Genomic DNA, 72,089 nt, shown 5'->3' on the forward strand with positions numbered 1-72,089 from the left:
TCCATTGTCAGAACCGTAAGAACTCAACATACTCAACCATGGCCTTTAGTTTCAGGTAAGATTCAATTCAGCTGCACAAAGAAACCCAAAACATTCCGAGCTTTTGCATCCTAGTTTTTAATCTCTCAGGCGAAAGTCTGGAGGCCTGAAGTCCAGGCTATAAGAGAGCTCTGATCCACAAGGTTGCCAGGGACCCAGGCTCACTCCAGCACCCTCTTTCCATCCCTAAGTTATGGCCTTGGTCCTACAGCCTCGAGTGAGGGCACCTGCACTCCCGGCAGCAGGGCAGGATGAAGAAGAGGGGGCAGACCTTGTCTTTTAACAAGGGTTCCTGGAGGCTATCACATGACACATCACTTTACAGCCTCCAGTGGGAGGCTGGAAAATAATTTTTATTCTGGGTGGCCATAAGCCCAGCTAAAAGTTCTGTGACAATGGAAAAAGGGGAAAATGGATAGTTGCCTTTTGTTTTCACTCCTAAGTTCATTTTCTGGGCCATGCACCTTCAGCCTCTCCTTCCCCAGGTCCTAAACACCCTGGATGGAGCCCTCCCTTGTTGCTTTGCCTTATCAACAGCTTGGGCTATAATCACCCTCCCTCCCCCAGCCCCACTCCCGCACCTTCCCCAGCTCAGCTGCTGTTGCCTGCTTCTCTGGTGAGCCAGGGGGCCATGTGGAGGTGGACAGAGGCAATGCTGGATGGATTAGGAGGCCCGGCATCTGAGTTCTAATTCTGACTTAGCTCATCACTTATTCTACGATCTTCTTCTAATTATACCCCCTCTCTGGACTAAGAGAGAGAGTGCACTTCAGATCCAGAGGAGGACAAAATGAAAATTAAAGGGAAAACATCACCCAATTTACTCTACCGAGAACCCTGTCCATAGACCCAAAGATGTGTGTATCATCTTTTGAGCACTCGGGAAAGCTTTGATAATGGCAAAAGACTGGAAACAATCCTTTAAGTGGGAGCTGGTTAAGCACGTATACCTCTACACAATAGAATGTTCTGGAACTTATAAGAAGGCTGAGACCACTTTATGTGCGCTTATATGAAACAATAACCAAAAATACAGTAAGTACTAAGAGCCAGAGACAGAACAGCATGCATAGCAGGAAACCATTTGTGTGAAACCATATGCACTGAGAGTTACATACTCCCTTGTCTGTGTGTAAAATTCCTCTGGAAGGATACTCCAGAAGCTGTCTCTAAGGAGAGGAACTCATGACTGGAGAAGACAAAGAGAGGCTTACTTTTTACCCTAAGGGCTTCTTACATTTTACACTGTGAAGCGTCTACTGTAAGAGATAAGAAAGAGAAAGGAAGCATTTCATGATAAATATTTAATCTTGGGCTCAGAGAGTTTTCTTCTCTAGACCTTAACTTTTAGAAAAGGTGAGAACACTTGATAAAGCAGCTGAGGCCCCACCTGGTTCAGCTCTGTCCATGATCATTGTCACGGCTGCCCTCAAATCCACCAGGATCCATGACCCTCCTCCCTTTTGATGCGGCTCTTGTGAGGAAGAGACTGCAGATGCTGGGGAGGAGGGGAGAACCTGAGAAGGAGGCTCTGGGTCTTGTCAAGCTGAGCTCTTTCTCCCAGAGATGCACCCTTCTGCTCCTCTTATGGAGGGAAGAAGATTGGTCAGGATGCACATATCCCAAGGGACAAATCGCTAAACTGAACTTGCTAAAACTGCCCAACTAGTTTAATGGCTCATATAACCCAGGGAAAGAATTGGATTTGGGGACACCGGATCAGGAGCCTCCCCTACTGTCAGAACTCTCCATCCAGCTCATCTAAGTTTTTTCTAATGCGGTCTTGATTCTTTCTTCCATCAGGTAAGATCCTTCCAACTATGGAGATGTAACCACCAGCAGCTCTGGGCTCACAGCCAATAGCTCAGCTACCTGGAAAAAAGGGATCACTTTCTCCCACAGCCTGATAGAAAACTCCCAGGGCATGGAGGCCTGGTGACAGTCATTGACCTAGCAAGAGTCACAGGTCCACGTGTGCACTAATCAGCGCACCGAGAGAACCATGGCCCTCCATCATTCCCAGCTCAAGTATCACCTCCTCTGAGAAGCCTCCCCAGATCCTTCCATTAAGCTCTCATTGCACGAGTATCTCTCTCTTACAGCACTCATCTGAGCTCCGCTTCTGCAGTTTTGCGCAATTATTCAGTTAGTATATGTCCCCCCATAGACACTAAATAGAAGCTCCACAGGGTAAGAACTGCTATAGTTTTGCCATCGCTGTATCCATAGCACTTGGCACACGGACTGGCACATAGTGGCAGGTAGTGGAAATAGTGTGTTCCAAAGCAGAACAATAAGAAACTGAACCTGAACCATAAGGCTATCCAGGGGAGAAGAATTCCAGGTGGAAAAACTAGTCAGTGCAAAGGTCCTGAGGCAGAAACATGTCTAGAAGAACAACAAGGAGTCAGTGTGCCTGGAGTGGGCGAGGAGAAGTTCAGTGTTAAGCCTAGGGAAGAAACAGCAACCAGATCTCTACAGAGACTGGGAAGCCATTGCAAGACCTTTGACTTTAACTCAGAGTAAGTCAGAGGTTTTAAGCAAAGAACTGGCATGATCTTAATTGTGTTTTAACAGGAGTTCCCTTGCTGCTTTATGGGGCAAGGACAGAGCAAGGATCCAGTTAGAAAGCATTCCATAAGCCAGATGAGAGATTATAATACCATGAGCCAACATGTAGAGGGGACGGTAACTGTTGTCAGGGTTGGATATATTTTGAAGTTAGAGTCAAAAGGATTTGCAGATGGATTGGATGTTGGTTGTCAGAGGAATAGAGGATTCAAGGATTTTTAGCTGAACAACTGGAAAAATGAACTTGTCATTAACTGAAATAAGCAAGAATATTATGCTTGCACTGCATCTTAGACATCCCAGAGAAAATATCAAGCCCCATATACAAGTAGATGGAGGTACCTGGAGCTCATGGGCAATGATGTTTGGGAGTCATTAGGTTTAACTATATGAAGGTACTGATATTCAACCCCTTGGACCCATAAAACGGTGATTTCTTATGCATCAGCCTAGAGATGGTTGTTAAAACCATCGTATTGGATCCAATCACCAAGGATTGGATGTAGGCAAAGAGGAGGTAAGGTTCATTGACTGATCCCCGGCATTCTCTATGGTTAGAATGTCAGGAAGGTTAACAGAAGCCAGGAAAGAACACTAAGAAGGAAGGGAGGGGTGGTGGTGAAGGAGGAACAATAGGAAACCAGGAGACTATGGTCTCCTGGAAGCCAAAAAAAGGAAGTATTTCAGGAAGGAAGGGGTGATCAACCGAGTCAAATGCTTTTGAGAGTTCAAGGAGAATAACTGACAACTAGCTTCATCATTGGTCCCTGGGGACCTTGACAAGCCTTATTACAACGGATTCAAGAGAGGATGGAAGAAAAGAATTGAAGACAGTGAGTATAGACAACTATTTACAGAGCCTACTTTTCTCTTAATACCTGAAAGGGCTGCTGTATTTGAGGACTGGCAAAGGACTGAGAATAGAAGATTCGTAATCATACTACACAGAGCGAAATTCAGACACAACTTCCAATCCTCCCCGCTAACAGTTAGTGGACCCCTTAGCTAGGAAAAGAATTTCTATGTGTAGAGCCTACCTGGATCCCTATTCTGTATCACCCAGGACCTGCTTAACTTGACCGAACTGGTCTCATTCCACACCGGTCCGAGCTGGGAAGGTCACTTCCATGTATCAACATGTTTAATATTAATTATAGAGATTTATCAGTCTCTCAGTGTGCAATTGTTCAAAGTGCTGACTTTAAACAGAGTTCTTATTAATTATTTTCTCAAGAGAGTTGCTGTCTCCAGTAGCCTTGCAAAACATCTGCAATTACCTGGAAAGACTTCTCTGTGTAGCCGCACTATAGCTCCCTCTGGGAGCTTATTAATATTGCCAAGGCATGAGCCCAGGCCTTCAGACTTCAAGAACCATGCCCTTTCCACTGTGAAACACTGCTTTTTGAGGCATTTTTTGAAATCTTTGGGGAAGTAATACCTGCAATATAATTGGTATATTTACCTATAGCTTACTCTGTGCTCCAACCTTGCCTGCCCCTGGGGTCTTCAAATAAATCACCGCAGCTAGAAAGGCAGAATGGAATTTTTACAACCGCAGTAAAGAACAATTATTTAAATCATCCCATCTTGAAAGAACCAGGAACTCAATCACCCCAGACAGATGTGGTCCATAAAAATCTGTTAGATCCTAAGATCTACCACCCCAAATACTGACCATTTGGGCTGATGAAATTCATCCTGTCAACAGCAGAATGTCCATGCTGAAAAAGAACACACGTCATCAGTATCAGGGCTGTTTGTTTGCTTGGGTTTTTTTTAAAGGTCCTTGTTTAAAGGGTAGCCCCCTGTGGGAAAGAATGCATGAGAATTTTGTTGAATTTTTTAAGCCTATGACATTTAGGCATTAAATGATATTTGAAAGCTCTCTCTCTCTGCTTTGGTCTCTATCTTTGCCCCTTTCTCTCTCTCTTCTCTCTCTCTCTGCCTCCTCCAGATACTTTATAGGGAAAAAAAAGAGTGGCATTTAAATAATATATGATTTTTATTATACATGATCTTAAACTTCTAAAATTATACAATAACCTTGAGACTTTAAAAATTCCCTTTGTAGCTGTCCTTGAAGAGTTTGTGGCATTGTGGTCCAGCCTGAGGGACAGTTCTAATTCACAGCCCCCTTACAGACATTTAATGATTTGCCTGCCCTGGGACCTGCTAGGGATTTACCTCCAGGGCTTGGGCTTTGCTTCATTCCTCGGGTGGGGACTCTCTCCTCGTACTACCATCCTCAGTGCCAAGCGAGCACCAAGGAACATGGGAAGATGACTTTCCCCCATTACTGAGATTTTAATAGCAACTGCATGGCAGACAAGCCCACCACAGCTTCCAAAATGAACCCAGTGGGCTGGGAGCTTCTGCTGTTGGATGAAAGTAGACCAGTGACCTTTTTGCAAAGAGGCTTTGATGAGACTCTAAGAGTCTGAGTGGAGTCTCTGCCTTATCTAGAACACCACTAATTCTGACTCAGCTGGGTGGCAGAACACCTTGTACAAATTCCAATGCAAAGCCACTCTAGATGCTCTCCAGGGCCCGATGACATACCTGGCTGGAGCTCCCCAAAGGTCTTCAGCATGAACAAAATAGCAAAGGCAACCTTACCTGGATAACGTAAAGACACCCAGGGCCAATGACTCACTGACCCCACAGCACACACCAATACCAGCCTTAAAATATAGCTGCTAGGAAACTAACCAGGCTAACCTGTTGAATAGAATTGCTTAATATTAACCACCTGAGGGCCACAGTGCTTCTGCCAAGATGAATAATTTTGTAGGTCATCACCATCATCAACATCATCATCATCATCTTAACAAATGGTACTCACCAAGTGCCTAACCTATGCCAGGCCTGCAGCATTCAGTGTTTACATGCATTATTATCTCAGCGAAGCTTCATGACAAACACGGTGGTAGTTATAATTATCCGCATTTTACAGAGAAGGATACTGAGACCCAGTAAGTTAATCAAGGTCATCTGCCCAGCAAGGTGAGAATTTGAACCCAGATTTATTGGTCGGCAAATTCATTTTTATAATTATCATGTTGTACTGCCTTAAAAGTTAAGAATGTCATCAAATTCTTCAGCCTTACCCAGGAGGTTGTTAGTGCCTCCCTCTTGGGATAACACACCATGCACATTCACCTTCCGATCTTAGCAGAATGCAGAGAGTATCTCCCCGAGGCAGTGAAGTGCAGTGGAAAGAGCCCAGACAAAGGTATATTTTCTATATCTACCCTTCTTGGCTAAGGCTCTTAGTTTAGGCTCATTCATGCCCTCTTGTTCCCCACATTTATACCTGTAAAATAAACTTAATAATACCTGGGTGTCTTAGCTAAGACACTTTTGGTTGTAAGTGACAGAAACAGAAGCCAGTTCAACTTTTCACTTAGCACAGTGCTTGGTGAATAGTCGAAGCTCTATAAATATGTGTTAAATGCATGAATGAGTATCTTAAGAAAATAGGAAATGTATCAGAAAGATACTGGGGCATCTCATAGCATCAAAGAGAAACCTGGACATCAAAGCCCGGGAAGATCAAAAATCATAGGCAGGTCTGGTGATCCCAGAAGGAGGAGTGCACGACAGAGTAAGGGCAAAAACTGGGTCTACCAGCTCCTCCTAACACACCTCTCCCTGACCCTGCCTGGGGAGTGGCCTGGGGTGTGTGCATGTGTGTGTGTGTGCGCACACACACATTTGGAATGTTAAGGTCTCGTGGAATGGTTATATGAGATGTCAAAGCTGAAAGGGATGAAACAATAGAGGTTCCAGTTCCAATCAAGATTCGGAACAAACCCAGCTGCTCACCCCCTACCCAAGATCATCTCCAAAGGAGCCCAAAGGAATTAGAAAGGAAAAACTAAGAACCAGGAGAAACTTCTGGAGGTGGGGTGCTAGTTTGAACTGGAGGGTAGGGTAGAAGGTCATAGTGTCTTTGGCCTGGGCAGAAGGCAGCCCAGCACAGCAGTGGAAATATAAAAGAGAGGGGGAAATATTAGGAATTCTGGTCTTACTTCTTCCCAGTCATAGCTTTGGGAAAAACCTATGGAGACTCAATCCTCTGATCTAGGTATCCTCAGGAGTAAAATCAGAGCTTTGCTGGAGTCCTGTGCTTAGGAGAGGCTGAGGCAAGAAGATGGAGCCACCAACTATTGGCAGTTACTTCCTCTCCTGCCCTGTCTGAACCTCCAGGGCTGTGAAATTACATTGTAAGGATTGTGTCCTCCTAAAGCTGCCTCTTCCTGCCAGCAAAGCATTAAGACCTCATCAGAGAGCTGGTGGGGGGGGAGTTGTTTTCTCATGCCTGGGGCTCCCAACCCTAAGGCTCACCTCCCCCTATACATTGAACTCATTGAAATTGGAACAGAGGGGTCTGGCCTCTCACTACAAGCATTGCCCAAAGGCGTTGCCTACATTCCCAGAAGCCAAAATAACAAAACAATTGAGAAACACAAATATTTCAATAGGAAATAGAGTTGTCTTTCTGGGTCCAGAGGCCAAGCCTGGGCAGGGGACTGAGATCCCAGCATTGTGGGAAGGGGAGGAAAAGGGGCTGGTACCGTTACTGAGCACATATCTTGTGGCAGGTACTGGATAAGCTGCTACAAAAATCATCTTGCTTAATGCTAACCTCTATCCTTTGAAATAAGACTTGTGGCTACCACTTAACCGTGAGAAGCTGAGGCTCAGAGTGGCCAAGTGGCTTACTGAAGGACATCCAATTTACAAATTATATCACTGGGATTTTAAGCTAGACCTGGGGTCTTGTACGTTCAGGTTCAAGTCACTTCCTGGTTGTGTGAACTTGACCCAGTCACTTAACCTCTCTGACTTCTACTCCGTCTTTTGAAGAACAGGGATGAGAAGTGCCCCTAAGTCATCATGTTGTGGTAAGAGCACAATGAGTTTAAACAGCTCCTGACACTTACCTAGTACTCAATAAAGACTGCTTGTTATTTCCGTTATTCTCACCTATATATTCCCTTTAACAGTCTGTCCTTTGGGTAAAAGGTAATAAATCACCTCTCTTGTTTTTTAATTTTTATTTTATGCTGGAGTATAGTTGATTTACAATGTTGTGTTAGTTTCAGGTGTACAGCAAAGTGATTCGGTTATACGTACATGCATCCATTCTTTTTCAAATTCTTTTCCCATATAGATTATAAAAAATATTGAGTAGAGTTCCCTGTGCTGTACAGTAGGTCTTTATTGATTATATATTTTATATATAGTGGTGTGTATATGTTAATCCCAGTCTCCTAATTTATCCCTTCCCCCGCCCCCAGTCATCTCTCTTCTTGTTTAGATAACAACCAGTTTGGTTTGTTACTTTTGCTTCTTAAATAGGAAGTCTACCCGCATGGTCTATAAGGGTGACTGACAAACAGGGAAACTTTTCTCTGGCTTAGAAGAGCGTATTTTGTCAGCTGTCTGATGTCACTCTTCTAGCTTGGTACCAGGTTAAAAGGTATTTGGGAAGACAATTTGGCACCTGAACTTAGCATCTGTGAAAGGATTTTGAGGGGGAAGAGGGGTTCCAGAGACCCCACACACAGTTATTATTCTTCAGATCACACGGAACCTTAAATGATATCACATTTGCATAAAAGGTACTAATACATTCCAAGTTTTGACCAGGTATCAGGCACTGGGCTAAGCCGTGTGTGTGTGTGTGTGTGTGTGTGTGTGTGTGTGTGTGTATACATAAATATATGTATTTTGTATAAATGTATGTGTGTGTATATACATATTCATATGCATATGTTTATTTATGTATATATGTATACATACATCTGTGTGTGTATAGAGGGTATAAATATATGTAAACATATGTGAATATATATTTTGTATACATGAGTATGCATATGTATATATGCATATTCATATCCCTAGACGTACTCATGTATATACATTTTTATATATACTGTATGTGTGAATATGTATATAGTGGAGAGAGACAGAGAGTGTGTATATATGTGTGTGTGTGTGTGTGTGTGTGTGTGTGTATCCTCACAGTAGCCCTCATTAACAGCCCATTTAAAAATTAGGGAAACTGAGGCTCAGAGAGATTAATTAACTTGCCAAGGTCACAAAGCCAGATTTGATTCCAAATGCTCATGACTGGGAAACCCATGTTTTTTCCACACTCTTTCCTATCCTAAAAAGAACACATAGGGATTTCCCTGGTGGCACAGTGGTTAAGAATCCACCTGCCAATGCAGGGGACACAGGTTCAATCCCTGGTCCGGGAAGCTCCCACATGCTGCGGAGCAGCTAAGCCCATGCGTCACAACTACAGAACCCAAGCTCTAGAGCCCGTGTGCCACAACTACTGAAGCCCACGTGCCTAGAGCCCGTGCTCCGCAACAAGAGAAGCCGCCGTGATGAGAAGCCCATGTATTGCAACAAGGAGTAACCCCCGCTCGCTGCAACTAGAGAAAGCCCGCGTGCAGCAACGAAGACCCGATGCAGCCAAAAATAAATAAATAAATAAATTTATTTGAAAAAACACATAAATATACACATGACAGATCTAGCTCCCTGAAATATTTCTTCTGAATTCTGTGTACATCGACTCCAGGCATCCCCAAAATGTGTCTTACCAAACCCAAGGGTGGGGGAGGGAGGTGGCAGCATGCTCTGGGCATAGCAGGGTAGCCTAGGTGTGCCAGGCCAAGAGACCAGAGAACCAGTTCCCAGTGAGCTGCCTGATGACCTCAACCCCCTGGTTCCTAGCCCTTGTCTGTCTGCTCATGTTAAAGGGCCACCTAATCTATAATAGAACGTTTAGACTCCCATGCACAGGCTGAGGAGAAAGTGTTTGGACTTAAGAATACGGAGCAATAATTCCCTTTTGGTTTCTATTGAAACTTTGTACGTTACAAATTGCCTCTTTGCAGACTCTAAATAATGCATGACTCGCCAATGATTACTGAACAGAGTTTTTTTTTTTTTTCCTACAATATCCTGTGGTCTATTACTGGTATCTGGCATTTTCATAATCTTAGTCATCATCCGTTTAGCATCTCTGGTCTGCTGTGCACACAGCAAGGGGGCTTATTCAATAACGGAGCTGCTCGCAACACCTGGCAGGTGGGCGGTTTTGGCTAAACAGGTAAGGAAATCAGGTTCTTGACTGGGTGACCCACTGGACCATAAGTTCCACGTAGGTAGAGTCGGTGTTGGAAGGGCTTAAAGGGACGGGGCCCCAGGACGTAGCATGGTCATTGGCACCCAGTAGGCATTTCATATTTATTGAATGGCTAATGAATGGACGAATGTCGGGAGGTTATATTGTAAACATCCAAAGCAGAGTCTGATCCCAGGTCTGCAGCTCTGAAGTCCATATCCTTTCTGCTATATTCTGCCATCTTTCCACTATATTTTGTTTTTTCTCATCCTTTTTCTTCAATCACACTTTTCAAAATTTGTGTGTGCCATTTATTTAGCTGGGAGGAGATTTGTATTTTCAAAGTTCACGTGTTAGTTTTCAAGTCAAGGTGTTTTCATGACCGTCATTTCTCTGGGCTTTCACCTTTCACTTTTGATTATCGTATTCAGAATTCCCCATTTCTCCAGGGATTAACTGGGGGGTTGGAGTGAGAGGGGCAGTCAAGAGTACTGCTTACATGGACAATGGCTTGTCCCTGGGCTGCCCATCTGAGGGTCCCCAGGCCTCAATGTCCTTCACTGGCATGGACAGCAGGCCCAGCCCACAGACCTTCTCTGCCAGCATCCTACCTTACCCTCCCCGCAACATGGGGGATGGATGAAAAGTCGGGTCTATTAATCAGGACAGGCTGAGATACGTGTGGTATCCAGCAACCCCAAAGCTCACTGGCTTATAATGAACAGTGGTCTATTGCTTGTTCATGGTACATGTCCAGCAGGGGGCTTCCAAGTGTTCTGCTCTACCTCCAGGCAGGTGGAGCCACAGCCATCTGGAACACTGACAGTTAACATGGTAGAGGGAAAGAGAACTTGATGGGGTCTTACACCAGCAAATAGATGCTTCACCCAGAAATAACATATGTCATGTCCACTCACATCTTGATGGCCAGAGCCATTCGTGGGGTCCCATCCAATCACAAGGAGGCTGGGAAATGCAGTGCCACCAAGGGCCCACAGAGGAGAACCAGAAATAACTGATAAACCACACGAATGACGGCACATCTACCAAGACCACACCCCATCTTAAAAACCTTCCCAGCTTTCTCTCCCCACCAAGATCCAGTGTGAGCCCCAGAGCAGAACACATGAGGCCCTCCAAGTGTGGCTCCCACCTGATCCATCAACCTTGCCTCCAATGCTCCTCCACAGCACCTCCAGCCTCCAAAGACCCAGATGGCTGTCCATGCTTCTGCCTTGAACTCAGGCTCTTCCCACCCACTGATCCGCCTGTGAACTCACTTATGAAGGCGCCGGGCAAATGGCTCCTCTTCCAGGTCAGCCTCTTCTGACATCTCCAGTTAGAGTTGAATCCCCACCTGTCCTCCTTAATGCCTTGTTCATTGTCATCTTGCTCCTTCTGTGTCTTCATGTGTACGTGTCCTCCATCACTCAGACCCCATGGGACAGTGGCTATGTGCCGTTCAGAATACCCAGACCTAACACCATCTTCAGTTTAAATGAGATATTCAGCATATATTTCTTGACTATTTGGTGATGATTATTTCAACAGCACCTACTACTGTGTGTCTTATCAAACTTTAAAAATATGATGAGTATAGATTCTATGGTCTAGGACTTATTCCATAATTTTCCAAAGGATGGGCCACCTCAGTCATGCTGCTGCATCTTAAGCCCACCTGCATGGCTATTTGGCTGCACAGTGAGATTTGACCTTGAGAGTCAGGAAAGTATGTCATAGAGAAGAAAGTAGATTCTGACTTATGATAGACCTCTATGATACCCGGACTTGTAAAGCCTCATTGTCACCAAGACTTAGATGGCATGACTCCCATAACTGCGTTCTTACTACTCTCCTAGAAGGATAGGTGTGGGAGGTGATACTAGGGGCCTGTGTCTGGAGAGGAAGGAAGTACATAAACTTGTGAATTAGCTATGCCTCTGTTGATGTATGGCACACATCATACATCCAGCTGACACACGAAGGAAAAATAAGTGCACAGGAGCATCTCTTCGAAACTCTTCGAAGTCTCTTCGAAATTGTCTTAGGGACAAAAGGAAGAAGGACTTGAATACTGCTGGGATTTCACCTTCTCTCTGGCCTCTCTACTTTTTCCTATGTGTCACCTTGAACCTTCTCTCTCTACAGACCAGCCTCCTCCTCTTTCCATTTCACAAGGTGGGAAACAGGGTATCAGCGAGACTATCGCTTCATACATAACAATCCCGACCATGAGGAAGGCTGCACAACTCTCTTGGCTCCAAATCTAAAAGTCCCAGGGAAAGGACATCTTGGCCCAGCCAGGGTCGAGGACCCATTCTTAGACTAATCAACTGTGTCCAGAGGCTGGTATTCCACTGTGACCGAGGTGCTCCCACCATGTGGAGGAAGGAGAAGATTGAGGTTACTAAAAGCCATGTTGGCCCAGGACTCCTTAAGTCTCATTTGAAAGAATCAACATTCTCTAATGTTGATTAGACATAGCAGTTCTGGGTGCATAGCAGTCATGAAGGGCATTTGTCAAAAATACAGATTCCTCATATGATCATCTCAATAGATGCAGAAAAAGCTTTTGACAAAATTCAACACCCATTTATGATAAAAACCCTCCAGAAAGTAGGCATAGAGGGAACTTTCCTCAACATAATAAAGGCCATATATGACAAGCCCACAGCCAACAACATCTTCAATGGTGAAAAACTGAAAGCACTTCCACTAAGATCAGGAACAAGACAAGGTTGTCCACTCTCACCACTCTTATTCAACATAGTTTTGGAAGTTTTAGCCATAGCAATCAGAGAAGAAAAGGAAATAAAAGGAATCCAAATCAGAAAAGAAGAAGTAAAGCTGTCACTGTTTGCAGATGACATGATACTATACATAGAGAATCCTAAAGATGCTACCAGAAAACTACTAGAGCTAATCAATGAATTTGGTAAAGTAGAAGGATACAAAATTAATGCACAGAAATCTCTGGCATGCCTATATACTAATGATGAAAAATCTGAAAGTGAAATCAAGAAACCACTCCCATTTACCATTGCAACAAAAAGAATAAAATATCTAGGAATAAACCTACCTAAGGAGACAAAAGACCTGTATGCAGAAAATTATAAGACACTGATGAATGAAATTAAAAATGATACAAATAGATGGAGAGATATACGATGTTCTTGGATTGAAAGAATCAACATTGTGAAAATGACTCTACTACCCAAAGCAATCTATAGATTCAATGCAATCTCTACCAAACTACAACTGGCATTTTTCACAGAACTAGAACAAAAAATTTTGCAATTTGTATGGAAACACAAAAGACCCCGAATAGCCAAAGCAATCTTGAGGACGAAAAAAGGAGCTGGAGGAATCAGGCTCCCTGACTTCAGACTATACTACAAAGCTACAGTAATCAAGACAGTATGGTAATGGCACAAAAACAGAAAGATAGATCAATGGAACAGGATAGAAAGCCCAGAGATAAACCCACGCACATGTGGACACCTTATCTTTGATAAAGGTGGCAGGAATGTACAATGGAGAAAGGACAGCCTCTTCAATAAGTGGTGCTGGGAAAACTGGACAGATACATGTAAAAGTATGAGATTAGATCACTCCCTAACACCATACACAAAAATGAGCTCAAAATGGATTAAAGATCTAAATGTAAGGCCAGAAACTATCAAACTCTTAGAGGAAAACATAGGCAGAACACTCTATGACGTAAATCACAGCAAGATCCTTTCTGACCCACCTCCTAGAGTAATGGAAATAAAAACAAAAATAAACAAATGAGACCTAATGAAACTTCAAAGTTTTTGCACAGCAAAGGAAACCCTAAACAAGACCAAAAGACAACCCTCAGAATGGGAGAAAATATTTGCAAATGAAGTAACTGACAAAGGATCAATCTCCAAAATTCACAAGCAGCTCATGCAGCTCAATAACAGAAAAACAAACAACCCAATCCAAAAATGGGCAGAAGACCTAAAGAGACATTTCTCCAAAGAAGATATACAGACTGCCTATAAACACATGAAAGAATGTTCAACATCATTAATCATTAGAGAAATGCAAATCAAAACTACAATGAGATATCATCTCACACCAGTCAGAATGGCCATCATCAAAAAATCTAGAAAAAATAAATGCTGGAGAGGGTGTGGAGAAAAGGGGACACTCTTGCACTGCTGGTGGGAATGTGAATTGGTTCAGCCACTATGGAGAACAGTATGGAGGTTCCTTAAAAAACTACAAATAGAACTACCATATGACCCAGCAATCCCACTACTGGGCATATACCCTGAGAAAACCAAAATTCAAAAAGAGTCATGTACCATAATGTTCATTGCAGCTCTATTTACAATAGCCTGGAGATGGAAACAACCTAAGTGCCCATAATAGGATGAATGGATAAAGAAGATGTGGCACATATATACAATGGAATATTACTCAGCCATAAAAAAATTGAGCTATTTGTAATGAGGTGGATAGACCTAGAGTCTGTCATACAGAGTGAAGTAAGTCAGAAAGAAAAAGACAAATACCGTATGCTAACACATATATATGGAATTTAAGAAAAAAAAATGTCATGAAGAACCTAGGTGTAAGACAGGAATAAAGACACAGATCTACTGGAGAACGGACTTGAGGATATGGGGAGGGGGAAGGGTGAGCTGTGACAGGGCGAGAGAGAGTCATGGACATATACACACTAAGAAACGTAAGGTAGATAGCTAGTGGGAAGCAGCCGCATGGCACAGGGATATCGGCTCAGTGCTTTGTGACCGCCTGGAGGGGTGGAATAGGGAGGGTGGGAGGGAGGGAGACGCAAGAGGAAAGAGATATGGGAACGTATGTATATGTATAACTGATTCACTTTGTTATAAAGCAGAAACTAACACACCACTGTAAAGCAATTATACCCCAATAAAGATGTTAAAAAATACAGATTCCAAGACCCTGTCCCTAGTAAGTCTGACTCAGTAAGTCCAGGCTCAAGTCAGGGCATCTATGGTTCAGACGAGCATCCCAGGTAATTCTGATGCATTGGAGGCACTGGCTTAGCTTGCGCTTCAAATTCAGTTTTATGTCTCTGTTTTATTCATTTCTATTTTTGGGTTTATTACTCTTTCCATTTTCCTTTCATTTGATAATTTTTACCCTTTCTGGGTTATTTAGGTAGAGACTTAATTCCCAGTTTTTCTTCTTTCTCGCTATTAGAGACCATCTTACACAATACTTTCTCCTCTAAGTACCAGCATGGCAGCATCCCATAAATTTATATGATATGCTGTGTTTATATCTTTGTTCTTTAAATACTCTGTTCTGAATTACTCCTCTTTCCGTGGTATTATTTAGGAGTGCCAACTTCTGTGTGAATGGATAACCCCTTCTGATTGTGAGATTTATTTTGAATTTCACTGAACTGCCGTCTTAGGATACAGAAGGCAAAATGTTTCTGTCTTTTCATATTGAATAAGTGTCTTTGCTTCCCAGTAAGTGATACATTCCATGAAGAATCTATCCAGGAAGATTAACTGGTCAAGTTCAAGATTTGAGTATTGCTACTCTATACCCCACCCCCATTGAAAAACCATCCTTAATATCACTCTTTGGTACACATGTGTTTAGAAATGTAGCAGGCAGCAGGTGAAAAGAGCAGGTCCTTGGAGTTGACACCCGGCTGTGCTTCTAATTAGCTCTATGCAACCTTGGACAAATGATTCATCTCCTCCGAGCCCTTTCCTTCATCTGGGGAAATCATGAGTGAAGATAGGCATGCCCTGGACATTGGTAGCATCAGTTATGCAGAGTTTGCCCTGCAGGGTCAGCCAGATTTCGTTAGATGAGTGAAGACATAGCAGGGGTTTCGAGAAGGGGGTGCTGTTCTCGGTACCCCAGGAGTACATCACAGTCTTTCAATGAAACGAAGCTGATATGAGCTGTAAAAATTGTTGATGGAAGTAGACATAAGCGTTGTGTCTGCTTAGCTGCTATTTGGCCCATAGAAGAATATGAGCATTGCTCCCCTCCTTCATTCCCCAGTCCAACTCTTCCTTATTTTTTAAAACTCAGCTCAGAGTCAATTCCTCCAGGAATTATTCTGCCCCGCTGCCTCTATCCCACACCACTGATTCCTGTACACACAGATCACCTTGGGTCATCCTCCTGGTCATTACCTTCTGCCTTGTACATCTCCACTACTGCACTCTGAGCTTCTTAATGGCAAGGGCTGGGAAACATTTCAAGGAGAGTAAGCAAGAGAGAAAGATACCTGATATCCAGTACCCAGTGTTGAATGGAGCAACGTATGGAAGAGGATGGCTAGAGCATATGCATATCGTCACAAGGATACGGAATGAGATGTTTATTCAGCAAATATTTATGGAGCACCTACTCTGTGCCAAGCACCAGACATAAAGGAGTGAACAAGAGCGTCATGATTCCTCTGGTGGGGAATATAAACTTCTAAACAGGCTGGTGTGCGTGTGGGGTGGGGAGTGGTGGTGAGTCCGAGGATGGGTGAAGCACAGGGTGCTGTGGGAGCATACAGGACTAGGCATCTCTTGCCACATGGGGAGGTCCAAGAAGCTGCCTGGAGAAGATGGCTTTTAATATGAGGCTTTAGAGATGAGGAGTTAGCAATGAACAGAAAGGGAACAGGAAAAAAAACTTCCAGCCAGAGGGGACAGCAGGTGAAAATGCAAGAGGACATACTGAGCGCAGTAAAAGGAGTCGTGTTGATAGTGGCTGGATGTTAGGGGGAGGGGAGGGAGGGGAAAGAGAAATGAGAAGCGCCGGACCAGATAGGGACCTGTGAGCCATACTAAGGGGGTTGGACTTGAAGAGCAAGGGGGACCCACTGAAGAGCTCATGCTCACTTAGGCAAACCTAAGTTTAGATGTTTAGAAGGTAGATGCATGGACTCGGGGACTGACTGGCCACAGGGGTGAAGAAAGCAGGGCAGTCCAGGATGTTGGGGGACTTCAGTGGTATCATCCACCAAAAAGAAAAGAACACCTGAGGAGATGAAGGTTTTAAAGGACAGGTGGAGAAGATGGTGAGGTTAGATTTGGGCAGGTCACATTCGCTATGTCTTTGGGTCACCAGAAGAAGATGATGTTCAACAAGCAGTTGGCTGTTCATAATACTAATGACAACAACTCAATTTGGCCCTCGTGACAATCTCAGGAGGAAGAAAAACGAGGCACAGAGATGTCAAGTAACTTGCCCAAGGTCACACAGGCCCTAAGAGGCAGGAGTGGTTTCATACAAAGACATTCAGGTTCCAGAGCTCATATGAAGGACGTAAAGCTCAGGAGAGAGTTGTCCTGAGCCTGGAGATGTAACTGCAAAGTCATCTACACGTGAACAGAGGGCCATGAAGCCAAAAGAATGGATGTGGTTGCCAAGGCACAGCGTGGCCAATGGGGAGAATCAAGGGCATAAATAGCCCCGGAAGGAAGAGGGGGACTGGGCAGACGAAGAGGAACCAAAAGATGAGACTGAGGGGACGGCCAGAGAGGTATGAGGGAAGTCGAGAAGGAAAGCTATTCCCGAGTCAGAGAAAAATGTGGTCCAAGAAGGAGAGAATAGCCATATGCTGCTTGGAAGTCGAGAAGACGAGAACGCAGAAGTGACCGTAGGAGTTAAAAATAAGGAAGCCGAGGGCTTCCCTGGTGGCGCAGTGGTTGAGAGTCCGCCTGCCGACGCAGGGGACGCGGGTTCGTGCCCCGGTCCGGGAGGATCCCACATGCCGCGGAGCGGCTGGGCCCGTGAGCCATGGCCGCTGAGCCTGCGCGTCCGGAGCCTGTGCTCCGCAACGGGAGAGGCCACAGCAGTGAGAGGCCCGCGTACCGCAAAAAATAAATAAATAAGGAAGCCGATAGTTGCATTGGGGAAAACAGTCTCTGTGGAGTGATGGGAGCCAAATCCTTAAGCTACTGTGTTGAGAAGGTTGTTGTAATGGAAGGGATGTGACAGCAAGTGTAGACCAGCTCTTGAATATGCTGTTGAAGGGGGGATGGAGGGAGGCAATGGATAGAGGGAGTCTTGGGCTTAGCTGAAGAGTACCTTCCTCGAGGGTTTATTCATCGTCACTATTTTAAGTTGAATACACGAAGAACATTCAAGTCCCAAAACATCTTAAAGAAAGAAAGAGTTTTTCAATAATGAAGACAGTCAGGTCTATATAAGTATGAATGGGAAGGAGCTAATAGAGAAGACAAGTTTGTGGATACAGGACAGAGAATGTAATCAGGGGAGTGAACTCTCCGATAAGGCAAAAAGGGGAGGGCTCCAGGAGGAACAAATCCAAATGTGAGCAAGGATGCTGCTCCCAGAGAAACAGGAAGAAGAAAGGAAAGACAGGATGGAAAAGAGAGTGAAGACCACAGAGGCAGAGGAGGACCACCGGCATCCCTGGGCTTGGAGACGTGAATTTTCCACAGGGTCTTCCTTGGGAGTGCCCAGCAGCCCAGGTGTGACAGAGGTGGACAGGTCGACTGAGTCAATGTGGCAGATTTACCAGGAGAGTGTAACCAAAAGACAAAGGAACAGAGGAAAATACTGACACTAAAGTGGTAGGAGGGACTTCCCTGGTGGTCCAGTGGTTAAGATTCTGCCCTTCCACTGCAGGAGGCGTGGGTTCGATCCCTGGTCAGGGAACTAAGATTCTGCATGCTGAGCGGTACGGCCTAGATAGATAGATAGATAGATAGATAGATAGATAGATAGATAAAGTGTTAGGAGACACATTCTGTGGACTCCAGCCTGATTGGAGGAGCTGCGAGTCCTCTATTGTCATTCCCGTCCCAACCCACCATTCACCCACTACACCCTTATCGTGGGACTCATGTGATCTAGTCAAGATTCCCTCTTGGTCTTCTCTTTCTAATATCCAGAGCATCCTCCTGGGGTGGGAGAGGAGGGAGTTTACAGAAAAGTGACGTTACTTAAAACCATCAGCCTCGGGACTGCCTGATCCTATGGGACTGTCCCCAGGCCAGGCCCATTGGAAGGAAAGGTGAATCTTCCTTTTGTCTAAAGCCCTGAGGTCTTTGGGGAGCTTCCCAGCTCGGGTCTAATTGTAATCCCTAAGTACATATGCTATGTCCCAAAGTTGAAATATAGAGTTAATGCAATACCAGTGTAAATCTCCCTAAGTCCTCTAATAGAATTTGACAGCTCTGAGTGTGGAATGTTTATTCTTCCAGGTGAAGAATCAAAGGATTTGACTTTCAATGGCAGTGATAGACCATCCGTCTGGAGCAATTACAATATGCACCGTCAATCAGTGGAACCAGCCTATGCTGAGTTAAAAGCAGCAAAGGTCACCAGAAGAGAGATTCCTGAGATGAATTTGAACCCTGGTAAAACTAACGTTAGGCCAACAAAGGAGAACACCGAGGAAAGAAATTGTTCTTTAGTAAACATCACTGGGACAGTTGGCTAACGGGCCAGGGAGGATTCATTTAAATTCATACAGCACACCTGTCAAGTTCAACCGTATGGCACCATTAATCTGTGACAAACCCGGGAACAAGGGACAAGCATTACCCTCCCTGACGCCAATGAGGAGATAAATTCCCAGCTACTGAAGAAACAGATACCATCAGGGCTCTGATGGGTGGGTTCAAATATCTAAGAGTGAAAATTTTTACACTGCCATATAATAAAAATCAATATCAAAAGGAAACTAGCAGCATCCGTTCCATCTGACATATTCCCCTTCCCAAGCTTGCTGACTGCCCCAAACAGATAACAGATGGGCCGCTACATGACTCCCCCTGATAAGTGGTCAAAGGAGATGAACAGAATTACGCCAGGAAATGGAGACAGTAAATCACCATGTGGAAACAGGCACCATCCCGCCAACTAGGAAATAAAATTTAGAACCAAGCACATTTCAGGTCCCATTACATGCCTATTAAAGTCACAAAAAATAAATATGATAAAACCCAAGATGGGCAGCCAGTGAAAACACATCCTTCAGCATTGCTATCGAGAAAGGCTGGACCAATTTACATAAGCAATCAGGCAGCAGATGTGAGGACTCTTTATCCTCTGACCCAGCGATCCTCTCTCTGGTAACAGACCCCATGGTATTAGTCCCAAAGAAAGAAAAACACGTCTATAGCGGCGCTGCTTGTGATAACTAAACACTGTCAACCACCTAAAGGCCAAAGAAGAGGGGGCTAACCAAGCAAAGAGAAATGGGTTAACACAGTGGAATAACACGCTGCCATTGTGAATTGTAAGTTCTGGAAACATTTCTATGAAATATGCATGGTGGTCATTAGCGAGCACATCAAATGTCTTCCTGGATTTTGACAAAGAACAGACTTTGGATGGGATATCGTTCCCTTCAAGTTTAACGTTCACAAAGATTTTATGGTAAGTTGGATGCTAATTTTAGTGGTTCATTCACAATTCAATGAGTATTGACCCCATGCCAGACACTAAGGATATTAAGATGAGGAAGAAATGCTTCCTACCCCCAGGAGCCTGTGGTCAAAAGTGAAGACACACACACACACACACACACACACGTACACGCACACACATACATACTAAAATCAAGTGTGGCAAATGGTACAAGAGGTATAGATACGGTTTCATGCACAGAAGGCAAGCCATGTGGACGGCATCACAGATCATCATATGCAGAATTAGGATAATTCACAGGTTGGGCAGAAGTGGAGGAAGGCAGTGTTCCAGGGAAGGAACAGAATTGCGCAGGCAGTGGCCATAGAAATCCAGTGTGTGTGTGTGTGTGTGTGTGTGTGTGTGTGTGTGTGCGCTCTATCCCAATAGATCTGATGAATCTGGGATGCTTCTCTCCTGGGGCCCAGGACTGTCTTCCCACGGCCGAGCCAACCCTGCCATTTCTCATCACTACCTTCCCCTCCCAAACGAGCCCCTTCCCCCATTCACCCCCACCACACACACCCCTCCCTGAAATCATCCAGGGCCATTTGCCCTGGGTAAAGATGATCTGGTTGTGTCATATGCTGTGTGAATAGGATTATTCTAAAGGCCAGTTTAAACAGGAAAGGATTCTTATTTTTTAGAGTCCACATCTTATTCACGGTGGAGTGTTCTTTCTTAAAAGGATGCTTGGATAGGATCCAAGCATATTAAAAGGACACATGGAACCTCAGGTGAAATTATCCTGTTTCCAGTTTCCTGAATGTGCTGGATATGGAAACTGCTGTTAATAAATTGAGTAAAGTGAGGAAAGTCAATCAAGAATGCAAGCTCCCCAGGTCAGATAAATATTAAAACATGTGGGGTGTGTAAAATGTCATAAAGAGCTATCAGGAGAGCAAGCAGCCACAAGTCGGCATTTGAGCGTTGATGTTTTGAAAGCTGTGGACGTTATGACAATTCCACATACAGTTTTGTTTGACGATATACAGCTTGGCATTTAGAAACTAGTATGTGTGTGAGAAGGAAAGCTGAGAGCTTTGCAAAGGAAGCCAGGAGGTAAATCAAGAGTTTCTTATCTGAGAATAATAAAAGAAGGGGCTTAATGACATGGTATGATCACCAACACCTCAGCATCAACGTGTGACTTTGAAAAAAAATCCCTTCTCTGCCGAGATGACCCAACGGCCGATGGAGATGTCTGGCCTGTAATCAGGGAGTATGCAAGTGATATCAACACAGTCACAAGTGCAGAAGGCGACCACTCCTGACTGTTATTCTTAGAAGGCTGGGGTTCCCCGAAGGAGGGGCCGTTCCAGAGATAAATTCAGCGAAGAAAGCTGGGTCAGGAACACCCAGCGATTGGAGAGCAATAATATTCTGGGGGGTTGTGTTGGACTGCCCTGGGGGTGAGCAGGTAAGAGGATCTCTCTTGTAAAAGTTGTCATGCAGGGCTTCCCTGGTGGCACAGTGGTTGAGAGTCCGCCTGCCGATGCAGGGGACACGGGTTTGTGCCCCGGTCCGGGAGGATCCCACATGCCGAGGAGCGGCTGGGCCCGTGAGCCATGGCCGTTAAGCCTGCGCGTCCGGAGCCTGTGCTCCTCAACGGGAGAGGCCACAACGGTGAGAGGCCCACGTACCGCAAAAAAAAAACAAACAAAAAGTTGTCATGCAACAGCAAGTAGAACCTGAACTTGAGCATCAAGACAATAATTACAGCCACTGAGCCGGCTGAGAGTCTGTAAAAGATACTTGAGTGTGAGCTGATCCTTTGCAAGGGAACATTAGTATGAAGTGAGCTGACAAGATGGAAAAGTGGCAGCTGAAGGTTGTTCACACAAGTCAGGAAATGCTGTATATCGATCACACTGCATTATCAGAAATCCTTCCCCGAGTTCCCGTGTGTCTCCACATCACCAATCATGGTTCCTCTTGCCCGACAAGCCTTCAAGACATCCCCGGTGGTTTAGTCGAAGTTGCAAAATGTGTCCAGATGATTCGATCAGGATGTCTTTAAATCACGCCTAGTGTATGTTTGAGAAGCAAAAGAGGGGAGTGGAGTGGAGAGATCAGAGAATCCCCTCGAGGGTTTATGCACACACAAGGCCTCCCTGCCTCTGCCCTGGGAATGGGTCATGGTAACCAGCCAAGGGCACTGGGACCTGGGCTTGAGGGATGGCTGGAGGAGAGTCTTGTGAGAGAGACGACCAATGACAGGGACTGGCTGACAGCCTGGCTGCCCTGCAGCCCACGACCTTCCTCCCCTGACACGTACCAAGTCCCCCCGCTTCCCTATGGAATGGTCCAAGCTTGTCATTTGGGGTGGGATTGTGTGGCAAAGACTGCTCTCTGATCACCAAAATCTGCATCCACTTCTTGGCCCATAGCTAGACGGTTTTTCTCAGTATCTCTTGCAGTCACGTGGCAAAGGTCTGACCCGGCTGATGGGAGATGAGCAGAAATCTATGTCCCTTCCAGGGCCACCCTCCATACAACTGTCACTGAGGCTCCGCTTTGCTGGTGCTCCTCTCCTTCTCTAGCCGGTTGAAATGGAGCCGACCCTTGGATTGTTTACCAAAGCCCTTAGGTGAAGGTGGCCGAGCTTCTTGTTGCCTGGGGTCCAGAGACAGCACGAAGGATGGCCTCCTGCTGACCTGATTGCACACCAGGCCCGTGGCAGAGGGAGGGAATAGTCTCTGTCACATCTGAGCCACTGTACAGTTGGGGGTTTATTTGTTACAGCAGCAAGCATTACCCTAACCCACTTAGATGGCAACCTAGCCACCCAGCTCTGACTCTGACTGAATTCAGCCAATGGATAATCTCCTGAACCCCTTGCTTACTTTTGGCCATTGGAGGGATGGTGGCAGCATACACTTAAGGCTGGCCAACAAGGGGGCATTGGTGGCTGCCTTGAGTGGCAGCCCCCTAGGGCCTCAGGAAGGAAAACAGAGTCTACAAAATGCTGCAGGGCCACCAAGGCACCATGATCCATCCCTGTGCTACATGGGCTATGATCTGCTGGACCCATGAGGCGCTGGATGCCACCTATGGGCAGGAGACAGCTCTGACATCAGGGCAGCAGTGGCAGGAAAGGGGACCTGTGGGGAGGCCCAGGCAGCCAGCCACATGGCGGGTACATCTGCCTGTGTCTCACACCTAGCAGTCTCTTCCTAGAAAAACATCCCTTCCGTTAAATGTAATAAGTCTCCTTTTAAGTAACACATTGTTGGGCTTGTTACTTTTGCTTTCAGGACCCTGAAACTGGTTAAAAGAGCAATTCACATGAGCCACAAGGGAAGGAATGACTCAGATACCTGGACTGGTGACTCGGATACCTGGACTGGAACAAACTCTCTCCACAGCTGGGCAGCTTTTTAAAGAGGAAGACTGAGTCACTTGCTAAAGACTTCTCAAAGAGCCAGAATCCGTGTGCTTGCATCGGACCCCAGCCTCGTGTTCAGTTCTTGACTTTATACTGACTAACAAGAGCATATGGAGAAAGCCAACCAATAGCAGGGACAGGAAACCAAGTAGCACACAACAAAGTCCAGGGGCTGTTTAGTCAAGAAGAAAAAACCCCAGGATGGCTCTGATCCAAAGGTCACATATCTGATGGTCCCCCAGATGGGTCCAATGGGGCCAGGGCCATGGGGGTGCAGTTAGATAGATAGACAGGCTTGATTGGACACTCAGTGTAGAGGAGGATTCATCTTCTTACGGTTACAGCTGTACCAGGGGTGGAGTGAGTTGGTCTGGACAGTGCTGAGCTCCCTGTCATTAGAGGCATACAAGCAGAATCAGAAGGGCTGTCTCTCAGAAAGTTTGTTACAGGGGATCCTCTTTCTCTGGGAGAGCAGAGGCATGTGTTCACAGGAGCTTTCAGGTCCAAAATGCTATGTTTCTGAGTCTTTCCCCAAATAGAGCAGCAACTATTGTTTTGTGTTCTCCCTCCTGGTTCCACTCCCCTTTCTTGGGATAATAAATGCCCCAAGCACACTTCACAGGGAACACCTCTCCTAATCTACGGGCTCTGGAACAAGCAGAGCCAACCCCAGCCCCAGGCAAACATGTTATCCAAGTTGCCTAAGCTTAAGGTCAGGCCATATGACAGTGATTAGTTCAGGAGTTAGTGAGCAGCTAAGTTAGTCCGATCAGAGTGAATTCTGGGGTTTATATAGGAGCTACCAGGGAGAAATTCTTTCTCTGTCTCTCTCCTACAGGCCTGGAAACAGGCAGGCTGAAACTAATCTTCTACAGTCTTCTTGACAGTGGACTTCAAGATGGAGTCACCAACAGAACTGGGCTTAGAGTCAGTGAAAAACCAGGTTCTGATCATATTGCTTCAGTGCCTGGATCCAGCTATACCTGAAGTCAGAAACTTTTCAGTTTATTGAAACAATATATTCTATTTTCAATCAATAGTTTTCTTCACTTTCAACAGAGAGAGAGAGAGAGAGAGAGAGAGAGAGAGCAAGTGAGAGAGTATCCTGGTGAATGTGACAGGTTTTAACAGAGGAGTCTTGGGAAAGAACTTATAGGTCCTGAGTGAATAATGAGAAAAAGAAATCAACATAGCCTTCAGAAAAGGCTGTAGAAAGAGGAGAGGGGACCTGTCAGCCTTCTGTCTTGGACCGCCGAGACTGGGCCGCCCATGGGAGAGCCAGCCATGGGAGCACCTGTGTGCAGTATTCTCCCTAAAATTCCAGTCCAAGAAAATCATCCTAAATATTCAAAGCCATCCTACACGGAGCTGCTCTTTGAAGCATTGTGTGTAACAGTGAAAAACTGGAAACAGTCTAAATGTGCAACAATCAGGGGTTGGTCTAGCAAGCTTCCTGCCTTCAAAATGACATTTATGAAGTGTATGTAATAACATGGAAAATACTTATAATAGTGAGTGAAATCAGGGCATGAAATGGTCTAGTCAATATGAACTCAATTATGTGAAAAGGAAAAAAAAAAAAAAGAATCACATATCACATACAGGAAAAACAAAGGATGTAAATGTACCCAAAAGTTAATGCTTGAGTGGTAGGACCATTTTGCTTCCTACTTTGCTTTATTGTCTAAATTCTCTTTGTATTTTTATAATGGAGGAGACTTTTGTGTGATGTCAGTGGATGATGTATGTAGGGAGAGGGATGCACAGAGACAAGCAATTTCTGAAATAAGAGACAGATGGGCGACATCACTAACCCTTTCCCGGTTACAGGCAGGAGACCCTGGCAAGACAGTCAGATCTGGTCCCTAATGTGTCACTCAGCAGCTAGATGACCTGTGGGTCTCTTTGCCTCTCTAGACCCCAGTATCCTACTCTATCAAAGACAAGTCATCAGAATAGATGTTCCGGAAACAACACCAAACAAGAGTCAGAGTGCCTGGGTTCTCCACCCAAATGCTTAACCATACATTTACTGAACGAGTTCCCCTCTGGACCTCAGTTGTATGGATGGAGACGATCCACCAACTCCCCCCTCCTCGTGGGCTGTGAGTCACTGTGCATACAGGGGGTTGTCTTGTTAGAAAGCCCTCTCCCACTCGGTCCTGCCTCGGCCCTGTCTGCTGTCACCTCTGCCCACTCGAATTAAACCCTCTGTAAATAACAAGACAGTGAGAACTCTGTCTGTCTCTCTGATGACTTTTCAGGCTGTGTCCTTTCTGATTTTCCTGTTGCAAAGCCTGTTTACCTGCTCTCCAGAAACATGGCTGGGCAGACAGGAGCCTGGCACTGGTCCATCAGACGCAGGTCCCAGAGGAGGAGGGTCTTAGGAATTCACAACAGTAGATTCCAAGCCTGTGACTCTTGGGGTGCCCAGCAGAGCACCTGATAATACATGTCCCAAAGGGCTGCCTTCTCCAAGTGGATAGAATTGTCCCCGTTTTATTCAAGACCCAAGTCCTGGAAAGGGGGAGTGGTCCCACCCACTGGCTGCTCGGAAGCCAAAACTCCAGAATCAGGGCTGAGTGGCCACGAGGGGCTCAGAAGTAGAAAGTGCAAGAACAAAGGAGGTAGAAACTGGACAGGTCATTAAAGATGATCTGGTCCACCTGTTCCCAGGACAGATGGAAAAACCAAAGCCGGAAAGAGCTGAGGCCCACCCCAGATCACAAGGCTTGTCAGTCAGCAGAGTAACAGATACAGAAAAGCAAAAGACATGATCTTATAAAATAAATATCTCCTATCCCCAAATTACGGTATATGTGGAGTATAATACCTGTAACACTGTAGGTCAAAAAACAAGTTATTAAATTTAAGTATAGGGTTGAGGTATCTGAATTTCAAAGACTATTTGTACTAAGCAGAAAAAAATTGCTCCAAGATAGGAAGAGAGTTGATACAAATGATGACTGACATAGTACAACCCAGTGGTCCTCAGACTTCTAGATTTTGTAGTTCAGCAAAATTTTTGAAGAGAAAATTGGAGGATTCAACATAAGGTTGCCAGCTTTACAGCCTGCCAAGCATAGATGCTCAAGAAATCAAGTTTAGTCTACTATTATCACAGTTTCATAAATGTTTTAACACCAAGAAAGGAGGAAAGAGAGAATCCCAGAAAAAAAAAAAAAGACAATCCTATTGAAAATGAATAAATTTAGCTTTGTGGAAAACTCACTTATGTTTTTCTCACTTCCCCACAAGTGCATGAAAACTTTGGCGTGGAGCACTGGAACACCTAAATTAAACACATATTAATTCTCATAAAATATGCAGAGTCTCGTAAGCTTTCAAACCTCACCCAGATGTTGCCTTTTACACATCTGCACACAAACTGGAGGGGCCTGGCAACGATGTATGAGGGGTGAGGGAGAGGGTTCCTGCCTTGCCCTGGGGACCTCCTTCCTTTGAGAACTGCTTCCCTTTGTCTTTTTTTTTTTTTTTTGGTATGTGGGCCTCTCACTGTTGTGGCCTCTCACATTGGGGAGCACAGGCTCCAGACACGCAGGCCCAGAGGCCATGGCTCACAGGCCCAGCCGCTCCTCGGCATGTGGGATCCTCCCAGACCGGGGCACGAACGCACGTCCCCTGCCTCGGCAGGCAGACTCTCAACCACTGTGCCACCAGGGAAGCCCCCCTTTGTCTTTTTTAAGCAGCTGAGTTCATCATCATTCCCAGCCTTCCCAAGCTTCTCAATTTTATTTTCCCATCACCAATTTTCCCCACAGGTTTCTGATGAAATCCAGCACCACTTTCCAAGGAACTGGTAGCTGGATTTCCAAGAGTGGCCACTTCTCAGTAAACATCAGTTAAATCTGGGATTAAGGGTAAGGCTCCTCCCTGCTGGGCTCTGCAGCATCTCCTGGTCAAGCACACATAGAGCCAGACCTTTAACCCTCCAACCCCGCCACATTTCCTATTGGTCTATTCTAAATATTTCCCATCATTATATGTGTTACTATTAATATGTGTGGTTGGTATACCTTCCCGGGGGATGGAACATAGTGGGAGTAAATGGTATGAGGAAGGAAGTTGCTTTAGAGTCTACAAAAGTTTAGACGTCATAGAATTATGTGGTTCCTGAGTCAGAAGGGATGAGAGAGTCTATAGCTGTTGCTGGGGCAGTAAAAGCTCAGGAGCTGAGAGATAGAGGGAGGAACCAGCGTGACACCAAGGCGGTCAGGTGCCTGTGGGTTCCAACCCTAGTTCCACCAGCCACGTAACTGGGCAGGTCATTAACTTTACTAAACCTCAGTGTTTACACCCACAAAACACACAAGATGACCAGCCTCCAAGGGCTCTGGTGAGGATTAGAGGAGTAAGGTATACAGAGGCACTAGTACTATGCTGGCCCAAAACGGGGGCTCCTCTCTTTCCATCCTTGTTTTCTTAGCTCTAGGGGAGGGTGTCCAGGCAGAACTGACTTGGAGAAGAGAGGTGTGTTAAAGGTCAAGGGCAGAATCTAGGTGAACATGGGACAGATTCAATAATATCACAAATAACTCGTCCCTGGGTCCGGCTGGCTTACGTGACCAGGCTCTGTAGCACTGAATTTGTTTCACGCACCTGCCTCGGACACTGAGATGTTCCCGTGATACAGTGGGGTCCCTGCACCAACTGCCTGAACGTCTGTCAGGCTGGAGGGCAGGCAGCAGGCCCTGCACCTGGGCTGGGTGCTGTGCTAGGTACCTTGCATACAGGAATTTCTGTGAGGCAGATGATAGCAGCTCTGAGCATCAGGCACACTGCCTAGCGAGAGGGATTTGTAAGCTGCCCCAAGTCTCCAGCTGGTACCTGAGAAAATCCTCATTCAAACTACGTGTGCCCTTGTTCTGGGCACCCCGTGTTGCTCCCGCCTAAGAGAGGAAAAACTACAGGAGAGATATAAGCAGGAGAGCCCTCTCCAAGGCGTCAGTTCAAGAAGAGAAACTCTTGGACCATTTGATGTGTGCTCCTTGAGTTACCCACAGAGGTAGGGCCAGCAGGGGCATGACTGAGGGAGGGCGTTATTTACATGTAGAATTAAATAATATAAGAGGAGAGGGGGAGGTGCGGTGGAAATGAGGAGGGATGGAAAGGGAAGTCAGAGTCTTTATCACCACCTCCTGCCTCCCGCCTTCCCCCCACCTCCTCCTCTCCCTCCCCTCTTCTCCCTCTCTTCCCACTCCAAACAGGAGCAGCAGGGAACCCAGCCCACCCTGCCACAGCTCCTGCCTCACTGGCCATGGCCCTGGCTCCTCCCCCCTCCCCCAACCTCCCCCACCACCCCCTGTCCCCCGCTTGGCCCAAGAGAACTTCTGCCACCTTCCATTCCCTCTTCTAATAATTGCGCATTTCCCTGAGAGAGACTCAAAGGCAAAGGAGAGAGAAGATGATTTCTCGGTCAATAAGCCCTTAAGCAAGTTTCTCAGAAGGATGCTTTCCTGACAACCTTGCAGGCCTTGGTTTCCTCCATGATTTCAAATGAAAGCAATGTCACTTATCCTCAACTGATAGAGGTTAATCGATCGGTCATCTCTGAGTGCCAGTGATATGCTTGACACTAGCAGGACACTTAATTCTCACAATAATCCTGGGAGCCCTACTCTCCATCCCACCCCTCATTATACAGAAGAAGAAACTGAGGCTCAGAGAGGTGAAAGGATTTGCCCAAGGTCACAAAACAAAGAAGTAATGGAGACAAATATAGAAAACATTCAAAAGAAAGTTCCTCCATGCTGTCATTGAAATATGTGTAAGGCCTAGAGGTGTAGCAGCCAGGTTCTTGAAAGATAAGCTCAGTGAAGCGAATGGAAGTTTCTTGGAAATATATCTGAGGCTCAGAGAATCAGCAGGAAGGCTGGGGAGTTGGGCTCAGACGTGGATGGGTCCCAGGACCACTTGGAGGGCCAGGTGTGGAAGAGGGAGAGCAGTGTCCCTCTGCTGTGGGCCCTGCCCCGTGGGTGCATGAGCTCCCCGTTTTCTGAGGTTTGGCGCCTCTTTTGTACTCCAGAAGATGCTTTTGAATGGCTGTGCTTATTCACGTGTTGTCCTTTTGGTGACAGGCTCACAGGCTTCAGATTACCATCCCACCAGATTGTAGTTAATGGGGAAGAAGTAAACCCCGAACAAATTCCACCAGGAGAAGACAATCCACAGTGGTAGGGGATACAGATCAGAGTGGGCTTCACAGAACAGGTGATGCTTAGCCGAGGCTTGAAGGGAAAGCCATAGCAAACTAATAATGGCTCATCGGGACCGCATTCTGGGAAAGCTGGGACCAGCCCGGGCATTAATTCCTTTACTCCTCCCAGCACCCCTGAGGTAGGGACTGGTATCACCCGCTGCATAGGTGAGGAAACTGAGGCTCCAAAACCTTAGGTTTCTTACTCAAGGCCTCACAGTTATAAGTGACAGTCAGAATTCAGTTCCGGCCTCACTGACTCCAAAATCCAAGCTCTTATCCACTCTGCTAGCAAATAATGCCTCACTATTAGAGAGGCTTCCACGTGTCAAAGTGCTCCCAGATCCATTATCTCAGCTCACACTCACAGCAACCCTGCAAAGTAGATAGGGCAGGTGTGATTATGCTCATTTCCCTGACAGGCAGATGGGGCCCAGAGATGCTAAGTGACCCACCCAAGGTCACACAGCCACTTAACAGAAGGGTAAGGCTGGCTGCCCCGACTCAGCATCCTCCTCATTGCTGCATATGCTCTGAGGGTCCTCGTGCCCAGCCAGCAAGAGGGACCAGAGTCCACTCAAGAGAGAACAAGGCAGAGCCGTTCATTTCCAGACTTCAACATTTAATTCCGAGGCAGGCACCTGACCCATCACCCCACGGGAGCACTCGTGGGCCATCCAGTGCCTGGCACGCTGCCGTCTCGGGGTCTGGGCACAATTAAGCACAAACCAGGAATTGGTGCCTAACAAATTAGCAACAGGTAAAAGCCATCAGGCCATCTGTTGCCTCCCACCCACTGCCACTGCCTAATCCCCTTTCTCGGCAGCGTCCCCGGCTCCGTGCTCAAACACAAATTAATATACTGGCCTTTGCATATGTATTTATGGCTTCAGGTGGGGAGAGAGCCACAGGAGCAGGTGGCAAGAAGGCAGTCGCTGGAGATGCTTAGCTCATGCAAAAGTCCTTCCTTAGGGAGGGAAGTCAGCTGAAGGCCATGGGATGGGTGAGCTGGAAGGCAGACCAAGGGCCTTGAATAGCCAGTTATGGAGGCAGGGAAGGGGTTGGAGGCACGGCTCTTGGTTCCTCGTAGGAAGCACTCCGCCAGACCACTCATTCCCCCCCTCCCCCACCGCCCCGAGGTCTTGCATCATGCATCCCATCAGCCACATTAGAAACGCTGAGGCAAGAGGAGGCCATAGGATTATCCATGGTCAGCAGGAGGCCAGGACGGAGCAGGAGGGAGCCCCAGGCAGCCAGGTGGCCAGCCTGCCTAGGAGACAGTCTTGAGCGGCCTCTCCGAATCTGGGTTTCCTCACTGCAAGTTTCCAAGATGCTCAAGTGTGCCAGCCATGCCTAACCAGTTCGACTCAGGAATGAATATGAATAGAGACTGGTATTTCCTGGTACTTCATGCTGAGCGCTTTACTTCGTTTTGCCCTTGCAGCAACCTTATGAGGTAGATGTCACTACACCCATTTTGCAAATAAAGAAGTGGAGGTTGCAAGAGAGGTTAAATTCAATGATTTGTAAGTAGGTACTTCTGGTGGACCTAGGCTGGACCAGGCTCCAGGTGGGCCCTTGGGATGCAAAGATGTACAAACTGGAGCTGATCCTTTGTCCTCACGGCAGGGTCAGAATCAGCCACAAGTGTTGCTGAGTAGATGACAGGGGGACAGTGGCAGATTAGATGGTCTGGGAAAGGCAGGCTTCCCTGAAGCCCCAGGTATGAAGAGGAACCATCTAGAAGTGAGGGAAGAGTGTCCCAGGAAGAGGGGACAGTATATGCAAAGGCCCTGAGGAGGGAAGGGATGGGTGTCTGGGGCTGGAGTGGCTGGGACCTGTGCGAAGAGAGGATATAGCTGGCTGCAGCAGAGAGAGAGGCAGGCCCAGACCAGGCAGGAGCTCACCAGCTCTGTAGAATGTTCCGGATTTTCTCCTAAGTGTGACGAGAGGCTGCTGCAAAATGTCACCCGGCTCTGTTGGACTCCAAGCCAGGTTCCCACTGCCTTCCTATGCTGTCCCCTCCCGCCTCGTGCTTCTCCTCCCACAGGAGGGACAGGAAGATGGCGGCCACCTCCTTGGAAAGTCTGCCCATTGTCACAGAGTGGGCAGAGTGAGGACTCTGGGGGTTCCCAGGCTGGGGTTTTCTTCTCCTAGTCCCAAACTGGGGCTGCACAGAGCTGAGCTAGTGTCCTTGAGATTTTAAAGTCCCAAATTACCCAGGATGGGGACAGCCAAGGAAGGAAGGATCATCCTTCAGTAAGTCCTCCTGGTCGACCAGAAAGATGAACTCCGGCTTGTGGAGCACATCTCTGAATGTCCAGGAATCTGTCTGGGGGCAGGGAAGGCAAGGAAAGATCTGAACCCCTATGCTTTCTATCTCATGGTGGGACAGGGTCTGGGAGGGGTCCCAGTCCCTTCAGCATCCCAGCCCAGGGAGTGGGTACAGCCAGACTTCACCCGTTACCAGCAATGTGACCTGGAACAAAACTTTGTTTCTCCACATGGAAAATGAATTAAGTCTGCCTCACAGAGGCGTGGGGAGGAGAGGATGGCCGTCAAGCACCCAGCTTGATGTCTGCACTTAGGTGCTCAGTCAGTGCTAAGGGACATTACTGTGATCCAGACCTGCTTCCAAGCCACTCCCCTCTCCAGCCAATCAGCATCAACCCTCTATCTCCCATTGTCCCGGAGCTTTGAGGCATCTGCAGTTTCAAATCCCTTGGTAAAAATAAGCTTTAAAAAAAAAAAAAGTCAGAAGAGGAGCCAGGAAAGGAAAAAAGGGAGAGGGAGAGAGGAGGAAGGAACTTTTTTCACCTGAAGCCAGATCTCTAATTCTGCTGGTGGCCAGGGACAGCCCTGCCGCCAGCCTCTCTTGCAAATCAAACGGCCTGCCGAGTAAGCAGCTGCAAATAGAGCGCTGGGCTCTTTGAAGGTGAGGAGCCAGAAGGGAGCTCTTATCATCCTCCTGGGCTCACAGGAATGCCTCAGGCTGGCCCAGGCTGTGCCAGACAGGAGCCTGGCGGGCATGTAACTGGTTGGGAGGGGAGGGCTGTCAGTGCCAGCTCAGGCTAGAGGGAGGGAGGGAGGGGGTGAGACCAGCATTGGTTGTGCTGTCAGACCTGAGTCCTCATCCTGTGATTCCAGCCAGTCACACACATCCTTAGCCTCCATTATTTCATCTGTGAAATGGGATGATACAGCCGCCTGGCAGGCCCCGTGCATAGCACACAGTAGGTGCTCCTTGAGTGGTGCTTCTCACCTCTGCAGACAAAGGGGAGGGATGGGGTGGGCTCAGGTGTCCAATCACCAAGGCTGCTATCCCCCTGCCTCCACAAGCTGCCCTTCCTCTCTGGCTCCCTAGAAGCATCTTCCCCGTGACTCAGAGACAGACAAGCCTCACATCTGGGCTCTTGCGTCATTATTCTCTCTCTCTCTCCATTCTGACCCCTATGGATAACCTCCCCACTGTCCTTCTCCTGAGCTGCCCCAGCCGCCTCTTCACAGGCCTCCCTGCCTCCAGCCTCCCCGGGCCCACCGAGCACACAGCTGCACATTCATTTCCCAGAAGCCCAGGTGTGGCTGCTCGCGTCCTCTGCGCAACACCCAGCCTCACTGCCCATCACCAACTGCTCCACTTGGCAGTCAAAGCCAGCCACATTCCAGATGCCCCTGCCTCATGGAATGACCAGCATGGCACACGGTGGGCCCGACCATGGCTCTCATGCCTTGCTCCGTCCTCCCCTCTCTCCACACCGCTGCCATCCCCAAGACTCAGCCTACCCTAGCCGGCCTCTTTGTTTTCGCTCATGCTGTCCCTTCCACCTGGAAGGTCCATCGTCCTAAAATGCTTTCTTCTTCCAGAATCCTACCAGCCAGAATATTCTCTCCCTCACTCTGCAGAATTTGGACTCCTCGTCCCAGGGCTCAGCAACATCTCTTTATTATAGGGGTATTTGCACCTGTGGATAATCTAAATCCACAGTTAAGCTGGTGTGGGGGCCAGGATGTGAGTTCTAACTGAGATGTCGATGAGAGAGATGCCCAGGGACACAGCGAGTGAGTGTGCGCCGGGGCTGCTCCAGGGCGCTCGTGGGATGCAAGGTGTGAGTTGTCAAGAGTGTGACTGTGCTCAGGGGCAGAAGTGTGTGGGCAATTGTGGACCACAGCCCACAAGTGTGTATGTGAGACCCTCAACGCCCAGGGCCCTCTGTGCCAAGCCAGCACGCAAATACCCTCCCCACTTCCCTCTGTGTCTGTCTCTGTCACACACACACACGCACACGCACACACGACACACACAGCACGTAGACATCTTGCAAATCTTCACATTCTTAAACCCTACAGTTGGTACAAAGTAATCAGCAAATACTGAAGTGCAAGTTCAGCTGTGCTCTCCAAGCCTCCATCCCACTGGACATATCAGAACACTTCCAGCTGAATAATAAAATAATAGGGAGTCACAGCGTGGCTCTTCCTTGACAGAGCGTTATTCACACCACGATCTCAGAGTCCTCACAACCTGGTCCCATCTTTCAAGTGCAGAGACCAGAGGGCACAGTCTGTTAGAGGCAGAGCTGGGGTTCAGACCCCATCTTAGGACTCTGACTCCCCAGCCCCTGAGGGCAGAAGCTGTGGAAGGCTCTACATCCTCAGAAACTGTGGCCAGTTGTGTGTTTAGCTGGAAGCAGAGTTCCTGAAGCCTGTGGATCTGTGCCTCCTTATTCTGTGAGTTGAGACACTGGAATGTTCCATTTGCGTTAAGTAATGGGGGTTCTGAACATCATGTATCCTCTCTCAAGGCTCTGCTCAGAACCTCTTCCTCCAGGAAATGTTTTCTGAAAATCTCCCCTTACCCTGGGCTCTGGTATGTTTCTATAGCTCCAAACCACAGAGGTTGGCACAAGGGCCTGTTTGCACTTCTGTCATCTGTCACCTACAGCAGCCTTTGAGCCCTAATGACAGAGACAGGGCCTCATTCACCTGTGCATCCCAGTGCCTGGCACATCTCAGACTTTGAACAAACCTTTACAGAACACATGAGTGAATGAATGAATGAAAGGAGGATTCTCCCAGGACACAGATCAACACTGTGCACAGTTTCATGCTTAGAAGTAAGACTCCCGTGTGAGTGTGGGGGGAGAGGGAGGAGGATGAATGTGCTAGAAAGAGGATGCAGGAGCCTGACTCCATCCTCATCTCTTTGACCCGGTGGTTTTCCCAAGGAGGGATGGGTTAGTCTTCTGAGGATGGAAGAAGGGAACCAAACAGGGAAGGGAGCCCTTTTGCCTTCAGTGGGGTCCACAGAAGGGGCCCGGTTCTCAGCCCTGGGCCTCTCGAGCCCCAAGAAGAGATCAGCCTTGAACGACAAAGCCAGCAACCTCTATAGCTGTGCAAACCAGGGAAAGGGAGTCCCTCCCGCACCGTCCCTCAGTGCCGTGGGCGTACTATCAGCTCTCTTGGCTGAAAATCTTGAGGGGTTTTCCCTTAAGTAATTCCATCTATAAGAATCTGGGAAATGACCACGGAGAACAATCTCCATCCCTGTCCCCTCTGCAAACCCAACAGAGGCTTGGAAAAATTCGTCTTCCGCCAGACTCGCAGCGTTCCATCTTGTCTGTGGCCAGTAGCCAACTGTGAGTAAGTTCATTAATATTAATGTTAATAATCTCCTACATTTGCTTCACGCTTTCCAGCTTACAAAGCACTTTCAGGTTCATCATCTCATCTGATCCTCACCACCAGCCTGGGAGGTCAATGGGGCAGTGATTATCATCCCAGTTTTACCAAGGAGAGAACTAAGATCCAGGGAGAGAAGGGATGGGCCCAAGGGCGCACGTGGCAGCTAGCTGTCGTGACCCCAGGCCGGTCCTCGCCCTCTCCATCTCCCACTGCCAACCCCTTCCCCCGTCTACCTCGTCAATGTTATCATCAGCATCATCTCCTGGTTCAGGGGATCTGTTCTCAGCCATTAGAAAGACAGGCTTAAAATAAATTAAAAAGTCAGGCTTTAGCCATCTGCTAAAATGGGTAAAACGACCTTCTAGAAATTTGCTGAGCGACCTTGGGCTAGACATTTCCCTCTCTGGGCCTCCAATCCATTTCCTTGCATGTCAGGTGAAAGGGCTGGTCTCTTCTCCTCCTTCTGCCCTGCCCTTCCGTGATGCGAGACCAGTGAAAGCTGAAGGGCCTTCCCTTGGTGCCAGACTCGGGCTGGCAGTAATCACACCCCTGAGGTCCCCTCCTGGAGTGTGAGGGGTCCACCAATCATGAGCCTAGGACTGCCAGAGAATGGAGCTATGAAGCAACAGAAGACTCCTAGGAACCCTCCTGAGGATGGGGCCGGAGCTAACCAAAAATTGCTACAATGTGACAAGCGCTTTACACACTTTGTCAACATGCCTCAGAATAACCCTACCAGACGGCAGTCATTTCCATTCTTTATATGAGAAACTTGAAAGATGAAAACATCATTAGAGGAGAAACTTGAAGCTTAGAGAGGTCACCTGACTTGCCCAAAGTCATACAGCAAACAGCAGACTCAAGTTCCAAACCCAGAGCTGGTCTGCTTTCTTAGTCCCAAATGCTTAAGGATCCAGAGGTAAAGCGGGAAGAATGCATAGGGGGTTTGTCCTTCCTCCATTCCCTTTCTTCCAGCCCGCCTCACCTCCCTTCTCCCTTCCTTCTTCTCTACCCTCTGCGGTTTCAACCCTGGGCAGGGCCTCCTCTGCTGTACCGGCTCGCCCTGTCATCTCTGCCCAGGCTGAGATTTATGGATCACACTTCAAGGATTTTTCTTTATTAATAACATTTATAATCATTTTAGAAATTAAGAGCTGAGGATGCAAAGCATTTTAATTAAAATAATCTGCAGTTGATAATTATAGGACTCTCTCAGCTGGAACCGTCTTCTTTCAATCTGTCACACTCCCGGAAGGCAGGAGATAGCTGTGAGCAAATGAGTGAGCCTGCTACCTGTGTGTGTAAAGCCGGGTGGCCCAGGGCTCGCCCTCAGAGGCTTCTGCTGGAGAAGTGAGCTCCAGGGTGAACCGGGCTGGTACCAGCTTTGGGGTGGGGCCTCTGTCCACCGTGCAGGGCTGGCTTCCCATGGGATGATAGCCCTTCTAGAGGTCTGCCCACCAGGCACACAGTCTTCTGCTGGTTTCCCTGTGGGCTCAGAGGGGTCGAAGCCCAAGATGCAGAGGGATAAGTAAGGCTGTGTAGTGAGAAGTAAAACTCTCACTCAGCTCCTGCCTCTCTGCCCCAGTCCAACGCTCACCCTCACCTGAGGCACTGTCCTGCCCTCTGCAGTCAGGAGAGGGCAGCGAAGGCCACCAAATGCAGACCTGAATGGCTTCAAAGATGGGACATAAATAAGGACAGAAGAAGAGCCGGCTTGCGAGGTTGGGTACCAGCAAGTCAAGACAGCTCCAACCCGTGCCCATCACTGAGACGCTATTTGCTCAGCCCTGGCCCCATCGCAGCCCGTAAGACACCACGGGAGAGTGAGACACACCTCATCCCCTTGGGAACTCACATGCCTGCACAGTTGGTCCATGTGTAAACCAGCCATAAGAGAACATGACGTTTGCCCAGGATGAAGCTACAGTTGTGAGGGGTCAGTTATCAGGTCTGTGTGTGGGGCTAGCAAGGAGGTCTTCACAGGGAAGGGGCTGCCTGGGCAGGGCTGTGAAGGATGAATAGGAACCCGCTGGCTCAATGACAATCACAACTACTAGGCTTTCTTCACTGTTTACTATGCTCTAGGCACTGTGCTGGGCGCTAGCAGCATCTCCTTCAAACTTGACAACAAGCCTTGAGGATAAACTTGATTATTAGCACCCTGGTTTTTTCCAGGTAAAGAAACAGGCTTGGAGAGGCTGTGTCATGTGCTTGAGGTCACAGAGGCACGCCCTGAACTCCAAACCATTGATGCCAGCCTTGTGATTAAGCACTGGGATATGAGGTGCTCAGGATAACAGACTCCTGGGAGGGGCACGTCTCCCGAAGAGGGAACATGTACAAGGGCTTCAGAGTGGGTGACAGGAGTGATGGGCCGGAGTTATCCTGCCAGACTGGTTTTGGGAAATCCTAACTGAGCGAGTTCCCTCTGTGGGCCTTAGTTTCCCCATCCATAAGTCTAGGGTAGGGGCTCTCTCTAGAGATCCTCCTGGTCTGGGGAGTCTTCAGCTATCCCAGGCCCCCTGATGCATCTCTAGCTCAGCTTGGGCAGTGTTCTTCTCCTCCCCCACCCCTCAGCCTTAAAGAGGAGAAAGGGGTTCAGGGAAGGTGCTCCCCACCAGCACTCCACCCCAAATCCACCTAGGCCAAAAATCTCATGGGGACTGGGGTCTTGATAGTGGGCTCCAAGTGGCCTCCTTTGGGCTCATTCGAGCCTCCCTTTCCTCTTGGAGGAAATGAGGGTCGTGGTTGGACCAGCCAGGGGGAGGGCTTGGACATCTCCAGTAGCAGAGGTAGCTGTCCTGGCAGCTGAGGCCAGGCCTGTCCCTCTACTGCTTCCCTCTGTGGCCCAGACGTGGCTCAGGCCCTCCCAGCCCAGGCAGCTTCCCTCTCCGCCCTCACCAAAGCCCCCCGAAGCAGTGGACAGGGACCGGAAGAGGATTATGCAGACTCACTCATGGGTAAAATTGGTTCCTGGCCTGAGGAGCAGCAAGGGAGGAGTCCACGAAAAGCCTCGTGGAGGGCCCGGGGCTCACGCTGGCACTGCGGCAGCCTGGGATGGGGGCGGTGCTGCGGCCAGTCCAGGGTGTCGACACCAGGGCCCCCCTCCCCTTCCAATAATCACATCTCCGGAGCATCCTGGGTCAGCGCCTGCTCTGCGTCCTCCAGAGGGCACTTGTTGGCCGGAATCCCTGAGAATAAACTTGGCCCACCTAGACCCAGGGCTTCTAGGGAGCAGCTCTGCCAGGGCTGGGCAGAAGTAGCGGGGGGTGGGTGGGATGTCAGTTATACAAGGCTCCAGGCTGTGGACAAAGATGGATTAAGTGAAGGCTTAGAAGGAGGGGGATTATTCAGAAAGCCCACCCTTCTGAACTCTGCCCAGCAAAGCACATCTTTCATGCCACTTCCTTAAAGAGTGGCCTCTCCGGAAGGAGCATTTCCCTGCTCCTCTGTCCCCTCCGCTTCAGAGAACACTGGATGCCAAGATGGTTTCAGGAAGAGTTTTATTGCAGCTAAAAATAAGGGAGCAACTCACATCTCATTTCCTGTATTCTACAGCTACAAGTTCCCTAAAGAGAGGGAGGAGGAGGGATCAGCAAAGATTCTGGAAAACATTTAGATACAATAAAATAAGTATATTAAAAAAGAAAGCAGACCAATGACAGATATAGGACTCACAGTGATGCTTACCTTGGGTGAGGAAAGCAGGGAGATGGGGTGGACAGGAGGAAGCCACACAGTTAGGTAGCCAGCATTGTTAAAGTCTTAGTTTTTATGCTGGGTGGTGGCTTTAAAGGTACTTATTTTATTTTTAATGTGAATGAATGAATGAACGAAAAATAGGGCCAAACATGGACCAGAGGAGAGTGTAACAAAGATTATATTCAATAGTTATTCAAATTCTTTGTATCTGAGCTTCAAAAAGTTGGGGAAAATATCAAAGGAAAACAAATTCTAAGATCAGATGCACCACCTGGCTTCCTGGGCACCTGGATCCTTGAGCCCTCCTGGCCGCCCAAACAGACTTTTGAGGTCCAGATTGTCCAGAAAATTTCCTCTTCTTCAAGTAGGTTGCAGCCTGACTTCTTTGGAGTCCTGCGCATCATAAGGGAAAGAAATGTAATTTTGAATCAAAAAAGAAGTATCCTACAATACTGTAGGCCAAATGGTATCTGCTCTCCCGGGACCCAAGGGCTCATGACTCTAGGGTACTAAATATGGTTGAAGGGATGAGGGGCTGTGGAGCCCGAGGGCCTGCTCACCTGGGCTCTCTCCCCTTTTAGTGATTCTGCCCTGAGAATCTTGGTCCTGACTTTGGCCTCAGGTGGCCTGGGCTCCGTTACCACTGCCATCCCCCCGCGGGACGAGGGCAAGGAGAATTGACCCCTCTCTCACTTCTTTCTCCGCCTCCCACTCATTTCCCCTCCCGGCCCCTCCGCCCCCATCCAGGACGTTTCTGTAGGAAGGGTCCCTGAGGATCCTGGGCTGCCTCACCTGCCTCCAAGGTGACCTTGGAAGGACACCTATCAGATTTTGGTGGTGGCTCACTATGCTCTCCTGCTTCACGATGTCCAGCTGTGGGATGGGTGCTCTTGGGGAGTTCCTCTACTTCCCACAGCAGCAGGAGGGCAGGGTTTCCATCATCTCAGTCAGACAGAGGCCCTGGTCCCTTGCTTCAAAGCCCCCAGGGAAACAGACACAGATCCATCTCCATCTCTCGCTAAATAAGCTCGTGTGTCTAAATAAACTACCACGGGGCATGCCAGTGAGATTCCTATGCTCTGGCCAGCCTCCTGTGGGCAATGTGAGAAAAGCTAATGATACTGTAGAGACAGAGAAGATGGGAAGGCAAGTTCAGAGGGCAAAGCTCAGGAAGAGGTGGGGTGAACATCTGGGCCAAGCCTCTTCCCCAAGTCTGATGATACTTGTGCACAGCCCTTTGTTATATGTGATCTCCTTGACCTTGCCTTGAAAGCTGTTGTCCCCATTTTCTGTCCAGGGACAGAAAAGTCCCCACGTTGCCCATACGGCTCTAGGAAGACAGGTCCAGGTCCATGAAACTTGTGGGTGGCAGAGACAGGCCTAGACCCCAGTTCTGATTTCCAGTCTGGAGCTCCCTGGGGCCACCACGCCAGCCTCCCTGCATTGCCCCATGAGGTTGGGAGAACTGGGACCGCCTCCACAGTGGGAAGGCTCTCGGGAGGCCACCACCCTCCGCTATGGGAAGGCTGTCCAAGGGAAGAGAAGCAGACAGGGAGAGGAACCAGGGCCAATGGCTGCAGGGCTAATGGCCGCAGAGGAGGCTCTGTGGAAAACAATTTCAGATTGACGATAGGCTGGGATCTTGGTTTGTCTGTTTCTGGCTTTGGCACCCAGGCTTGGCCACTTACTTACGGTTTGGGGGTTTCAGGGTCCCCCTGGGCAAAATGAGACATTTATTACTCATCCTCCTGCCTCATAGAACCATATTGAGAATTAAATGTCATGTGATATGTTACATAAGAGCCTCCTAAGTGACCCTATTCAACTGATGGCGAGTTGGAAGAACGGGAGGCAGTCTTTCTGGACTGAGTTCAGAGGGTGAGGAGAAAGTGCACGAGATAAGGCTGGACGGGGCAGCCAGGGTCCAGATCACAGGGGGCACACTTGTCCTATGAGGGAGTCTGCACAGAGCCAACAGGTGATGGGGGATATCGGAAGATTTTAAGCAAGGGAATGACACGATCCTAGCTGTCTCCCTGGGGAATCTACGGTGCTCATCTGGGTGGCAGAGTACCTCCTCCTCTACTCCCCCCACCCCACCCCCAGCATTTGGTGAGGGCAGAAGCGCTTCCCAGGGCTGCTGGGGGCTCCCAGTTTAATCTGAGTTCCGCAGTGCATTAGTGAGGGGCTCCCGGGCCGACCAAGTCCCTGGTACTAATAGGCTGCGGAGGTGAGATCAATGACAACTGCATTGATCTTGCCTCTCTTTGGCTTCTTAAAGAGCTTATTGACTGGAGAGCCTCGGGGGGCTGGGTTTGTGCAGCAGAAATCTGAATCTCATCCAAATGTGGGACAAAGACAAGGAAGAAAATGTGAGGAGGGGGCCCCTCACAGGTCCCTGCCACCTCACACAGTCTCATACTCATTCTGGACATGTATGCTCACTCCCCACCCCCAAGCTGGTTGTCTTGGCATCTAAACCTATAGCCTTACCTCTCCCCTCTCTCCCCGTCCCCAGTTCTAGCCACACAGAAATGTCTTTTCGTCCCCACTCCTTTGCCTCTGGATATGTTGTTGTCTCTGTCAAGGATATGATCTCCACCTCAGTTTCCCCAGTCTGACCTGCTCCTTTTTCCAGGTCCAGCTGAAATATCAACTCTCCTTAAAAGCCTTTCCTGGCCTAACCTCACCCCCAAAGCAGGAATTGAGTCTTCTTCTGTGTGTCCGTAGCATTCAATACTTACCTGTATGTGCAATACTCGTCACACTTTTTACAACCATTTACTATATCTCTTCCCCCAGAAAGTCAGTTCCTCTAGGACAGTGACATTGTCATTCATCTTTGTGTCCCCAGCACAGTACCTAGCATAGAGCAGATGCTCAATAAAGGAATGGACACTGAAGGAATGAAAGAATGAATGCTTTTTAAATGTCCTAAGGACTTCCTTTTTTAATCCTGACCCAGCACAGACCCTGAGGGTGGAGAACAGTAGAGACTATGCCTAAGCAAACTTGGATGACCCTAGCTCAGCGCTAGACCTTGAAACACTAGAACTGTCATCAAGTGCGATCTCTGATCTTACAGTTGAGGTCACAGGTCCAAGGAGAGGAACTGACTCACTCAAATCTCACAAAAGCAGGTGGCAGGCCCGGGACCCTCCAGATGCCGTTTTATATGGACCTGGCAGTGTGGCCAGGGGCTCCAAAGCCCTCTGAACTCCTCCAGGCATTCCCAACCATCATTCTGACTTCCTGTGACATCCTTTTTCTTTTCAGGTGGATAAGGCTAGGCAGGTATCTATTATCCGGGCCACAGAAAAGAGGTTCCCTAAAGACAGAAGTTCTTTCTTTCTTTGACTTGCTGTTTGACAAAAGGACAAGTTACTTCCCACCTACAGGCCTCAGTTTCCCAATCATTGAAATGGGAGCTCTGCCTTTTCTCTCCTGGTCTTAGGAAAGGTGATTCCTAGAGCAACACGTGCCATTCTTTGAAAATCACCATCAGGGGGTCATGCCACCTGATATCAATGAGAAAGGGCAAAAGAGCACAGGATCTGGGAAGTCAAGTTGGGGAACATACCCTGTTTTTGTTAACTTTTTGTTGAAATACAACATACTTACAGAAAAATGCACTTATCATAAGCAGGCAGCCCAACAAAATGTTCAAAAGCTGAACTGTCCATGTAATCAGTATCCAGATCAAAAACCAGAACCTCCCCAGTCCCCGAGAATCTACCCTTCTTCTCCTTCCACCAGTTGGCGCTCACTGCCACCAATTCCCCACGCTGACTTCAGCGCCATAGATGAGCTTTGCCTCTTTTTGTCCTTTACATGAACGGAATCCTATAATAGGTCCTCTTTGGTGCATGCCTTCTTTTGGACAACATTGTGCTTCTGAGATTCATCTGGTTCATCCATGTGTCATGTCATTCTCGAGTGCCCCTTCTCATTGTTATGTGGTATTCCATTGTACAAACACATCTTAATTTATTTATTCATTCCACTGTTGATGGGCATTTGGGTAGTTTCCAGTTTAGAGCTATTACAGATAGTGTTAAAATAGACTGTTTTTAATATTTTAAACAATCATTTTTGAAAGCAGATGCTTAAAAATAGCCAGGAAGAAAAGGATTGTGAACACATTCCCTCATTTAAAAAATATCTATCAAGCACCTACTGTGTCCTAGAATTATCATTTTCCTTGCTCTCCTGAGCCTAGCCTTTATAGACTAGGTGATATCCTACTTATTATAGAAAGTCTTTTGTGATTGCTCCCAACTCACAGTGACATCCACCCTCCTCTGAAGCCCCAAGGTAGGTGTTTTGAGAACACACAGTAGAAACTGAGCCCACGCAGCTGACCTTCTCCTTCTCCTTCTTTGTGTTCATTTTCAAGTGGGTGCTCCTGAAGAGCAGGTGTGGATCTCATCTTTCTCTGCCTTCCACAACACCATGCACAGCATTAGATACATCACTAAACTCACCAAATAAGAGTTGAATTTAAGTAGAACTTAGCTATAGGAAGGTGATGCAAATACATGAAGACCCCCACCCCTGCTCTCTACCCACAACCTCTGAGGAAACGATTTTTGCAAAACATGGAAAAAAACTCATGCAGAACATGGGCAAAACCCAAGGAGAGCAATGGATGGGGCAGTGTATTGCATTAGACTTGAAAGACAAAATGGATAGATTCTAAAGCATGAGCTGCTATGGTTTATCTTTACTTCTCTTTCCATTCCTTGGTGCAAATAATCAGAAATGGCTTGGTAGGTAGACATGGAGTTTTGGGTGGGCACATTGCAGCACCATGGATAGATAATCCCATTGGTTGCTCCCAGGGACCACAGCAAAGCCTTACAGCAAGGCTCCCTAGTCTCACCAGAGTTTCAGAAAAGTTCACAATCCACTTCCATTTTCCCGCAGACTCCTACTGATCTCTAAGTCCTTCCTAGTGAGTTGAGAAAATAAAGTCCTTAAAGCCAAATAGACTTGGGATTCAAACTCTAATTCTACCACTTGTTAGTATGACACCAGGAAGATTACTTAATCTCTCTGAACTTGAATTTTTTAAATTTATAAATGTCAATTATAATACTTTTTTGTTTTACATATATATTTCAGGTCTAAAATTTGCATTTGTTGTATGTATACCAAGGAGGAAAGCGGTTTGGGATGAACTGGGAGATTGGGATTGACATCTATACACTATTGATACTATATATAAAATAGATAACTAATGAGAGCCTACTGTATAGCACAGGGAACTCCACTCAATGCTCTGTGGTGACCTAAATGGGAAGGAAATCCAAAAAAGAGGGGATATATGTATACGTATAGCTGATTCACTTTGTGGTACAGTAGAAACTAACACAACATTGTAAAGCAGCTGTAGTCCAATACAAATTAGTAAAAAATAAGAGTCTGCCTGCCGATGCAGGGGACACGGGTTCGTGCCCCGGTCCGGGAAGATCCCACATGCCGCGGAGCGGCTGGACCCGTGAGCCATGGCCGCTAATCCTGTGCGTCCGGAGCCTGTGCTCTGCAACGGGAGAGGCCACAGCAGTGAGAGGCCCGCATACCGCAAAACATAATAATAATAATAAAAAAAATAAAATTTGTGTTTGGCTCTCTTTCGTAGTGTTTTGTTTTGTTTATTTTTTGCTTGAAATTAGTTCTATCTTTACATTCATTGTGAGCATACTTTATTTACATCGTTCAGCACAATTGTAAGAGCTACTTTAAAATCACTGTCTGCTAATTGCAAACTCTGTGTCGCTTTAGGGCCAGTCTCCATTGATCGTCTCCTATGTATCACATTTTTCTGTTTCTTCCTGTGTCAATACTTTGGCCATGGCTCATGGGCCCAGCCACTCTGCGGCATATGGGATCTTCCCAGACCGGGGCACGAACCCGTGTCCCTGCACCGGCAGGCGGACTCTCAACCACTGTGCCACCAGGGAAGCCTAAAGCTACTCTTAAATACATGTGTTAGAAAAGAGAAATGACTAAGAATCCATTTCAAAAAGAAAGTCTTTAAAAATAAAGAATAGAAAATAAAACCACAGGAAAACAGGGGGAAAGATGTAACAAAAACAAGAGCAGAAAATAATATAGAAGACAAACATCAAATAATAAGTCCACAAATACAAAAACTGTTTCTTTGAAAATATAATAAAATTAACAGCTTCCTAACAAAAATGATTCATAAAAACAGAAAAAGGATGCACAAACCATCAATTTCAGTTAAGAACAAAGGGACATCTCTACAGATTCTACAGATGTTAACAAGATAATAAGATGTGATTATCAACATCTTTGTGATAATAAATTTAAAAATTAAATTAAATGAACATTTTTCTAGATAAATACAACTTAAACTAAAAGAAATACAGGAAAAAATAAGGATTCTGAATAGTTTTATACTCAAATTTAAAGAAATTAAATCCATTATTAAATTTTCCCACAAATAAAATTTCAAATCAGATTACTTTCCTAGTATATTCTTCTAAATATTTAAGAAAGACTATATAACCCCAACAGTATATAACCTCTTCCACAGAACAGAAGAAAAAATGGAGAAAAACCCCAACTCATTTTATAATGGCAGAATAAGCTGACATCAAAATCTGATGAGACAGACCTATTTTTTTAATGAATACAGACACACATTCCTGACCAGAATAAAACTCACCAATATATAGGGAAATATATTACAACCAATTTGTACTTCTTCTAAACAAGATTGGTTTAGCATTGAAAATTCAATGTAATGCACCAATTAAGAAAATAAAATGATGGGGAAAATCTACCATCATACAGATGCAAGGAAGACATTTAATAAACTTCAAACTCTTTCATGATTTCACAACGAAACTCTCAGCATATTAGAAATAGCAGGGAACATAATCTGATAAATCACATCTTTTAAAAAATCATACTTCACACATTTTCATGTAAAAAACTTCAAGGTGAAATATTAAAAGATTTCCCCAAGATCAGGAATGATAAAGCAATGTCATTGCTTACCGATTTGATTCAACATTTAATAATGAAAAAGTGCCTAGTCAAGGCTTTAGGAGTAAATATATATATATATATATATATATATATATATATATATATATATATATAAAATATATATATAAATTTTGAAAAGAAAAACTAAAAGAGTGATTATTTACAAACTATTTAATACATGGTTGTGTACATAGAAAATTCAGCACTCTATGGACAATATATTAGATATAACAAGTGAATTTAGCAAGAATTCCTAATGACAAGGTTGATATACAAAAACCAATTGTATTAATAAACACCAGAAACAAAAACAGAATCATTTAAAAAAAATTTATCAAAATATCATCCAAAAATATCTATTACCCAGAAATATATCTAAGAACAATGTGCAAGACTTTCGTACTGAAAATTAAAAACTATTATTGAGAAAAAAAAATTTTAAGAACAAAAAGATGGAACAAAAGAAAAAATGGATAAAAAGATGGAAAGAAAGGTCATGTTTAAATGCGCAAAACTCAATGATTTAAAGTTATCAATTTTCCCTAAATTGATCTGTAGATCTTATGCAATTCCAATAAAAATTTCAAGGATGTTTATGCGTGCAAAATGATGTCAATACTAACATTTTATAGGAATGCAAAGAACAGTCTAAACTTTGTTTTGAAGATCAAAACTGTGCACTTACACTATTAGACATCAAAACTTAATTATGAAATTCTAACAATTTAGACTGTTGGATATTGGTACAAGGAAAGACTAAAAGACCAATGAAAAAAAAATTTTTTTAAGTCCAGAAGTGAAATTGCAATAAAATGAGGAAAAGATAGCCTTTATAATAATTGATGCTGGGCCAACTGAAAATGCAAATTGAAAAATTGGCCTCCTACCTCACACCATACATAAAAATCAATTTTATATGAATTGTAGATCTAAAAGTGAATAATAAAACAGTATGCTCCTGGAAAAAAAAAAAGAAAATATCTTCATGACCTTGGAATAAGTAAAAATATTGCAAATGGGATGCAAAATTGCTAATCGTAAAAGTAATTTCTGCCTATCATATCAGTGTGGACCCAAGGTGCCACACCAAATGGCTTCTATAATGCTTGCCAACAGAGATTTAAAAAGCAACCCAGAAGTTTGGAGGCATTAACTCCCAATAAGACAAACATTAACCAATGAGAGACAGAAGATGGAAGAGGAGAAGGAACCAGAAGACAAATTCTCTTATCCTTTATCCCTCCAAGGTACCATTCCAAGGAACAGCTTCTCTGTCCCAAAGCATCCTCTGATCTTAAGTATTGGATCTACTGAGCAATCAGCTATGTCTGTTGTGACTTATTATAAAGCAGTAGCCACTTTGAATGCCTCTCATCTCTCCCCGACTCATTTTCTTTTTCCCTATCCTTTTAACTGCCAAGTGAATGCGTGCTGATTGCATCAGAATTAATCCTTGCCTTGGGCTCTGTTTTGATGCAGACCTGTGACAAATGCATTGATGGATGGATAAATGAATAAAACAAATATTTATTATTATATCAAGTATGTCAATATAATATGAGAAGCACCATTATAAAAGTCACATGTAGCCCCCTACGTCTAAGTCCAGAAATCATAACTGTAAAATTTTTTACAAACGTATATTTTTGGTCCCTTTTAAAAAAAACTTCTTCAGCTTTATTGAGATATAACTGACATATAACATTATGTAAGTTTAGGGTGTACATTGTGATGATTTGATATATGTATATATTGTGAAATGATTAACACAATACAGTTAGTTAACACATCCATCACCTTACATAGTTACTTTTTTTTTCTTTAGTGAGAACATTTAAGATCTACTCTCTTAGCAATTTTCAAGTATATAAAACAATATTGTTAACTACAGTCACCATACTGTACATTAGATCTCTAGAACTTAACCCTCTTATAGCTGGAATTTTGCACCCTTTGACCACCTTCACCTATTTCCCCCACCTCCCCACTCCCCACCCCGGATTCTAGAGGCTGGGAAATCCAAGATCAAGGCACCATCGGATTTGGTGTGTGGTGAGGACCTGCTTCCTGGTTCATAGACAGCTGTCATCTCACTGTGTCCTCACATGGTAGAAGGGGCAAGGGAGTTCTCTGAGATGTATAAGGACACTAATCCCATTTATGAGGGTTCTGTTTTCATAATCTAATCACCTCCCAAAGGCCCCACCTCCAAATTCCATTACACTGGGAATTAGGTTTCAATATGTGAATTTGGGGGAGACACAAACATTCAGTCTTTGGCAGGGCTGATGCTAAAAGAACTATTCCTGTGTAAATTACAGGGTCTCCAAAATAGAAGACAGCAAAACCCAGTGAAGCCTTCAACAATATCTGTATCTAAAGAAAGGAGAAATTCTTAAAATAGCTTTTTTTTTTGTTTTTCCTGGCACCTCTTATCAGCTTGTTTACAAAGATCATTTGTGGACTGGCCCAACTCTGGGAAAATAAACCAGGCTAAGGGCGGCTTTACTGATACTATATCATGAAAAAGAAAAGGTGGCAAAAGTCAACCAACTATGCTTCTAGGAGAAGCTTACAAGTATGTTTGCTTCTTCCCTTGGAAGTGAAGTTCAGGAAAAATGTCAGGAAGAAGACCACACTAGTGAGAGACTACATGTAACTGGGAGGGGGCAGCTGAAATTGAGTAAGGCTATAACAGCGAGAACAGAAATAAATTTATTTCCTTGTTACCTGCAACTTCTATTTTTCTGCAGAAGTGAACAGAGAAAACCATCTGATGGAAGAAGTAAAATAATGCACTCTTCCCACTGTAACCTTATGAGTGGTAATATTTCGGAGCATCCCTTTTAGAAACAATTCTTGATTTTAATTTTATCAATGACATTCAGGTTTGGAATTCATATTTGATTTAGATTAGGTCCTGTGCTGAATTTGCCATTTAAAAATCATAAATAGACATATATATAATAGATAGATATGTGCTATGTCTATTTTTATATGCTTTAGGAATGAAAGGATTCGGTGATCTTGATCATTTCTTGAAGCAATAATATAGAGTTGGGAGAGCAAAGGCATTTGAATTCTGAGTCTTTTCTTAAAAGACAAGAAAAAACAAAATAAGATAGTTTTGAAAAACACATTGTCTGGCTTTTTCTCACTTTTCAATTCTCTAGTTTCTTACCAAAAGGCTTAAAGCATTTTTTGGAGTGGTAGGATTAAACAAAAGGCAAGCACGCTTCTCCACAAACTTCCCCATGTTCTCTCACCTCAGCTTTTAATTAAAATATTGTCAGCTGGGGATAAGGGGAACAAAATACAAAAGCAGTTATGTACAGAAAACAAAACAAAACAAAAGCGTATTTCACCACAGCATAAGCTATCAGCACTTTCTTAGCTATCTGACCATCTGAATTTAAAATTACACGCTGAGCTCCTGTGAGACACCAGCATCCAACTCTGTGGAGAGGGGGAGTCAACATCAAAGCAGGGAAATGGAGCAGATGCCCTTGTGAATGAACACAAGGCCAGAGCTAAGGACAGGGTGCCAGTCTGTCTATGGTAAATCCACACAGGCCTGAGCCTCATCATGAGGGGCACCAATGGCTAGTCGCAGTCCCTTGCAAGGGACACACAACAGACATGAGTACCTAGGAAAGTAGAAGCCCTGGTTTTCTACAAATGAGGAGGAAGAGAAATCAACTGTGATCAGTGAGTCCATTGATCGTCATTCCCACCATGTTGTTTGGAGGCCATGATTCAAGCAAAACTTTAAAAGATAATGAAGAGTTCACATGGAGCAAGAGTCAGGCTTGCACCCCCGTCGCCTCCTCTCACTGACACCCCCTGAAGCTCTCCAGAGAACACTAAAGCTCTCCAGAGCACTTTGAAAATCACTGATTTGGGACATAACTGTTGCCAGTGCTTAACTCTCTCTCCAACATGCTGAGGGATTTAACTTTCTGTCAGTCCTGCCCCTACTCTGCAAATGGGTGGCCAGATTTCCACTGGCTGAAGATTTCCACCTACTTTCGATCAACAAAACTAAAGGTATCTACTTCAGTTGGCTTTGATTCCCTAGTTTGGTTGACTTTGTAATGTTACATCAGAAAAACATAGGTTTTTTTGTTTGTTTGTTTGTTTGTTTTTTCTTTTTTTTTGGCTGTGCCAAGCGGCTTGCAGGACCTTAGCTCTCCCACCTGGGCCCCAGCAGTGAAAGTGCCAAGTCCTAACCACTGGACCGCCAGGGAACTCCCGGAAAACATAGGTTCTTAAAGGCTGTTACAAAAAGGAATGTTAATGCGTATTTTAAACATAATGTGAGAAAGTGCTTGAAACAAATTGCTAATTTCATAATCTGGATGAGATGCATATTATGTCCATCATTCACATGAGAAAACTGACCTGGATCATGCTGCTTAACTTCCCTGAGCCTCAAACAGCTAATGAAGAATGAAACCTGGATTTGAAATTGTACACACACACACACACACACTTTTACCTCCCCTACAAATGACAACTCACAAGGGCCCTAGGGAACAAGAGTATCTCTCTTAAGATCTTTTTAAGCAGGCCAACTCATCTACTACAGTTCATCTCAAAGAGAGGTGATGAATTTGAGCTGATGATTGGATGTAAACTTTGGTTTAAAGAGGACTTGGAAGAAACTGCAGGAGACTTCCGGGAAGATGGCGGAAGAGTAAGACGCGGAGATCACCTTCCTCCCCACAGATACACCAGAAATACATATACACGTGGAACAACTCCTACAGAACACCTACTGAACGCTGGCAGAAGACCTCAGACCCCCCATAAGGCAAGAAACTCCCCACGTACATGGGTAGGGCAAAAGAAAAAAAAATAAATAGAGACAAAAGGATAGGGACGGGACCTGCACCAGTGAAGGAGGAAAGGTTTCCACACACTAGGAAGCCCCTTCGCAGGCAGAGACTGCAGGTGGTGGAGGGGAAAAGCTTCGGAGCCGCGGAGGAGAGCACAGCTACAGGGGTGCGGAGGGCAAAGCGGATAGATTCCCGCATAGAGGATCGGTGCCGACCGGCACTCACAGCCCGAGAGGCTTGTCTGCTCACCCGCCAGGGCGGGCGGGGCTGCCAGCTGAGGCTCGGGCTTCGGTCGGATCCCAGGGAGTGGACTGGCGGCGGGACACAGCCTGCAGGGGGTCAGTGCACCACGGCTGGCCGGGAGGGAGTCCGGAGAAAAGTGTGGACCTGCTGAAGAGGCAAGAGACTTTTTCTTACCTCTTTGTTTCCAGGTGCGCGAGGAGAGGGGATTCAGAGCACTGCTTAAAGGAGTTCCAGAGACGGGCGCGAGCCGCGGCTAAAAGCGCGGACCCCAGAGACGGGCATAAGACGCTAAGGCTGTTGCGGTTGCCACCAAGAAGCCTGTGTGCGAGCACAGGTCAGTATCTGCAACCCCCTTCCGGGAGCCTGTGCAGCCCGCCACTGCCAGGGTCCCTGGATCCAGGGACAACTTCCCCGGGAGAACGCATGGCGCGCCTCAGGCTGGTGCAACGTCATGCTGGCCTCTGCTGCCGCAGGCTCGCCCCGCACTCCGTGCCCACCCCTCCCCCGGGCCTGAGTGGGCCAGAGTCCCCGAAACAGCTGCTCCTTTAACCCCGTCCTGTCTGAGCGAAGAACAGATGCCCTCCGGAGACCTACATGCAGAGGCGGGGCCAAATCCAAAGCTGAGCCCCGGGGAGCTGTGAGAACGAAGAAGAGAAAGGGAAATCTCTCCCAGCAGCCTCAGAAGCAGTGGATTAAAGCTCCACAATCAACTTGATGTACCCTGCATCTGTGGAATACCTGAATAGACAACGAATCATCCCAAATTGAGCAGGTGGACTTTGAGAGCAAGATTTATGATTTTTCCCCTTTTCCTCTTTTTGTGAATGTGTATGTGTATGCTTCTGTGTGAGATTTTGTCTGTATAGCTTTGATTCCACCATTTGTCCTAGGGTTCTATCCGTCCATTTAAAAAAAAATTTTCTTAATAAATTATTTTTTATTTTAATAACCATTTTATTTTACTTTATTTTATCTTACTTTATCTTTCTTTCTTTTTTTCCTTCCTTCCCCCCTTCCTTCCTTCCTTCCTTCCTCCCTCCCTCCCTCCGTCCCTCCCTCTCTCCCTCCTTTCTTTCTTTCTTTCTACTTCTACTAATTCTTTCTTTCTACTTTTTCTCCCTTTTCTTCTGAGCCGTATGGATGAAAGGCTCTTGGTGTTCCAGCCAGGAGTCAGTGCTGTGCCTATGAGGTGGGAGAGCCAACTTCAGGACACTGATCCACAAGAGACCTCTCAGCTCCACATAATATCAAATGGTGAAAATCTCCCAGAGATCTTCATCTCAACACCAGCAGCCAGCTTCACTCAACGACCAGCAAGCTACAGTGCTGGACACCCTATGCCAAACAACCAGCAAGACAGAAACACAACACCACCTATTAGCAGAGAGGTTGCGTAAAATCATAATAAGTCCACAGACACCCCAAAACACACCACCAGACGTGGACCTGTCCACCAGGAGGACAAGATCCAGCCTCATCCACCAGAACACAGGCACTAGTCCCCTCCACCAGGAAGCCTACACAACCCACTGAACTAACCTTAGCCACTGGGGACAGACACCAAAAACAATGGGAATATGCAGCCTTCAAAAAGGAGACCCCAAACACAGAAAGATAAGCAAAATGAAAAGACAGAAAAACACAGCAGTTGAAGGAGCAAGATAAAAACCCACCAGACCTAACAAATGAAGAGGAAATAGGCAGTCTACCTGAAAAAGAATCAGAAAAATGATAGTAAAGATGATCCAAAATCTTGGAAATAGAATAGACAAAATGCAAGAAACATTTAACAAGGACCTAGAAGAAATAAAGATGAAACAAGCAATGATGAACAACACAATAAATGAAATGAAAAATACTCTAGAGGGGATCAATAGCAGAAAAACTGAGGCAGAAGAACGGATAAGTGACCTGGAAGATAAAATAGTGGAAATAACTACTGGAGAGCAGAATAAAGAAAAAAGAATGAAAAGAACTGAAGACAGTCTCAGAGACCTCTGGGACAACATTAAATGCACCAACATTCGAATTAAAGGGGTTCCAGAAGAAGAAGAGAAAAAGAAAGGGACTGAGAAAATATTTGAAGAGATTATAGTTGAAAACTTCCCTCATATGGGAAAGGAAATAGTTAATCAAGTCCAGGAAGCACAGAGAGTCCCATACAGGATAAATCAAAGGAGAAATATGCCAAGACACATATTAATCAAACTGTCAAAAAATAAATACAAAGAAAATATATTAAAAGCAGCAAGGGAAAAACAACAAATAACACAAAAAGGAATCCCCATAAGGTTAACAGCTGATCTTTCAGCAGAGACTCTGCAAGCCAGAAGGGACTGGCAGGACATATTTAAAGTGATGAGGGAGAAAAATCTGCAAACAAGATTACTCTACCCAGCAAGGATCTCATTCAGATTTGATGGAGAAATTAAAATCTTTACAGACAAGAAAAAGCTGAGAGAGTTCAGCACCACCAAACCAGCTTTACAACAAATGCTAAAGGAACTTCTCTAGGCAAGAAACACAAGAGAAGGAAAAGATCTACAATAACAAACCCCAAACAATTAAGAAAATGGGAATAGGAACATACATATCAATAATTACCTTAAATGTAAATGGATTAAATGTTCCCACCAAAAGATACAGATTGGCTGAATGGATACAAAAACAAAAGCCATATATATGCTGCCTACAAGAGACCCACTTCAGACCTAGGGACACATACAGACTGAAAGTGAGGGGATGGAAAAAGTTATTCCGTGCAAATAGAAACCAACAGAAAGCTGGAGTAGCAATTCCCATATCAGACAAAATAAATTTTAAAATAAAGACTATTAGAAGAGACAAAGAAGGACCCTACATAATGATAAAGGGATCAATCCAAGAAGAAGATATAACAATTGTAAATATTTATGCACCCAACATAGGAGCACCTCAATACATAAGGCAAATACTAACAGCCATAAAAGGGGAAATCGACAGTAACACATTCATAGTAGGGGACTTAAACACTCCACTTTCACCCATGGACAGATCATCCAAAATGAAAATAAATAACGAAACACAAGCTTTAAATGATACATTAAGCAACATGGACTTAATTGATATTTATAGGACATTCCATCCAAAAACAACAGACTACACATTTTTGTCTAGTGCTCATGGAACATTATTCAGGATAGATCATATCTTGGGTCACAAATCAAGCCTTGATAAATTTAAGAAAATTGAAATTCTATCAAGTATCTTTTCCAACCACAACGCTATGAGACTAGATATCTATTACAGGAAAAGATCTGTAAAAAATACAAACACATGGAGGTTAAACAATACACTACTTAATAACAAAATGATCACTGAAGGCATCAAAGAGGAAATAAAAAAATACCTAGAAACAAATGACAATGGAGACACGATGACCCAAAACCTATGGGATGCAGCAAAAGCAGTTCTAAGAGGGAACTTTATAGCAATACAATCCTACCTTAAGAAACGGGAAGCATCTCGAATAAACAACCTAACCTTGCACCTAAAGCAATTAGAGAAAGAAGAACAAAAAAACCCCAAAGTTAGCAGAAGGAAAGAAATCATAAAAATCAGATCAGAAATAAATGAAAAAGAAATGAAGGAAACAATAGCAAAGATGAATAAAACTAAAAGCTGGTTCTTTGAGAAGATAAACAAGATTGATCAACCATTAGCCAGACTCATCAAGAAAAAAAGGGAGAAGACTCAAATCAATAGAATTAGAAATGAAAAAGGAGAAGTAACAACTGACACTGCAGAAATACAGAAGATTATGAGCGATTACTACAAGCAACTCTATGCCTATAAAATGGACAACCTGGAAGAAGTGGACAAATTCTTAGAAATGCACAACCTGCCAAGACTGAATCAGGAAGAAGTAGAAAATATGAACAGATCAATCACAAGCACTGAAATTGAAACTGTGATTAAAAATCTTCCAACAAACAAAAGTACAGGACTAGATGGCTTCACAGGCGAATTCTATCAAACATATAGAGAAGAGCTAATACCTATCCTTCTCAAACTCTTCCAAAATATAGCAGAGGGAGGACCACCCCAAACTCTTTCTATGAGGCCACCATCACCTTGATACCAAAACCAGACAAGGATGTAACAAAGAAGGAAAACTACAGGCCAATATCACTGATGAACATAGTTACAAAAATCCTCAACAGAATACTAGCAAACAGAATCCAACAGCACATTAAAAGGTTCATACCCCATGATCAAGAGGGGTTTATTCCAAGAATGCAAGGATTCTTCAATATATGCAATCAATCAACGTGATACACCATATTAACAAACTGAAGGAGAAAAACCATATGATCATCTCAATAGATGCAGAGAAAGCTTTCTTCAAAATTCAACACCCATTTATGATAAAAACCCTCCAGAAAGTAGGCATAGAGGGAACTTTCCTTGACATAATAAAGGCCATATATGACAAACCCACAGCCAACATCTTCCTCAATGGTGAAAAACTAAAAGGATTTCCACTAAGATCAGGAACAAGACAAGGTTGCCCACTCTCAACACTCTTATTCTACATAATTTTGGAAGTTTTAGCCATAGCAATCAGAGAAGAAAAGGAAATAAAAGGAATCCAAATCGGACAAGAAAAGTAAAGCTGTCACTGTTTGCAGATGACATTGATACTATACATAGAGAATCCTAAAGATGCTACCAGAAAACTACTAGAGCTAATCAATGAATTTGGTAAAGTAGAAGGATACAAAATTAATGCACAGAAATCTCTGGCATTCCTATACACTAATGATGAAAAATCTGAAAGTGAAATTAATAAAACACTCCCATTTACCATTGCAACAAAAAGAATAAAATATCTAGGAATAAACCTACCTAAGGAGACAAAAGACCTGTATGCAGAAAATTATAAGACACTGAAGAAAGAAATTAAAGATGATACAAATAGATGGAGAGATATACCATGTTCTTGGATTGGAAGAATCAACTTTGTGAAAATGATTCTACTACCCAAAGCAATCTATAGATTCAGTGCAATCCCTTTCAAACTACCACTGGCATTTTTCACAGAACTAGAACAAAAAATTTCACAATTTGTATGGAAACACAAAAGACCCAGAATAGCCAAAGCAATCTTGAGGACGAAAAACGGAGCTGGAGGAATCAGGCTTACTAACTGCAGACTATACTACAAAGCTACAGTAATCAAGACAGTATGGTACTGGCACAAAAACAGAAAGCTAGATCAATGGAACAGGATAGAAAGCCCAGAGATAAACCCACACACATATGGTCACCTTATCATTGATAAAGGAGGCAGGAATGTACAGTGGAGAAAGGACAGCCTCTTCAATAAGTGGTTCTGGGAAAACTTGACAGGTACATGTAAAAGTGTGAGATTAGATCACTCCCTAACACCATACACAAAAATAAGTTCAAAATGGATTAGAGACCTAAATGTATGGCCAGAAACTACACAACTCTTAGAGAAAAACATAGGCAGAACACTCTATGAGATAAAATACAGCAAGATCCTTTTTGACCCACTTCCTAGAGAAATGGAAATAAAAACAAAAATAAACAAATGAGACAGAATGAAACTTCAAAGCTTTTGCACAGCAAACTAAACCATAAACAAGACCAAAAGACAACCCTCAGAATGGGAGAAAATATTTGCAAGTGAAGCAATTGACAAAGGATTAATCTCCAAAATTTATAAGCAGCTCATGCAGCTCAATAACAAAAAAACAAACAACCCAATCCAAAAAATGGACAGAAGACCAAAATAGACATTTCTCCAAAGAAGATATACAGACTGCCAACAAACATATGAAAGAATGCTCAACATCATTCATCATTAGAGAAATGCAAATCCAAACTACAATGAGATATCATCTCACACCAGTCAGAATGGCCATCATCAAAAAATCTAGAAACAATAAATGCTGGAGAGGGTGTGGAGAAAAGTGGACACTCTTGCACTGCTGGTGGGAATGTGAATTGGTACAGTCACTATGGAGAACAGTATGGAGGTTCCTTTAAAAACTACAAATAGAACTACCATATGACCCAGCAATCCCACTACTGGGCATATACCCTGAGAAAACCATAATTCAAAAAGAGTCATGTACCAAAATGTTCATTGCAGCTCTATTTACAGTAGCCTGGAGATGGAAACAACCTAAGTGTCCATCATCGGATGAATAGATAAAGAAGATGTGGCACATATATACAATGGAATATTACTCAGCCATAAAAAGAAACGAAATTGAGCTATTTGTAATGAGGTGGTTAGACCTAGAGTCTGTCATACAGAGTGAAGTAAGTCAGAAAGAGAAAGACAAATACCGTATGCTAACACATATATATGGAATTTAAGAAAAGAATTGTCATGAAGAACCTAGGTGTAAGACAGGAATAAAAACACAGACCTACTAGAGAATGGACTTGAGGATATGGGGAGTGGGAAGGGTAAGCTGTAACAAAGCGAGAGGGAGGCGTGGACATATATACACTACCAAACGTAAGGTACATAGCTAGTGGGAAGCAGCCGCATAGCACAGGGAGATCAGCTCTGTGCTTTGTGACCGCCTGGAGGGGTGGGAGGGAGGGAGACGAAGAGGGAAGAGATATGGGAACATATGTATAACTGATTCACTTTGTTATGAAGCAGAAACTAACACACCATTGTAAAGCAATTATATTCCAATAAAGATGTAAAAAAAAAAAAAAAGAAAAGAAAAAGAAACTGCAAAACTCTTTCACAAAAGGACTGTACCATTTTGCATGCTGACCAGCACTGCACTGAGAAGTGCTGACATCCTTTTCAGCACTAAGTATTGCCAATTTAAAATAAATTATTAACCATTGTAAAAAAAAAAAAAAAAGAGGACTTGATTCCTGTATCAAGGTTCTTAGTGGCAAGCAAAACTGACTCTTGTAAGTTTAATCATAAAATTCATGCATTCATCTCGACTGTTGACTATGTCTCTGTCTTTGGCAACTTACTCAACTCTTTGGACACTCAGCTTTCTCTTCTGTAAAATGGGAATCACAGAGATTCCCAGATAGAGTGGGTGTGAACTTAGAATTTGATAACCATTATAAAATAGCAAAACAGTGTCCAATAATTATGAGTTCCTTTCCCTGTCCCAATTGTCAGTGGACAAAGGAAGTCTGACCCTGAAGAAGCAGGGGGGAGTTAGCAATGATGTCAGACTGCTTTAGAAAGCCAGAACTTTTAGCAGAAGCAGAAAGCATCTCTACAGAGAAGCTTCAGGTCAAGGGCCACATCCACAGACAGCTCCAAATGTAGAGTAACAAGCATCTCCAGTACTTCCAACATTTTTATTCCATCATGTTCTACGGTAAGTGACACTAACAGACGTAGAAGCCATTTTATTGGCAATTTTCACAAAATGCCCTGAGCAGGCACAATAGCAGACTCCAAGGTGAGGTGATGCAAAGTGATGCCAAAGCAAGTACAGCCCACTTCTCTGAGCTGCAGTCTGGATTCTGAGCCCATCGCTGTGTAAATTGACATGGCTGAGGGAGGGAGGGGAGGACAAGGCATTGCAGAATAATTCAAATAAGTGTCCGGATGCAACCAGAAAAGTCTGGAAAATGTTGCTAGAAGTAAAGGAGAGACATCTGAAATATTGGTGCTGGAGAATTTCCAGAGGTAGGTTGGCCCATAAGGATTTTATGATTCTAGGCAATTATATATTCTAGATGATGAACAGCTATAAGGATAACTAGAGAATCTGTGGAAGGAATCTTGAAGGATAACTTAATACAACCTGCTCTTCCAGTGCTCAGTCCTCTCCACCACACATTGGCTAAGTGTTAATGCAGTTTCTAACTGAGCATCTCCAGTTGCCCATTCAGTGTTCCAACTGTCACATGGTAAAGTTCTTCCTAAGGTCAGACTGCAGTCTTCTTCAAGGTGATCAGAACCCATTGTTTCTAGACTGTACTTCCAGGGCAACATAAATGAAGACTCACTCTCCACAGGGAAACCCTCCAAGATCCTGGATCCTCATCCCTGAAAATGTACTGGTTTGTCAACATTCTGCCTAAAGGATACCAGAAATGCTTACTTTCAGTAGATAACAAGAGCTGAAGGACAGTGGAATTTTCCCCTCCCTCGCTTTTAATATTTTACTTCCATTAACTCATTCTATGCACTCATTAGTTTTCTGATAAGCCACAACAGATTGAGAATAAATACACTCAAAATTTATTGAGCTCTTGATATGTGCTTTAGGTACTTTATTATTATTACTTTACTTAATCCTCTTTCCTACCCTGGAAAGTATTGTTTAAACCATTCATGAGTGAGCAAATTTAAGCCAGTCTGTGGCTATACAGTCAGAAAAAGTTAAAACTTTCCAAGGTCATATCCAGGTTTGTCTGCTCTAGAATTCATGCTTAAGCCCACCAGGTTCTTATACTGTTCTTGTTCATATGAGCTACAAACACAGACAGAGATATTTTCAACACTGGTTGCACAGGCATGCTTTAATCTTTGTTAGTCAACAAAGCACTATGACCTACATAAATTAAAGAAAGACAAGTATTTTCTGACCTTCAAACCTTTGGTGTGTGCAGTTTCATACACAGTTCTATCAGGGAGAGAGGAAAAGGAGAAAAATCGGAGTGGGAGGGCTGGAGAGAGAATCTGCCTTTGAGAAACTTTTGATGGAATTAGGAATTTGAAATAAATTAGTTTAATTCAGTTAGAAAAAATTACCAGGCATAACATGATAAAATATTAAGTAGTATAGGAAGGACCCCACATACTCCAAAAGCACAAAAAAAAATCAACGCAGAAATGAAATAGTCATGGGGGGCTGTACTCAAGAGCTGGAATTTAAATGAGTTCTTATAGGATAAGTCTGTATCCTGAATAAAAGAAACTGCTGTTACAGTCTACCAGTCAGGTTTTTTAATATATGCCATAGGAACCAATTCTAATTTATGCAAAAAAGAGATCTTATTGGAAGGATAAATTATACCTCATAGATCAACAGAAAGCAGAGAACAGAACTAGGAAAATGAGCAGGAACCAAGCGAGGCCAGCATAAAAGTAAAACCCAGCCAAGGTCATTTGGCAGGATGCGTCTGAAGACCACCACTGACATGCAGCCAGAGTAGTCACCGGACAGCTGGCGTCACTACAAATGACCCTTGACCCTGCTGCTATAATTATGAAATCCTACACTATTCTTTACTGTTGGATAACTCCCTCAGTATTAAAGACAAGAGAGCAGGAAGGGAGGAGGGAAAAGGAAGGGAAGGAAGGAAGAGGAGGAAAGAGGAGGCAGAAGAGGATGTGGGAGCAGAGGGAAAGAGGATGAAGACAAGGAGGAAAAGCTTTTGTTAATAATAAAATGGGGGCTTCCCTGGTGGCGCAGTGGTTGCGAGTCCGCCTGCTGATGCAGGGGACACGGGTTCATGCCCCGGGCCGGGAAGATCCCACATGCCGCGGAGCGGCTGGGCCCGTGAACCATGGCCGCTGAGCCTGCGCGTCCGGAGCCTGTGCTCCGCAACGCGAGAGGCCACAGTGGTGAGAGTCCTGCGTACAGGAAAAAACCCAAAATAATAATAATAATAATAATAATAATAATAATAATAAAATGGTGTCGTGAATACACAGATGAGGAAAGAAAGATCCCCTTAAGCCTTTACCCAACCCCCTTCAGTTTCTGAAATTGGAGGCACTCCTACACTATATACAATAGGGAACTTATTCTATACAGAAAGTTTGAAATCTGAGTAGCCTCAAAGTTTAAATTCCACCCCCCCCCCCCCCCCCCCCCCCCCCCGCCGCAAACGCCCTTCACATGAAAGCGTCTTGGAGTTTAGGTGTTAAAGGTGTACCAGACTATTAAAAAGGACTAAAATTAAATAGATTATGAAAAGGACTGTGAAAAAAGTAAACAGGGTGCTAGTTACAGTATTTCAAGAAAATTACTTAACATGCTGACTTTAACTTTCTAAGTATCTTCTCCATGTGTGCTCACAGGGAAGACCTCTGAAAAGTGACACTGTAGTTTTTTCTAGATTAATGGCTCTGTTGAGAAAAGGTGGGGTGGGAGAAGTTTTCCCATGCTAATGTAAAGGGCCATTCACTTGGTTTTAGACTCTCTTTCCCAGAATGAATTGCTCATCTGCCCCAAACCCCTCCTACAGAAGTTCTGGAGTCATCACTGATTCAGTGGTAACCCCTAATAATAGAGTGGTGAATTAATAATGAGATGTGAATACTGAGAGTTTGGAGGAAATGGCAACATTTTATTTTATTTTATTGTTTTTTATTTTTTAACATCTTTATTGGAATATATTTGCTTTACAATGATGTGTTAGTTTCTGTTTTATAACAAAGTAAATCAGTTATACATATACATATGTTCCCATATCTCTTCCCTCTTGCGTCTCCCTCTCTCGCACCCTCCTTATCCCACCCCTCTAGGTGGTCACAAACCACCGAGCTGCTGTGACAAAGTGAGAGATTGGCATGGACATATATACACAACATTTTCGAATAATTGTAAGGTGTGTTCCCCTCCCGCCACCCAACTGGTGCTCATTTTGCTGGACAGCTACTTTTCTTGTCAGGCGTGTGGCCACTAAAGATGTCATAAATAACGGGTGGAACGTTAGGCGGGGGAGGGGCGCGCAGTTGCTAACGTGAGCGCTCGCGTCGGCGCTGGCATAGTGGTTCAGCTCGGATGCAGGTTGTGGCTCCGGCTCCTCACTGGCCTGGGTCACTGCTCCTGGGAGCCGCCGCATGTTATGTCGCATCTGCGCCCCACGTCTCCTCCTCACATGGCAACGAGTGTGGCTTCTAGTCCAGGCAGTTCAGCCTCCGGAGTGGGCCCTGGGCCCCATCCAGGTGACCTCCAACCGCCCGCGGCTGACAGAGGCTTGGTCTTCATACGTCTCAGACCCCCCCTCCCAAATTGCCCCATGCCCTTACACCGCTGGCAGAAGCCGGGGGCTTTAATTACTTGACGTCCTCGTCTCCAGTCCAGATGTTGGCCCCGCCTCATCAGGAGTTAACTGAGACTGAGGCTCCATACCCGGACACAGATTCCGTTGCAGAGCTGCCTACAGGGCCAGATCAGTTTGCTGTTCCACATCAGGATCTGAATAACAAGAAAACCCAACATCAAAAGATCCCAGAGGCGGTTCCAGTGCCAGACTGGGATCAGAATCAGCCCTTGGTTCTGCCTTCTCGACACAAAAGTAAGATTAAAAACATAGGTCTAGATCAGGCTGAAGGTCACCAGTCATTTTAAATACTTGTTCCACCTCTAGGTAGTAAGAGCTCAAAACCAATGAAGTTTATTGTTTCTCCCCCAAACCTGAAGAAAGATCTAGTTCAGCATCACTGGCTTGCCAAAGTTGTTGTTGGAACTACAGGCCAATTTGAAAAAAACAGTCAGGGTCTATAACAACAGTTGCCGGGTGATTATTTAGATCCCAGTATGGATGCCTTTTATCCTCAGGAGAGCCTACCTAGGGATTTTCTGGGTGGCCCAGATGAACCTCCAGAGCCCCCAGAGGAAGCTGAAATTTCTCCATCCCAGCAGGAGGCCCAAATTTGTCATCCAGAGCTCACTGAGGAGGCTGAATCTTTACCCCAGCAAGAGCCCCCTGTTCAGCATCCACAGACCCCTGAGGAGGTTGAATCTTTTTTACCCCAGGCAGAGGCCCAGCCTCAGCAACCAGAGCCCACTGAAGAGGTAGAACCACCTCCACTTCAGCAGGACGCTCCATCTCAGCCTTCAGAGGCCCCTGAGGAACTAGAAACTTCAAGTCCTCAGGAGGCCCTAGCCCAGCTTTTGGAGACACGTAAGGAGGTTGTAGTTCGACTAGTAGCACATCATGGGGTAAATGAAGCTCAGCAGTCAAACTTGTACAATGTCACTGTTAAACCTCTGGATCTAACACTTACCATAACTCCACAGGTCACCAAAGAGGTTGAACCTTCTCCAGTCCAGCAGGAGACCCCATCTCAGCCTCCAGAGTATGCTGAGGAGGTTGAACCTTCTCCAACCCAGCAGGAGACCGCAGGTCAGCCTCCAGAGCCTCTTGTGGAAGCTGAGCCTTCTCCAAGTGAAAAGGAACAACCAACTCAGCGTTCTGAGCCTACAGAGCCTCCAGCAACCCAGCAGGAGAACCCAGCTCAGCTTTCAGAGTCTTTTGGAGAAGCTGAAATTCCTGCAACCCAGGAGAAAGCCTCAGCTCAGTCTCCAGAGCCCCCTAATGAGGCAGAATTTTCTCCAACCCAGAAGAAGATCCCAGCTCTATCTCCAGCGGAGATAGAACCTTCTGCAACCCTGCAGGAGCAACCAGCTCAGCCTCCAGAGCCTTCTTCAGGGGAGGTGGAACCTACTCCAACTCAACAGGAACAGCCAGCTCAACCTCCAGAGCATGATGAAATGACAGTTTCACCTCCAAGTCACCCTCAGGCTCAGCATTCAAACTTATCCAGTGTCGCTGTCAAACCTGCAGATGTGGAGCTTACCATAACAAAAGAACCCACTCCAGAGGTGAGCCCTTCTCCAAATCAGCACAAGCCTTCAGCTCAGCCCTCAGGGCCCCTTACTAATGCAGAATTTTCTACAACCCAGCATGAGGCCCCCACGCTGCCTTCAGAGCCACCTGAGGAGGTTGAACCTTTGCCAGTTCAACAGGAGGCTCCAGCCCAATCTCCAGAAGCTGGTACACATAATAAACATTTCAGTACAAGAGGAGACCCCAGCTGAGTATCCAGAGCATCCTGGAGAAGAATTTACACCTGCCACAAGCCAGCAGGAGTCTCCAGATCAGCATCCACAAGCTCCTGACGTTGTACCTTCTCCACCTCAGCAGGAAGCCACAGCTCAGCATCCAGACTCTCCTGGTGAGGTTGAATCCTCTCCAACTCAGTCTCCAGAGCTCTCTAATGTGACTGTAGTTTTCTCTGCAGAGCATCCTGTGCCAACAGTTTCTCCTCGAGGTCAGGATCAAGCTCAGCTTCTGCAGCGGCCCGATGTCACTGTTAAACCTGTGGGTCTTGCACTTATCATAATTCCAGCGTTAACTAATGAGGTTGAAACTTCTCCACCCCAACAAGAAACCTCGGCTCAGTCTACTGTGTCCTCTGAGCAGTTGGAACCTTTGTCAGTCCGGCAGGAATTTTCAGATCAGTATCCAACCCCCTCTGAAAATGTTGAACTTTTTCCAGTTCACCAAGGAGCCCCAATTCAACCACCATACCCCGAGGTGACATTTCCAAATCCAGAGCAAGTTCAGGCTCACCACCCAACCTTGATTGAGGTCACAATTCAACCATTGGACCTTGGACTGACCAGAAGGCCAGAACCCACTAAGGAGGATGAACCTTCTCCAGTCATGCAGGAGACCTTAACCCAGCCTGCAGAACCACCTAAGGAGGTTTTTGTAGCTCAGCCTCCAGTATATCACAATCCAATAGTTCCAACACCGGATCAGCATCACACTGAGCCTCCAACATCACCCAGTATCACACTAATCAGAATACTCCTACGAAAAGTGGGAAGACTTTTAAAGTCCTGGAAGTCATCTGATAACCTTTTTGGTAGATTTCTAGCTCACTCTAAATCTACTTCTTAAATTCCTCTTCTTTTCTAAATACTGTCAAATGCATTTGCACATAAAGGGAGTTTTGCTTTTAACTGTGATAGGTAGCTTACTTATTTGTATGTGTATACCATGCCTACCACTTTTATCCCAATCATAAGATTTTGAGATTGTGAATGTCTGCATGAACTGGCAGGGGATAATGAAAGATAATGAAATTTACAGTTTAAAACCAAAAGCTCGCATTTTTACAAGTCTCTTTAATGCAGTTCTGTAACCAAAGTAATGCATATGCTCAGCATAAATGTTTAGCTACAAACCAATGTACTCTATTAAACCCTCATCTTCCATAAATAAAATAAGCCCAATAAAAGTAAAAATAAGGGGACAAGATAATACCTAGAATTTCATATCTTTCTAAAGAAAAGGCCACTTCCGAAACTAAATTCTAAGAAAGAAAAATATTTTTATTTCAGAGGCATTTCCTACTTTTATGCTGGCAATATACATTCCAAGAGCAAGTCTGCTTCTAAAAAAAATGAGTTTGTATTAATGCATCTTAAAAGCATGAAGCTACAGCTCAGATTAGATGACTAGCTGCAAACAAGAATGCAGATGGAAACACAGTTTTATGCGCTGTAAACATGCTGTACTCTGAGACATAAAGGTACTGGAAATGTCACCCTGAAGAGTGTCCGTGCGTGTCTTTTCTCCTTTCATTTTGGACTGCAGTTAAAGTCCATGCTAATATCATTTCCTGTTTCCCAGAAAAGAAATTAAAAGTCAGAAACAACTTAAATTATTTGAATCCTCTCCCATGAGAGGAATTTGTATACCTCAGAAATGAATGTAGCTCTTTGATAGGGAATGCTTATTTGCTGTTGACAGCTTTTTAGTGAAAAAGATAGAAATCAGATTGAATTTTGACAGTGAGAAATTGAGAGCTTGTTCTGCCAACAGGAGACTGAGGCCTCTAATTTTACTGCTGCAAAACAAAGATGAACCAAGAATATAATCTACCTACTTTTCAAAAACAAAACATAAAAATTCTTCATGTAGCCTGCTTCAAAGTAAGAAAAATTGCACATAAGGCCAGCTCTGTTCTATCCATCTTGGTATTAATATAATAGCTGGACTGTATTCAAAAGCAGAAAGAATAGATTCCAAATTCCATTATACTCTCTTTTCTGAACTTTTCATTTGAACAATGAAGTCCACAGTAACCCCATCAAACTTCCTTAAACCAAAAGTTGGACAATCTCTGAATATCAAGATATGTGTAGCACACAAAGTTAAATTCTATTCTACACGCCAAATATCGATTGTCAAAGGTACACTTTTGCAATAGTGGTGATATACAGATAGCCTTCATCAGACTCTAGTAAGCTCCTAATTATATATAGTAAATCCAAACAGGCAAGACTTGCTTTGTAATGGAAATAAAATTTGTCTTTGGTGTGTCTGTCAGATTCTTTGAAGACATTTAATTTTGTAACATTTCCATCTGAGACAAAGGTAATGTTTATCAATTTCACATCCCAAAAGCCTGAGGGGGAGAAACATCATAACAATTTTCCAAGTTAGTATATTATGGTTGTGGAAGAGGTTTTTGCTAATAGAGATTTTTAACATCAAGGATATTTCTGATACCATGTCCTTATGTGTATTATCTCAGAAAAAAAAACAAGGTAGATGTTATCATAGGCTCAAAACAGGGTTTTATCAGGCAGTATATACCAGGCTCTCCTTTGTCCCCTCAAAGAACAGAGAATAATGATAATAATATCAACAACAACTACTACTATTACTACCAAGTTGCCAGACAGAAAAGCATATGATATTTCAGGGGACAAAATTAATCAAATACAAAATTAAATATAATGAAAGGAAGTAGCACAGTATGTTAAACAAAATCCAAAGCAGTTATAAGGATACAAGGAGGAAAGGACTACATAACTATAGAATAATTTAGATGTGATATATGATAAAGACATAAAAATAGTATTACAGATATATACAGAATATTTCTGTTTTAGCAAGCCTCAATCAACCATGTGTTTTCAACAATTTCAAAAGAAACGAATTCCCTACATATTTAAGCATTAACACAACATGCCAATCTAGCTGAAGTAAATAAATAAAGTCTAATTGAGCTTATTAGTTCAAAATAATTAATTTTACTAAATTACTAATTTTTTATTGAAAGTAATATCAGGATACAAAGTAAAAAAGATCTGAGGGCTCATTCAGTTTAATTTGAGAATTCTACAGCAGAGAAAGTAAGTCCACTGAAAAGAACCAACTGATTTCTATATTTCTGGAACTTGGTTAGTTATCGTAAAAAAATCTGCTAAAAACAATCAGAAATACTAGCAAAAAATATAGTAGGCATCTTTTTAAAGTATGTTGGTTGGCCAGAAAGTAAAGGACCTGGTCTGGAATACCCTGCCCCCGGTCCACCTCTTCATACCTGACAGTGCTGCCTCCCTCCTCCCTCACAGGCCAGCCAACATGTATGGTTTGCACAACTAGGTCAAGTTCCTAAATCTGCAGCCACATTAACATCTAAGGATTAGGCCACAAGTGTAATTCTTATAGAAGAGAAGACCTCCCCTTACAAGTTCCTACTAAATAATGTCTTTTTTGACCTTAGACTTCTGCTTTTCCTATGGTGCCCAGTCACAGGATGGACCCCTCCTTTCTACAGTGGGCCTGCAAAGAATGCCCAGCAAAGTAATCAATCCAGTTGTTGGGTATGTGGGCAGCTTCCCCTCTCTAGCTCATCAGGATTGCCATGGTAGGGATCACTGCTCCAGGAAGGGGACTGGAAAGCCCCAAAGCAGTACATTAAGGAAGAACAAGCTACAACTAGGACTCTTAATTCGAGTGATTCAAAAACCTGGCCTGTGGCACACATCATCAGTAACATGGGTCATGGTATTCTTTTTCTGCCAATCAAACTACAACAGGCAGCCCATCAGACTACTGACCAGAAAGGTCCCAGAAATACCACCATTAGAGCTATGGGTGGCTATGTTCAGATTTGGAATGGATTTATGGATTTATCACAGGATATGGACATGTGAACACCCAGGCAGCCCTATGTTAGAAACAGAAATCACTCTAAAGAGAACCAACTCAATTGTACCAAGAATATGGGATGGGTATCACTGGAGCTGTGTAGTTATTCTGTCATATAAAAGGATAGTGACTGATAGTGACTGGTCACACCTCCCAGGTATTTACCGGGTAACACTGAATGGGACTCAATATCACGCAGCACACATCTTTGGCCGTGGCTTCCACCTGGGTGGTTGGGCTGCTGCACCCAGGGTTTTCCCTGGACACAGGAGAAAATCTACCCACAGTAAAAATTGCCAACTTCCCTCTCTTCAAGGCCAGAGGTGCACATTTTGCTTTTCACTGGTATGATCATTTGGCTTCCCTCTTTATTCCCTCCATTGACCTGGAGAATGTTAGAGCACACACAGAAGCCCTTACTAAATTCACTCAGGAAGCCTTAAACGATAGCCAACAAAGCCTGTCCTTACTGAACACTGAAATGTCTCTAATGAGAAATGCTGTCCTCCAAAAGAGGATGGCCTTAGACATTATTACTGCCTCACAAGGGGGCACCTATGCAATTATCCAAACAGAATATTGTGTGCTCATACCTAATGAGTCTGCTAATGTATATGTCACCTTTATTAAATCACATAAAAACACAAATAAATGCCCTGAGTGACCTAACCTCCAGCCTAGGAGACTTAATAAATCAGTGACTTGGATCATGGGGCTCTTGATAAAAAAAAAAAAATCGTCACTGATTTTGGGAATCCTTGTCTTAATCAGTGTTTTCTCTTACATGTGCCTATATTGTTGCTACATCTGTCTCAAATGTAGCCAGACAGCTGCCAAACAAGCCACCTCCATGCTAATGAAACCTCTTGCTGGTCAGGGCACATTGCAGATGAGGGGGACTCATGAGATTATAAGAGCCCATAATGAGAGGTAAAGTGTTGGAGGGAGTCATTGAGAGGACGTGACTGCCAGTTGACCCACAAGCTGGACCCAGGCAATCAGAGGCTCTTACCCCCTCCCTGTCCTTGGATTGAGAGCTCTGCTTGCCTTCCTCACACTGGAAGCTGCCCAAGGACACAGCCTTGAGATAGTAAGGTGGAATTGAGACCCCCTTTATGGTATATGTAACTGAGCCCAATTAAGGCCTCTACCTAAACTTTAAGATTTTAGCAGGCAGGTGAAAAGATCTGCTTGTCTGCAGCTGCCTAAGGCAAGCTGTATGTAGGTACCCTTTCTTAAAAAACGTGCCACCTACCAACCTGGAATCGCCTGCCTGTTTCTTCGGTCTCTCCCTGCCCTTCGTCTAGGGACACCCAAATAACTCCCAAGGTTGCAAACTAACAGCCTCTGATTTTGTCTTTGTCAAAACTGTTAACATCTTTTTAAAGTTAGAAGCCTATATACTAAAAAAACAGCAATGAATCTGTTCAAAGTCTCAACAGTTAGAGAAAACACCTAATACCTTTTCATGGCTTGCAGTCTCACATTCAGACACATTCTTATTAACACAGTGGCACATGCTATTTAACTTGCTACTATCAAGTGATAAAACATAATCATCTTTCAAAGCCAGTTAATTTTCTTTCTACTGCCTAGTTTTTAATAGTTCCACAAATCTGGTAGTTTATTTAGTGAACCATCTGTGGTTGTTCATGTATTTTGTTTACAAATCACTCACTCAGACATGATACTCCAGTCAATAGCTTAATATTGAGATACGACTGAATGACTGAGAGAAGTTTTGTCCATGTTCTCATGATGGTGGAGATCTACTGTTTATCCTTTTCTTGGCAGCCAAAACTGACTTGGAACCCAACTTGAAGTTCCAAACCAAATCAACTTTTCCATTATCATTCAGCCCTCATGCAAACCCGGATGTCCTGACTTGACTTCACAGAACCATGTGGCAGCCACCTTCCTAAAGGCTGTCAGTGAAGGGGTTCCAGGCACAATATGGAGATATGTGCCTTGGTAACAAGGGGCTGCTGAATAAGTTCTCTTAGGAAGAAAGTCCATTTTCTCAATTGACTCTTCTCTCTAACATGGCAAATTTTGGGGTGATATGTTAAGAAGTCAAGCAGAGACATTTAACATGAGGATAAAGAGGGGGAGTGGGGGTAAAAAAAAATGAAGGCAAGGGAGAGAAGGGTAGCTAGCTAGTTCCACATGTCTCTCTCTCTTCTCAAAATAAGTCCGAGGTCCTTTTAATAGAATCCTAAATTTCTGTGATTGCAACAGCTCTTAGAAACTACTGAATTCAAACTCTTCTTGGCATTGATAAGAAAACTGTGGACTAACAAGAAGTTACAGGCATACCTTGTTTTATTGTGCTTTGCAGATATTATGTTTTTTACAAATTGAAGGTTTGTGGCAACCCTGCTTCTAGCAATTCTATTGGTGCCATTTTTCCAACATCATTTGCTCACTTCATGTCTCTGTGTCACATTTTGGTAATTCTCACAATACTTCAAACTTTTTCATTATTATTATATTTGTTACAGTGATCTGTGATCAGTGACCTTTGATGTCACTATTACAAAAAGATGTCACTATTCACTGAAGGCTCAGATGATGGTTAGTATTTTTTAACCATAAAGTATTTTTTAACTAAGGTATGTACATTGTGTTTTTTGTTTTGTTTTGTTTTTTTGCGGTACGTGAACCTCTCACTGTTGTGGCCTCTCCCGTTGTGGAGCACATCCTCCGGACGTGCAGGCTCAGCGGCCATGGCTCACGGGCCCAGCTGCTCCGTGGCATGTGGGATCTTCCCCGACCGGGGCACGAACCCGTGTCCCATGCATCGGCAGGTGGACTCTCAACCACTGCACCACCAGGGAAGACCCACTGTGTTTTTTTTAAGATGTAATGCTATTGCACACTTCATGGACTACAGTATAGTGTAAACACAGCTTTTATATGCACTGGGAAACCAAAAAATTCGTGGGACTCATTTTACTGTGATGTTTGCTTTGATGCAGTGGTCTGGAACCAAACCCACAATCTCTCTGAGGTCTGCCTGTACATGAATTTTAGACCCAGCTTCCCGTCGTGCTCTTTTCATTCTGTCTTGCTACCTTTGATCAAAAATTTAAACTAACATCTATAAAGAGCTTATTAACACTGAGCAAAAATACTTTGCATATATTATTCTATTTAATACCAAAACATCTGTTTTAGGCAGCCACCAGCACCATCTGAGGAAGGTTATGTACCATCCCTAAAATCTCCCAGAACTGGCTGGTGAGGGAGCTGAATGTGACTGCAATCACACTGTTTCTCAAATACTTCCTCACACATGGTGATTTAAGCTCAACCTTCTCTTGACTGTGCTGAGAGCAGAGCCACAGATATGCCTACTCCAACATGAGAAATAATATTGTGCTTTTCTGGGAGATATATTTTAAAAACAAGCCCAAAGAGAGATTTCCAGAAGCTAAAAGAAAAGGTATTTGGGGACTTCCCTGGTGGCACAGTGGTAAAGAATCCTCCTGCCAATGCAGGGGACACGGGTTCAAGCCCTGGTCCAGGAAGATCCCACATGCCATGGAGCAACTAAGCCCGTGCGCCACAATTACTGAGCCTGCACTCTAGAGCCCGCGAGCCATAACTACTGAGCCTGTGTGCCACAACTACTGAAGCCCGCACACTTAGAGGCCGTGCTTCTCAACAAGAGAAGCCACCGCAATGAGAAGCCCGTGCACTGCAACCAAGAGTAGCTCCCACTCACTCCAACTAGAGAAAGCTCGCGTGCAGCAAGGAAGAACCAACCAGCCAAATATGAAAATAAATAAATAATTTTTTTTAAAAAAAGAAAAAAGAAAAGGTATTTTCAGCAAAATAGAAAATCTCCTGTGTATAGTATAAGTAGTTTGGTGTATAAACACAAAATTTGGGCAGCATAAATATGGCTCCTTATGTATTCACAAGTTAATTTATTTCACTCAATGACAGACAGGAATTAAAAAAGAAACAGAAATCACTGATAGGAATTTATCAAGAAAGTATGGATCTATTACACTTTGACTGGAAACGATCTATTATAGCACACAAATGTGTCACCTCTTCTTGGTTATTTTATATTTCCATCTAGGAACTCTGAAAAAAGAGGGCATA

The sequence above is a fragment of the Tursiops truncatus genome, chromosome 20 (assembly GCF_011762595.2).
Source record: "Tursiops truncatus isolate mTurTru1 chromosome 20, mTurTru1.mat.Y, whole genome shotgun sequence".
In the NCBI taxonomy this organism is placed as follows: domain Eukaryota; kingdom Metazoa; phylum Chordata; class Mammalia; order Artiodactyla; family Delphinidae; genus Tursiops; species Tursiops truncatus.